This window comes from Danaus plexippus, chromosome 4 (assembly GCF_018135715.1).
Source record: "Danaus plexippus chromosome 4, MEX_DaPlex, whole genome shotgun sequence".
Lineage (NCBI taxonomy): Eukaryota > Metazoa > Arthropoda > Insecta > Lepidoptera > Nymphalidae > Danaus > Danaus plexippus.
Window position 1 is genome coordinate 6,454,723 of NC_083538.1, and position 72,089 is coordinate 6,526,811.

The 72,089-nt window shown below is 31.0% G+C and overlaps 5 protein-coding genes across 6 annotated transcripts; 2 read left to right on the plus strand and 3 right to left on the minus strand.

Moving 5' to 3' along the window:
• Positions 1–22,876: 22,876 nt before the first annotated feature.
• On the minus strand, positions 22,877–39,726 carry LOC116768298 (mitogen-activated protein kinase kinase kinase 15). 2 transcript variants are annotated; one of them, XM_061524151.1, is made up of 25 exons: positions 39,520–39,726; positions 39,248–39,453; positions 38,847–39,041; positions 36,703–36,872; positions 35,907–36,185; positions 35,584–35,754; positions 35,145–35,257; positions 34,342–34,543; positions 33,987–34,098; positions 33,508–33,677; positions 33,168–33,348; positions 32,061–32,261; positions 31,186–31,336; positions 30,784–30,998; positions 30,509–30,604; positions 30,098–30,237; positions 29,701–29,850; positions 29,046–29,141; positions 28,468–28,561; positions 28,035–28,217; positions 27,126–27,390; positions 26,641–26,776; positions 25,566–25,682; positions 24,955–25,131; positions 22,877–24,764 (listed from the first exon to the last, which is right to left on the minus strand). In XM_061524151.1, the coding sequence occupies exons 1-25, from the start codon at positions 39,566–39,568 to the stop codon at positions 24,518–24,520; spliced, it is 4,116 nt and encodes a 1,371-aa protein (XP_061380135.1). In that variant the 5' UTR covers positions 39,569–39,726; the 3' UTR covers positions 22,877–24,517. The 2 variants fall into 2 exon arrangements, with proteins under 2 accessions (XP_061380135.1, XP_061380138.1); XM_061524154.1 differs by lacking the exon at positions 29,046–29,141.
• A 1,101-nt stretch (positions 39,727–40,827) lies between these two features.
• On the minus strand, positions 40,828–52,579 carry LOC116768644 (muscle-specific protein 20-like). Its single transcript, XM_032659417.2, has 4 exons — positions 52,419–52,579; positions 41,975–42,186; positions 41,602–41,722; positions 40,828–41,364 (listed from the first exon to the last, which is right to left on the minus strand). Exons 1-4 carry the CDS (start codon positions 52,440–52,442, stop codon positions 41,173–41,175), a joined length of 549 nt encoding a protein of 182 aa, XP_032515308.1. The 5' UTR covers positions 52,443–52,579; the 3' UTR covers positions 40,828–41,172.
• LOC116768645 (myophilin) lies at positions 43,719–45,299 on the plus strand. The gene is made up of 4 exons (XM_032659418.2): positions 43,719–43,876; positions 44,285–44,484; positions 44,567–44,687; positions 44,812–45,299. The coding sequence occupies exons 1-4, from the start codon at positions 43,871–43,873 to the stop codon at positions 44,992–44,994; spliced, it is 510 nt and encodes a 169-aa protein (XP_032515309.1). The 5' UTR covers positions 43,719–43,870; the 3' UTR covers positions 44,995–45,299.
• Positions 49,220–52,120, plus strand: LOC116768643 (circadian clock-controlled protein daywake-like). The gene is made up of 6 exons (XM_032659416.2): positions 49,220–49,574; positions 49,788–49,880; positions 50,587–50,734; positions 50,807–50,940; positions 51,111–51,260; positions 51,706–52,120. The coding sequence occupies exons 1-6, from the start codon at positions 49,505–49,507 to the stop codon at positions 51,903–51,905; spliced, it is 795 nt and encodes a 264-aa protein (XP_032515307.2). The 5' UTR covers positions 49,220–49,504; the 3' UTR covers positions 51,906–52,120.
• Positions 52,580–58,677: 6,098 nt separating the features above from the next.
• LOC116768528 (uncharacterized) lies at positions 58,678–59,839 on the minus strand. The gene has a single exon (XM_032659267.2). The coding sequence runs from the start codon at positions 59,837–59,839 to the stop codon at positions 58,724–58,726; it is 1,116 nt and encodes a 371-aa protein (XP_032515158.1). The 3' UTR covers positions 58,678–58,723.
• Positions 59,840–72,089: the final 12,250 nt, after the last annotated feature.

Sequence of the window (72,089 nt, forward strand, 5' to 3'; positions counted from 1 at the left end):
CTTGTAGAGGTGAGCCATTTTGTGTTAAGACGAATTTTTCTTTATTAGCGGTTCTTGTGATGGGAATACTAATTTCCTGGGTTTATGTGTTTTTTTGCCGGTGTTCCTAATTTTGCTCCGAATGAGTATTTTGAAATATGATATTAAAGTATATATATCGCTTTAAAGAATGTTTCGATCAATGCACATTTATATATAAAAAAAAATTACTCAACCATCACTAACTTCGAAATAACACAAAATTATATAAAATATATATTATTTTATTCTCTTTAAACCTCAAGTTTCATTGGTAAATGTATCTTTAAATTTAATGAAATAAAATACTATTAGCTTTCATACGTAATAGTAGTGTAAGTAATTAAAATGTAAAATTAATAATAGCCATTTAGAATGTTCTCCATCCGATGTCGCAATAAGTTGAGGGAAAGAAATATAACATGACTAGCAGCGAAATAATATTTCTCATTTCTTATATTATTTTCCTCACATCGACAATTGTATGAACAAGCTACTCCTTTGTGAAACATATTTTTTTGTAAATGAAACTAATGTTTTATCCTTTGTATTCGTTAAACCTTGTAGTATATGTTACTTAATGTCTGGAAGTACTTTTAAAAGTTATTTTATGTATTGTGACATTAATAACATATAATAAACTAATATACAAATACTGAAGTATGTTTGTTTTCGTTTATGACTTAAAAGCTTTATCACTCGTACTAAATCTTTCACACATATACGTAATTTAAGAGCAGGGACTAAATTATATATTATATTCTTTAGGGAAAGAAGTAAAAAGAAAGAGCAAAACGAACACGAAAAGTTTTTTCTAATCAAATATAATCGTATCACTCAAACAGCTTAATCAAACACAGTTTGAAAGAATAAAGAAAATAGCAAATAGAAAAACATTTTCAAGATTTTATTTATCGCAGAATCTTGCTCAAGATGAATAGGTAGAGACCGCAGACGTGTTGTGGAATCGAACGTTTGGTATGTCAAGCAGTTAGACAAGATTTCAGACGCATTGTTTAAGTTATTCCGACTATTCTCTCGATTACTTCGACGTGAAAATACCAGGGTTGGTACATACAGTACATCTCATACAATAGTCTTATATAAATCGACTTGAACTTCATATATGATAAAAAACATTATTAGGGGCAACCTTGAAAATGTTCAATGCGAACCACTCATTATAATTTATTAAAAAAACTGTTAGACGCACAAGCTATCGTGATGGATTCGTGGAGGTAATAGCCGACTAAGATTACACAAATTATACGTTTCTATTTTCATTCGGTGAGTCGATTCGATAGTGACCTCGACCGCGTGAATCATCGTGAATCACAAAGAAAGTAATATTTAATGCTTCGTACATAATACGCGGCGAATAATCGGTCTGTTCACACAGTTTGCATTTCGTAATTGCCATTTTACATATTTTATTATCTCTACAAACAATTTTTCATGGTTTAAAAAAAACACTTATATAAAAATCGATTCCACTTTTTTCTGTCAATATAAACGATATAAATATAAGATGAATAATGATATATGAATAGAAACATCGTTAGAATCGTCAGAAATATAAAACACAGTAAAAACTTTTTAAATAAAGTACCCATTCAATTCATTGGTGACAAATTGACAATTAAAAGGACATAAGAATACGTTTCAATTAAGGACGATAAAGTGCGAAGATACATAATATAAGCAAATCACTTATCTAATTGAGATACAAATAAACTCGTTATTACTGGCGTCTAACAGTTGATAGTTTGAATTCGCAAGCCCTAGAGTATCTTTAATCGTCATGCGAACATTGTAACGGTCAGCTTCGTTGCTCTGTTTTAAACAATCAAAACTAAAGCAATCGACGGAATCCCCCGCGAGTCTTGATTGCAACAAACAAAACTCATTCTTACTGCGCTTTAAACGCTTTATGTTATATGCATTTTGATCAAATGTTCAATTTAATTTCACTATAAATACTCTAAAGTCGTCCAAACAACTTGATTGGGAGCTCTCTGTGAATTTAAATAAAATTAATATGAATCGTATAAAATTTTAAGTTTTACCGAAATAATAGTTTTGGTGAAGTAGTTGCGGTTTTCTTACACGAGTTGAGTAATCGTAAACATATAAGAATGGAAACGAAACGCTCAAGTAACACAAGTGGGAGGGCATATAAGGTAAATGTTTTTTACATCTAATAAATTAAATACGATTTATTTTTTTGTTTGAAAAATATCACATAGCATACATAGCTAAAAAAATAGACTGCTATCATGAAGTTGGTTGAAAACTATTTGGATAATATTTATTTAGTTAAAGAGGATCTGTGGCTATACCTAAACTTTTATTTTAATTGAAGATGTCATTTCTACAATTACCAATCTATTTGCTGTTTGTCAACCGATTGAGATTCTTAGAATTTGAAACATTTAGATTCAATGGTGGTGTTTGTTAATATTTTTTATTCACTACAATTAAGAAAAAAAGTTTACCAAAACCAGTAAACAGAAGAATAAAATGTCATGGTTTAAAAGAAAAGTAAATGTCGTGGTTCGGTTATAGTCGCAACATCGAAATTAAAAATATTGTAGGTTTTTATATTGAATATTGATAACAAACACAAAAAGTTACCAACGTATTGATTTCCCTTAAGTCAAACATTTCATGGAAAAACCGGTTCGAGAATTGGAAAGGCCGCTTTTATGTAGCTACGGTGGTTAGATATATTTTTAAATAGTTTAATAAAATAAAATCTATATTCACCAGAAACCAATCAGTAATAACTTACAATATTATAACATTTATTATTTTTCTGGACAAATAATAACAACAGCTGTCCAAGACGGCTTTAGGATTTAGTGTATTTGGCTGGCTATCTACGACGAAAATATCCCAGGAGTGTTGTATTGTCCGCATAAAATGTTGCACCTATACGATTTTCGACTCGAATATATCTATGGACCAATTTCCATTCAAATTTATTCAGCTCTCATGGACTACTGGTCCATATATATACCATAGAAACTATGATAGTAAGATACTATAGGTAGTTCGAAAAGATACATGTACATTATATCGTCAATTTATGCACTTATATTTAGAAGGTTATATTGGAAGATAGAATATAGCAAAAGGTAAGCTATAACCATTAAACAATGGTAAAATATGTTGAACTTTATTTTATATATTTGAATTCAAAATGTAATAAGGGTATTTAATTTTCAGGCAGCTTCATACATTTATGAATTTAAATGAAATTACTGTTTTACTTACCCTTTAGAAAAAAGTTCTTTTAATAAAATTTCAATATAATAGTTCATTATATTTTAAAGATCAACTTCATACGACAAAATATTCTAAAAGTTATATATTAATTTAATTTGAATAGCATTGTTGTACAATAATGTGCCTTGCGACGTTGGACATAGAATTTATATTTTCTCGACATAAATTTTTTGATAAAGGTGGCCACAATCTCATGATGGAGGAGCCATTGTCAGTAATATCAACGGAGTAATGTAGCCGGACCGCAATCATGTAGCTGTATTAACGTTATAAATTAGGACGTTAGTGTCTGAGCCCACTCAAATAATCGTAAAGCGGGGCTAGTGGTCGTTCTGTACACTTGCTCGCTACGTATGATCCCTTTGTCAGTTTCATTTCGCTTTGTACAGAACTCGAGGGAAGAAATTCACGCTATTCACAGACTGGCAGACTGGTCAGAGCTTATTGAATATATTTCAGAACGAATTTATTACTACCAGAAGTTATGTTTTCTTACTAACAGTATTTAATACTGAGCTAGAACTGCCCGTGCTGGGCTGACAGTTTTTGTATATCATATAAATCCAACCCTAAAATATATACCAATATTTTTCTGGAACAATATCTCAGAAAATGATAAATGAGAAACCTGTAAGCTTTCTTTTGTCAACTGAATTATGCAAAGTTTTCAAATTGGTAAATATTTTTAGTCTGTATGTAATTATTTACAACGCTGGAGTAAGTCAAATATACGTAACAAAAATATACAACTCAGGTTGTATTGTATTTAAAATACATTCAAAAACTATATGAACGCAATGTATTCAGTAATGGTATTGAGTCAAGCCAGACATCTCTAGAAAGCATCAGCCACCGTCTCTTTTACGTGATGCATACTTATTGCTTGATTTTCCGCAGGGTAATTTCAATTGTACCATCCCATTAGAAGCATACGATTGCCTTTGGTTTCGATAAAACCTAATAGGAATCGGTAAATACTCCTTTTCGTATACTAAAGGTGGAGAACAAATATACAACGAGTCAAAAATTTCTATAGTAAATTTTTAAAACGCCTTGGATTATATATTCTATAAAGTATAATTCATTAATATTTTCTAATAAATCCAATGCTTTGTGTTTATGATTTTCTCGTCTCTCTGTCTATTTGTTTCCTTCCTCTTCTTTCTGATGTAACGCAAAAATTTGATGGAACTTTTACATGACATGTACAATCTTATAATTTTGTAAAACTAATTCGCCTCACTAACGCCATCTAGCGTCATGTACACTGATACTTAAATTAAGGCATGATTTTCTATATAAATATTAATAGTCACTCTATCATTTTATAATAACTACTTTTACTTTAAGCCAAAGTTTGTTCATGAAAGAGATGAAATTAATCATCTTTTATATACGAAAAAAACCTTCATTGCTTAAATGTAAACAATGTTTCTAATTACAGCATAACCGTTCTATCATTTAAAATGAAATATACATTGAAGATTCATTAATAATCTAATTTACTGGAAGCACCAAATTCTTTACACATAATATAATACCCACTTTCGAAATAAGAATCTGAATGTCGCTCGAGATTGTTTAAGAGTCTATATAAAATTGTAACACAAACGTCAAACGAAAGGGGTTTTATTACTAATTGACGGGTGAAGCAAGTGTCGTTTCCAAAGGAATTAGATACGCAAATATTTATTTCAATTAGAGATCCCCTTAAAGCGTCTGCAATTGACTCCAAAAGAATTCTGTGACATCTGAGAGAAAAAGGGTTGTTTCTTAGGAATGTTGATTGAGCTCTACTTATTTCTTGCTTTCGCCAGTCTAATTAACCAGATAAGACTGTTTCACGAGTCTAGTTCTCCCTTTTCAGATATATACGTATATTTATATCAATTTCTTTTATATAATTATATACGGAATACATCCAAACATTTACCGTGGTACAGAAAATAATAAAAAAACATATTTATATTAATATAATCTTAGTATCAGTAAAATGATAAGCCCGTGTTATCTGCAGACTGATGTTTTAAAATAGGGAGAAATGCAATAAAAGATAGGTAATACATTTTCTTTGTAGATTTTATGCTCGACCGCACATGGAATATTTAAAAGTGGCTGGCTTCGGTCCTTTCGATCGAATTGAATAGCCATCCATGTGAATAAGGTTTCGGTATATTTACATACATCAGGTACCGACGTATAAATATATAAAATGCTTTTAGAACTATTTATTATTTAACAATGAGCATTCGGAATCGTTTAACATGCCTGTCTCAATCAAACATTTCCCACGACCTCAATGGAGCCGGTTTCATTATTATTAATTGTATTATTTTTATTTTATTATATAATTTGTAAACAATAATTTTTTTGTATTGCTTTGCTTACGACCGCTTCTTGGTTAACAAATGAAAAACCACTTAAAGTTCTTTGCCTCGTCGCAGGCTTTGTAACATGCTTCAGTTAGTAAAGTCTAGAAACATATTATTTTTTAAATTATCATGTGTAAATGTAAATATTCTCAAACAATGAATATAAATAGAGCTGTTTATTTTGTATACAAACTGTAGAATTCAAAAACATTGTATTTTTTGTTCGGAATTGACATTAAAGTAAGTCTATTGCTTCCCATACCTTCACACAGACTCTCAACAACAATGAAGAAAATGTAAATATTTTTCTATTGCCCCGAGACCTGTGAAATTGTTAAAATGTTATTGTTTGCTGCTTCTGGAGTCTATGCTTTTACATATTATTATAAAAATGTACATCATGCATACAAATATTAAGTTAGAAACAAAAAACAGCTTCTTTTTACGTATTTTTTTTTATGCACATTGTATTTATGAAGGTTCGAGTCTGTACGCTTTGAGCTAGGTTTCCTTAATAACTTAGCAAATTGATTAATACGCAATATTTAAACAAATCATGATCGTCATCAAATTAAATTATATATAGAAAACTGTTTAAGCTTTCGTAAGGGTCGGTTTAAATTTTCTTATAAAAACAAAGTAATACTATAATATGAAAATTTATTAACTTTAGTTGTTATCCTTACATCGCATGATGACTTAATTTTGATGAAGTATTTATCACTGCGAAGTGCGATAAAAACCGAATTTTACCAACAAAATAATTTCATTGTCTGATTATCAATTGATAAAGGCCGTATGTACATTATTCACACATTTTATAACGGTCTTTGTCAAGGGGCATTATTTTTGATTTCCTTGTCCTTTAAATTTAAATATCGAATATTTCATTTGTATCATAACTTAGCAGTTAAGGTTTGTTAAACTTTAAGGTCGTTAAAGGCCAATATAACTTTTAAGTCATTAATGGCTACTCAATTTAATTACTATCATTGAGTGTTCTTTGCCATACCACAGCAGATGTGATGTGTTATCCCACGAAATTATCACTGCTTAAACTTAAATATTGGATAATTTTATTCGTAATCTACGTGGATTAAAAGCAAGTGTTGGGAAGATACTGTCATTGATCAATGAAAAATTCTTTGGTGAAATTAAATTAAAGATCTCTGAATTAATAGCGCTTGAAAAATCTGATTAACGTATTCTTAATTGAATCGCCTACTAATTAATGAGGCCTGGTCAAACTATAAAACAATTATGTAGACGAGACCCGAAACGGGTGGTTAGATTTGGAGAAATTGTTATAGATGTGTAATTATAACATAATAACACGTACATATTAGGGTATTGTAGCAATGTTACACTTTAATTTACCCAAATTTTATACTGTTTCAAAAGATACAATTTTATTTACCTATACATAATAATATTTATGAATGAAATTAAAAAAAAAAAAGAATAAATTGATCATTTACTTAGAATTAAATATAGAATGAAATAAAACATTAAGAGAGTTATACAAAGAAGCCAAGAATATCGAGAGGATAACACAAAATTCAAACATTCTCTCCTAATTAGACACAGCATCTTGACGACCTTACAAAAAGCGGTGACATCGTGAAAGGGTGCACCGATTACGGATTCAAGAGTGGTCCCGGCTTTTACTGACTAAAGGTAGCTTTAAATTGGGTGCACCAAGCGTCATGACATTCATAAGGATATTTCTTGTAACGTTTTTTTCTTATTTTCACAATATAATACAGCAATAGAATCTGCTTTTCTAATTAAAGTATATGAGTAAAACATGATATTCTGTATTATTCTTTGTTTACAGCATTTAATGGTATTAGATTTATCACTTTAATTTTTTTTTAAGTGCCAGAAACAACCAAAATGTACAAAATCATGGTCACCTTTTTCTTCGTCTAATTAACATGGAGTCACTCCACTCATTTTCAGCCTGTTTGCGTACACTCAAGACAAAATTACGCTAAGAACTACCTCCACCCCAAATAAAGCTTTGATTGCGGATTAGGAAAAATCATGCACCACTCCCTGTTCCCATAAAAGAAATCCCTACAATAATTGGTTATTCTCATTACTATAATATTCTCAATGAGTTTTATGCATATCTAAGTATGCTAAAATTGACAATTTGATTTGCAAGTTATACCATATTGTGAAATACATATGCATACATTATATTACATATTTAGAACTTATCATATATTAACTAATATAAATGTTTCATATTGCATGGCTAATAGTGTAATATTTAAGACTAGTTTAGCTTTCTAAGGAATATTAAAGAGACGATTACCAGTTGGCGCAGTGCCATGTTCGTTCGTGGCCTGACTCAAATCACAATTTGTATAGACCATAAACGCTGGAATATATTACCTACGATTATATCATAGCATTATTATATGTGAAAGGTTGGTATAATTTGACATTTAATCACATTAGAGTCGCTTTAGGGATTGGGTAAATTCGTAACTGCTAATTTAATGTTGACAAAAAGTAAAAAAGGCATTAAAAAACGTAGTTTCTTCACCAGATCATTAAAACACATCTTTATAGATTTATTAAACAATAGTTGTTCTAGAGAGGCTGCTTGTTTTCTGTGTAATTAAATAAAATAAAACATTGATTACGTAAGATAAGTTATTATTGTTATTATCATTATTGTCAGAGAATAAGTAAAAGAACTCGTCTTTCTTACATATCTCGTTATAAATATCTTTCAAACTATATTTTAACTGAAATATGTACTCTAAACCAAGCAGTAGACATTTAATAAAATTCATCGAGTGCTATAACCGTATCATCAAAGGGTTTTGGATTCAATATCGGAGCAAATCCGTTTCGATATAGAAGTGTTTTTATTCGCTCTTTACTGCCGGGGATCGGATGAAGTCGTGCTGTTGTCAACGATTATGGTTCCATTTCAATGCGAGTAACGGCTTTCACTATTACATATTAACTATGTATTACTGTTAATAACTCTGTATTTTTAATATATAAGGTAGTTATGATAATATTACCTAAAACGATTTAACAATCATTATCAATGTTCGATGTTATTAAGCGTAACAAGAAGGGAGTAGGAATTAACGAGAAGGGCAAGCTTAAACAAATGACCCTCGTTTCAACGGTCAAGGATCCGAACCTAAAGTCACTTATTCCGTCCATCCTCAAGAATAATTGGAACGTCTTATACCGTCTGCGGTCAGCAAGCAAGCAGATATTAATTGGTTTGCTCTGAATTATTCAATTCGGCTGTGGTCATGCCCGCTCAGTCGGGAGACGCATCACTGCAATTTATATACAGGAATAAATAGTACTTGTTTTATCAAAGCACACTATAAATATATATAGTATATTTTCAGTGTATTTAATTTAAAAGACGGTCCTAAAAATCTCTTGAGATAAGTCAGTCACCAAGGAACATTTCTCACAAACAACCTGGTCGTACAAAGATGCTTATCTCATTTAAATGTCAACATATTCAGAAACCTATTTTTTGTTGAACAATTCTCGAATATTTTAGTATTTCTTCATATTGGCATCGGTATTTATTGTAGTTGTCCACTGCTTTATTCTATAATGAGTTTCAGTATTTAAATACAACATAATTAATATTTTGATTTCCGAACTTGATGTACGAAAAAAACATCAATTCAAATAAAAAGATATCTTAAGATGTTATAAGGTATATTTAATTAATATTATGTATTAATAACAACTATTTTTATATGTAGATTTAATATATCTTAGTTAATGTTTACATTGTACAAATATATTTTGATATTGAAGATATTTTTGCATGTATTTCATCTTAATACGATCTTAATCAAATCATTTCATTAGCATATTTGCATAAACGCTCGGGGCTGATTAAATTTAGTACTATGATTGTAAAATCGCTTGCTATTTAAAAACAACAAATTTCTTGAAAATACATTAAAACGAGCAACAACATCTAATAATTGGTAATATTATCTCAATAAATAATAAATGTTCTAACTGATTTTGTAACTTCTTATAATACTACTGATATAACTTGGTACTTAAATATTTTATATATAAATAAAACTGAATTTTCTAGTTCTCTAGAAAGAAAATATATTAGTCAGAAACTTTATTGATATGAATTTTAAAACATTCAGCAGTTAATACAACAAAAAAGTAATCAATAACGACCAAAAAAATGGATATAGTCAAATAAAAAAAAAGGTAGTAAACATTATAAAATATCATCACAAATCCGCCAACTGTTTTCTCGCAAAAGGTGAACGGTTTTATAAACTAGAAACTAAATTTACATCATAAAGAAGATTTAAAACAATTTTTCTTTTGAATAAATTAATTTACACAGAAAATTCTAACGAGTTAACAAAAGTTGTAACTCTTGAATAAAATTTTATTACAGTTTATGTCTATCATAACTCTGAGTTATTGCTGTATGAACTTAGTGCAGTTATGTGTGAGTCTATTTAATTAACAAATATCTTGTAGTCTTATCGGGGTGACGGTTGGTGACTTAGTGGACAATAAGGTGGACGAGGATTAAGCTGAATGCGTTTTAAACTACATATAATTTTCCAGTATTATAGTCTGAATAACAAATTGTACTTGTAAATAATCCTTTTTATTCCGAACAAACAAAAGTTAGAAGGAACATTTAATGAACAATAACTAAGCTTACTATCAAACTTATGTGAAACGGTGTACAAAGTTAGAAATGATATCAAATCGCTCTAAACTTGTAACATGTGAGGTGTCAGAAGCAACACTTCTTAAGGGATCCGGGGTCGGTCACTTGCGGTCAGTCACGGCACTTGCGGCGTCACTTTGACTGACAAGCGCGTTATTTGCAGGACCCTCGGGATAATTTGAGGGAGGCTGCTCACTTAATAACTAAACATGCAATTTGCCGTTTTGATTTTACATTCCACTGTTATAAGGCATGTTCTCCAGTAGTGAAAGAGTATTTAATATTTATAGTCGTAATTTAAATGTAATCAAATATAGTTTTTAATATCAACGAAATAATTAACATTAAAATGATTATCGAATATAAATCAATCAATATATAAAATAATTACAACCTTTTTTCATAATATTATTTTTATCACTTTCTGTCACGCTTGATTATTTTGTCAAAGAAAACTTTGGGTCTGTTATATGTATATTTAATATTTATGTTATATGTTTAGCTAACATCTTGAGAATTACATAAACATATATTGTTAGTTATTGAAGATCGTGATCAGTAAAATAACCAGCGAAGTAAATACAGTAACTATGGACCAAAAACGTAGGCAGGAATCACTCAGTAGAAGCAAACAAAAACTTATGGTAAATAATTTTAGAAAAATTAAGAAATTACTCCCAAAAGTTCGTTTCGAACTAACGAAATATTCGCAAATAGCTGATTACAATATGAAAAAAATGGATCCGGAATCGTGCGTTGTTCCTGGACTTAAAACTATATGTGACGTCGATGATACATTCTATAAGATTATAGAAGGACGGCCGTTAAGGCAGCATGTTGACGTTAAAGTTTACATGAGGAACTTAAGGGATATAACACTGTATAGAGCAAATGCTGCTTATATTAAAGATCAGATTATACAAATCGATACAAATATTGTAGACGAATCGAAACTTTATGATGAAATAATAGAATTGTATAATGAAACCAGAACAAATTTCTTTACTTTTGTTAGAGAAAATTACAATAATGCAAAAAAGGTGCAAGATTGTGCCGAAACTAAGTCAGCTGAGCTTAATGATATGATGAAGCAATTGGATGGACTAAGTTTTGTACACGTTAATCTAAATAATAGGATATTGTCTTTGGCCTCATCATTTGGAACATTATTCAGGTATAGTAAATTCATACATGAAGTATCTCCTGTTTGGTGGCAGCATAGAAATGACTTTAGCAATTCAGTTGATTTTTTTAAAGTGATCGAAGAAGCGCAGTCGAATACAATAGAATCTATTAAGATATATCAAAATTTTTTTGTAAAAAATAAAAAACCCAAAATATGTTTTAAAAAACCACAAACACTTATACGAATATTCGATAACATTAGCAGGCAATGTTTGAATTATATGCAAATCGAAAACTACTCTGCGAGAATTCTAAAGCCTGTGCTTAAAGCTCGTGACAAATTAGAATCTGTGATATTATCAGAAGCGAATGAAGTGACCGGACTAATTGAATACTATGAAACACAAGTAAAATGGATGGAGGAGAAAGAAGCTGAATATACTGCTAAGTTTAATAATCTGCTATTTACTAAATTTCATGAGTTATATGCTTCTTATGACGCCACGAAATTGTTTACGTGCATACAATACATCCATTGCCAGCTCTTCGATGTTTCTGTGGACCCCAAGGATAATATTACTACAATGATGCTTAATATAGAAAAACTTTTTATAAAACTTACTTCTGATCTTGATTACATGAACCAAAATGTAATTAAGAAAGTGGAAAATGAAATATTTTCATCAGACATCAGAATGATGAAAAGAGCAGTTAAGGCGCAAAGAAGTCTCAAAGAATTTGATATTCTAAAGAAATCTTTGATAGCAAGCTTCCAAACTCCTAGAAATAAACGTAAGAATAATTAATTAATTATTACTAACTTAAGGATTTAAAATATTTTATAAAGTTCGTAAGAGAAATGTTTTGATTTAACTGTGAAGAATAAATTGCTTTTAAAGATGATGATTTCGAGTCTATATCTTAAAGCTAGTATTTCTTCTTCATAATGATCACATGTCACATACTTTTGTGATTCCACATTTGTGGCAGCAGTTCTGCATTTACGTTCCTCGCGCCCTGTGGGACTAAACGCTAAGCTTGCTTTCATGAATACCTTAACATAATAGACGCGAACCTACGCCATAAAAGCAACAATGTAAATTTAATCTCGATTCGCATTCAAAATAATACGAATTTTCTGTTCGCCTTTTACTGAAACAAATGCTTTTTTTTTTTATTTGAAAGTAAAAGTAAACAGATCAAGCGTTAGTGCTTGAAACCTTCGAAATTGCGAAAAAAACAGATCCGCCCAGACAGATATTTCGATGCAAATTGAATAATTTTGTTTTTGATTAAGTTTCGTAGCGGGGACAAAAAGTTCATATTGTGACAATTTAACTTCTAATCACTTTTTAAATACGTTAGTAGCGAGACGAGCGCGTGATCAACGAATAAATTTGAATTCATTAACAAACTGATTTTCCTCCGCCCATTTTGCTGACAGTTCGAGGGGAAACTGATTGATTCTCTTTATATTTTATTTATTTCCTTATAAGATTTAATTTGATGTTAACAAGAATGTTAGGTCAGCTGGTAGTCATGTTTTAGACATATCTTCACGTCTCATAAAGATACTATGTTAAGTTTTTCATCCCTGTTATGTAAATAAACACTTTACAACTTGTTGTTTTAATAAAAATTTGACACTTAACAGCAATCCCGATAAATTTTGAAGTAGTTTATGGATAAAATATTGAATAGATTAATTTAAAATATCACAATAATAGATTATAAATTTATATAAGTAAAACAAATAATGGACCGGCACAACAAAGAACCGTCATTTGGATACTGGTCGAGCAACCGCGCTCTAAAGTTATTCTTTGAAGACGTAAACAAATCTGATTTATTATTTAAACAAAAGTGCCGTGAAATGCCAGAGGTTTAATGCACGCATACCTCTGTTATTAAAGTCCGGAACAAAGGAACCAGCGGAGCGTCGATTGATAATTAATATTGTTGTATTATAAGTCCCGTATCTCAACGCGACGCGACCCGCTCTCTGCTAAATTCTAACGCACTCATGCGTTATAATACAATAATGGTATTACGCTTAGCCTAATTTTAATCACGATTTCTCAGTAATATTAATTTATTGCCGATTCTTCCGGATGCTTGAGATAAGGAAAAAACATTATTGAGTCCAAAACTTATTGGTTTATATAAATTAATCTTATCTCAAATTGGATAATTATAGCTTTAGATCGATTATAATGGTCTTGTGCTATTATTAAATTGTTACATAAATCACTTGAAGCAATAAATGTTTTGGAGTTAAAGATCAGTAAGCAACTAGCAAATGTTTAGTAAATATCAAAAATACGTTTACTACAATCCATCTACTTACATAATTCCTTCACAAGTAAAAGCAAAGTGATAGTTTTAATTTCCAACTATTACCGCACTTTCATTTATGGCAAGTCATCCATATCTCTTTTTTATAAGAAATGGAAGCTTACTCACTGAGCTTTTGGTCTCTGACTGAACTCTCAATAAAATACATCTCTTGTGAACTCAAACAGACCATAAATGTATTTTATATACATGTATTTATTAAGTATATACGTTTTTCTTTGAGCTCTACATCATAAAAGACATAAATGAGAAATTAAATTTCATAGTAATATACCTTCGTCTCTCAACAAATATTCATGCTCAAATTATCTGATTCCAAATGGCTTGACAATGTGCACTTATTACATATATTCAAGAGCGTGGAATGTAAAATATCTCCTAATGTGCAAAATAAGTTCGACGACCGGCGTAATGGAATAGTAAAATGTATAGCGATGTATGGCTGAGTCCTAACAACCCCTGGCTGACAGGCGAACTTGCGATTAAACCTGTCAAATGAATAAATAGAAAGTTTATATCATATTTGCCTTGCGTATACATTCAGACAATGGGATTAGTACAATGCTAGAAGTATGTGTGGATGAGTGCTCCTAATTCTATAACAATTCTAGAATATTAGAGCCCGAAAACCGTTGAACTTTATTGAATTATCACTTATGTATATAAACGCTATCTTTACATAACGTCTAGAATTTATTTTTCTCCACTTTAGTTATAATGTGTAGATCAAGTAATTACAATTAATAAATTCACATAAAACATGACTTTTCATGACGTGAAATAATGAAGTTGTACTCAACGATAGTGTCCGATAATGGTTACAAATTTAATGACTCCGGATATTGATTAATAAAGTTGCAATGTGCATGTGCTTTAATTAATAAACAGCACTTGATAAATAGGTACGCTATAATAATTAATAAATAAACTTCGGTTAACTTCAATATTTCCGCTGTTATAAACACTAAGTCAATAACATTCCCGAAGCCATTTACATTTTGTTAAACGTTCTCGTAATTGACTAGCAGCGAGTCGCGATCCAAAACACATTTGGTTCACGCATGACTGATGGCTGTGACACTAACGAGGCAATGATGTAGCTCACCCTTTGAAGTAATTTTTTAAGCAAGGATACAGAGGACTGTCCATTAATCTCGGGGGTTGAAACAGCAACACGATTATGCGAAAAAAATTAATATTAAAAGCTGCCATTAGAGCGAAAGGGCAAGACAAATTACTTAATATGTCCCTTATATTATATCCGTAATATATTACACAATTCATTAGTCTATGTACTTCCATTTTGCAACATTTATAATTCTTATATTAGAAATGATGGTATGACATTTTATATAATTAATTCCTTTATTTATATTTCCATTAATTATAAATAGAACAACATATATCGTGTCTAAGGTGCTTAAATTTGCCTACGAAGATTGTGATTTTCTTTAATTTATCCTTAATGGGTTTGAAACGAGCGAGTGTTCGTAGTGATTGCCAGACTCCCCCGAGGGCGTATATCTCCGCAGTACACAATACTTTAATACCTATGTATATAGTGTGAACTGAACAGTCTTAAGTGTTAAGAAAACGTCTATGAAAAGGAATAATATTAAATTCTTATAAAGTCATAATTAATATTCTACATATCTATATCCCATTAATTTTACCTTCAGTTTTTTTGGTTTTATGAAAAGAGTAAAAAACTAACACAGAAATATTGTGCATGACATTGGTATATTTTCTTCGACAGATCTAGCAATCCAGTTCACAAAATTATAAAACGAAATATGTTTATCGTATCCAAAAAAATAAATATCCAATTAATTACTACCTGCAGTTATTATTTTTAAACAATTACAATATGAAATAAAATAGGAAGACTGTTTTACACTTTACAGAAAACTGCATGTTTTAATGGTTTGAAAAGGTAATGTGATCGCTGTAAATTAGCTTTTATATAAACAAAGGACTCTTCATACGATAGTCTGCAGGGAGTTTGGAAGACTAAGTAAAATGCAAATTTCTCATGTATTTCCAATTAGTGTCTCCTCGCTACAAACATTTGAGATTTGTAACGCCACGTTTTAAACCGAGTACTTGTCAATATTTTGATAAAAAAGAAAGAATATACATATATAACATTATTTAAATCATTACGAAATAGTAAAATATTTAAATAATAATAAATTTAAACTCGAACAATTTATTATATGACAAAAAGAAATAACATCAAATTATATTAAGGCAACGTCAATAACTTTAAATAGTTCTGTGAAGATAGTTTAAATTTTTTTTTTGCGATGTATTCAGAATGTTCTTATCCTTATAAAATGTATCTAAGCACGAACAATACCTAATTCTCCTTCCAGCGAATAGACATCTAAGGTTTATAAATAATACATTCTGATCCTCTCGAGGACTTTCAAGACGTTGAATCTTGACACCTGGATGGTTTTGAAAATTTTAATATAAGTTGAAAAGCTTTACGAATGCTCCATTCCTCGCTTAACATGGAGTTGCAAAATATTGTACATTTTATTTTGAGACGTGAAGATGTATTTTATAACGGCGCTATCAAATTTAATATTATCTTGAGATTAAAACTGAGATTTCAAACAAGTAATATCAATTAATAAACAGACTGTCTGACGCAGAGTGAGAATAAAAACTGAAATATCTATAATTATATTTTATACTGACAGCATCACAAACTGTAGTCATCTATCTTATCGTAGTACTTTTAATTATTATTGCAAAATTGTGTATGAAAATATATTAATATTTAAATCTAATAATGGATCTATAAGACGTGAATCAGTGGAAATATTTCTGCATATTATAACAGCCATTGAATATACTAAGGAGGTACTTGCCAATTTAATTTCTCGTTATTACACAGACGTCGGGGAGGTGCTTAGTGAAAAAAATTGCCGCTTCATAAATAAGAGCCTTAAGACTACAGACAGACGTCCTTTGGCTAATTAAATAGCGTAATGTTGCTTGACAGTTTCCGATATTCGTATAATACCTAATAATTGATACTATTTAACACGTAAAAAAAATTGATATTTTTTGGCACCATATTTTTTTTTATTTCAATTACATCGAATTAGAATTGCCTCAATTCCGACAGTCCCCGTGTGTCCGTTACAAAATTTACTTCTAATGGAAAGCAAGGTAGTCGTGGCAAGCGGCCAAAGTTCGTTGTGCGCCCAAACTGTTTGGAGCTGGAAAACTAAGCTAATAATCTGCTCTATCACGGATTGTTGGCTTTAACTTTCCCAAATAATTTATGATAATTATAAACGTACAAACTCGACTTTGATACTTCGAAAGACTCAACCTTTTGAATGCTGTATATATACTTCTGATTCGAAAGGTTCTCAACATTCGGTTTTTTATAAGGCTACCAAGTCAGTAACAATAAAATAACTTAAAAGGTGTCTTAATATTAAGAAAAATCATAACCTACAATTGGTTTAAGATCGGTAGGCTGTGCGAGGGATCAGCTACTGTTTTAAAGGGATCCGATATCTATTAAGTGGAAATCTTGCAAGACGTCCCTACCTGTTGCAACCCCTGAGTTGACTCATAAGCCCAAGCTACAATATTTGAGAAGCCGCAAATCCAACGTAATAAATGCTACAGACTTTGATTATACTTACTAGAAGTATTTTATATAAAAATATGGTTTAAACTTTTATTTAATAATAGTGAAATAAAAATGTGCAAATTCAGAAATTAACTACACTATTTATTACATATTTTTATTGAAAATTTAGCAAAGAAAGTACGTAATTAAAATAAGAGAAACAAAAGCGTAGCGAATAACACAAATATCATAAATTCGGTTGCGGAATGCAAGACAACGAATACCATAATGTTCGTCCCTAGTCCTAAAGTAAACCCACCTTTGAGGACGGGATATCATCCCAGCTATTTCTCCATTTATTTCAAGATATAAATCTTTCATGTATATAAATATATATTATTTGGAAAACGCGACGGACAAAACACTTAACCTGATTGACCCCTGCTTGGTATTTTTATTACTTCAGCGATGTTAAATCTTCGGAGCATTCGGAACCTTCTTTTGTTGGTCTTAGAATGTACACCAAATTATGTAAAAGAATTATAACTATTTGAAGCTATATTTTGTTGATTAAAACATAATAAAGTAAATATATTTAATATAGAAAATATTAAGTAAATAGTATCTTTAAAATATATTTAAAAGGATAGCAAAATTCGATACCAATTACAGAATAAAATATCATACCATTTCAGTTGATACTTTTAATATCCAATACTCGTTTAACTTTGAAACAAATACAATCTTGTGCGTTCGAATAGAGTTTAGTCTACAGTCGGCGTCGACAGTAGGCACAGATTGAGACAATAAATTGCAGAGTAATAGCATCATGTGGGCGGCGCACCCCACACTGCACCCGACACATTACGCCGAAATTAAGACAGCTTGCTACCAATATGCAAATCCCGTGTTTCCAAGTTTGAGCCTAAACAAATATTGTTTGTAATAACAGAGACACTTTGTCTTTAATAACTGACATTCGCAGCAAATATAGATGGAGTTATGCAAATATGGATTGTTGTTTGCACGTTTAAGCTAAAGGTAGTTTAATAAAAATGTAAATTGCTAAACGGATTACACTTTCATTACTTTTACGTAGATATTTAGAACAAATATGTTCATGAACAACACTATGTTTCAGAATGGATTAAACTAAAAAGGGTTTATTTTTTCGTTTCTTTACAAAATAATAGACAGTATTGAGGAATACCGAGTTCCTATTTAGGACGCATTCATACCATTTATCGTAGTTGCTCAGATGAAAGCAACTACTACTGCGTATACCCTTTGTTAGATTAAAAGCAGTATTCTTTTGAATTGTTTCCTTAGGTAAAATAAAAGCGGTTTGCATTTCCGCAACGCATTTGTTGCTCGTTTGTTCAAACAAACAGAAGAATCCCTAAGTTCCTTTCACTCCGTGATAAAATATCACAGGGCAGTTGGAGCACATTCTTCCGATTCCCGTTCTGAAACCAGCGGTACGGAAGAGATGTTTTCGAGTTTAACGATACTGAATGTTATACGACCTACTAAATCTTAAATAGCAGAATATTAGAATTGTTAGAACAGTCGTAGGAATATTATATAAATTTGAAATAAAAATATTTGTAATACTATAATCATATTAAATATAAAGATTTCAATTTTATTGAACTTTAAAAATAAAATCTTCATCTGTATAAGTTTTAACTAAAACATATATTCTGGTTTCTCGAACTTTGAGAGCGTAGCAATTTTCCAATACAGCCATCAGGAGTCTGCAACATCCGAGAGGTAGTCATCTTACAAGCTGAATTGATACTTCAGACACGCCGTGAAGCGCTATTCTCTTGAAAGCTTTTATATTATATTATCTAAGACCTCCCAACACGTAGCAAAACCGTCTGTCGTTCAATCGATTTGATTTTCATCTCTTGGGACGGTTAGTATCTGTAAACTAAAATAATGATATTACTTGCTGCCATAATAAACAAACTGGTTGTATTTTTTCTATAAAAAAAAGGAGGAAATTGAGTCCTACCTAAGCCTAAAGTTTACACAACAATATTTGTTTAATGTACTTTAGATTAAAAATATAACTTTTCACAATATTCCTTATTTCCCCGGAAGTTATTTATCAGACGAAGAGTATAAATAAATGCTAACTATGAGCTAAAATAAACTGAGAAAACGTCTTATGGCACTACAAAGCTTATAACAAGATAATCTAAGGCCCTGAACGTTTGAGGTGGGATCGTTTGTGCATCACTTGTTCAAACTGCTTAGGGCAGGACCAGACGGCAGGGTTCCGCTTTACCGATCTCGAGCTTCATATAACTCCACATTATGCAAGTAACAACGTTTTGGTTCACTGCCAGAAGTCTACCGCGTGCATATGTGAAGCGGGCGTCACTAAAACAAAACGCTAAGAGAACAATTCCGTTTATTGGACAATAGTCTTGAATAAATTGAATATTTACAAATTGTCGGAACGAGCCCGCATCAATTTATAACATTATACAATATGATTCTTAATTTAAAGGTTCTTTATACTCAAACTTTTTAAATATAATATATACGAAACTTTATTCAGAATAACGAATTCAAAATATATTCTTGAGTTAAAATTTGTAAGTATGCAAACTCGCAATCGCTGTATTTCCAGACAATTTACGACTATTAAGGCTGTTACAGATACTTTAAGCACACTGGCGTATTAAATTTCAAAGAGGTTTTCTATTTGAAATATTTTATAATTTATTCAAACAGTAAACGAAGAAATAACTAATGTTAAGACGTTCTTAGAGTATCGGAGTTATAGCTAAATGGTAGCAACTTAATAAGATCGCATATAAAATTAACTTTAATAAGATCAGAACTCGATTTACATCAAAACGCCTTCGGGCGCATCTAATAAAATTAACAATTCTTTCGTCTGTCTGACACGGGTTTGGGCTTCTCGATTGAAATTCAAATCCGAAGTCCTGAGCATATCTAATATAATTAAGACGCTCCAGTAATTGAGTAGACATCCACCCTACTGTTTTAGCAAACTTTTACTCTCACAAAGCATCTAATAAAAGGTTTATTCTTAAACCGTTTACTAATTACCTCATTAGCATTTCTTATTACAAAACTTTTTTCTCGATAAGTATCTACGCATGCTTTTAAACTTAAAAATTAGCGATAAAATTTATGTTCTATAAAATATTTTCGAAGACTGATGAAAAACTGTCTTGTTTACTGACAGATACGTCAACTTAGTGTCTTTGAATAGGATTATAATATACACGAAGTATATACCTACCTACACAGTTCACACAAAATATATTAAACTACCTAACTATATGTTATCCTGAGTCAGTGTAAACACTTTGAGTTATACAAACACGACTGTGGTTTTGATAGTCATAATTGAGGATTAAATTACGTTACAACTAATAGCAAAATCACTTTACTAAATGGCTTTCTCAATAAACATTCTCAACCTATTTCACCTCCAGCCCAGTATGATGTGTCGGTAAAATGTGAGCGTAATAAATTTATATCGTGACAATATTCTTTGATAAATATATCAAACTGGCTTATTAAGCTCAGGGTGCATTTTTTTTTATTATTAACGTCCTAATTGTAAGTACGTTTCATAAAAACAAACAAATATTAAGTCTATATTTCTCCTTTGATTTCATTATATTTACAGAATTTTGAACAAAATTATATACAAAGGAGGGGTACACAATTCAATTCTGTATTCTTGTGTTCCTTAAATAAATGCATCTGAGAACCGATTTCCGCTAATCGATTTGAATTCAATTTAATTTATTCTAAATTAATTCGTTATAAAATATATTGGTTTTAAGAATATTGTTACTTTTTACGTAGTTACGTATTATTTCTTTCAAGGCTTAACAGATTCAGTTATTTTTTAGGTATGTATAATGGTACTTTTGCTATGAAAAACCACTGTATATAAATATATAAACATTGATTTCTCTAAATTTAATTTGAAAAAATATTGAATTTTTTCGACATTTACTTCTTAATTTGCATAGGGACTGTTACACACCCTTTAAAGGTACACCTGGGTCGCAAGTCCCAGGCACTGTTACATCCTCCCAGCAACGCGGTGGACCCTACACCCGCACGGCGAACCCATGGAATGCCAAGAAGTTGTCTCTAAATATAAAACCAAATTTAGTATTCAATGTCATTGCTTGTAAATAGAGTATACCCTTTACAATTTCTGACATTTATATATTTCAGTAATACCTATAATATGGCGTCCTGATTTGAAAGTCATCTAAGTTACACAACAACGTTAATTCGTTTCGCGATATGTGAATTAGAATATACACGAGTCCACGAACATAGGGCGAATTAATGTATTACGTCTTGATAAGCCCGGGGGAGATCTTAAATTGTAACAATATCGACTCGCTTGTTTTGCTAGCTTATTCAAATTACTTTCGTATTAGTGTGCTTCCGTCTTATTATGTAATCGTACATTTTGGTAATTTAATAATAACGCTATATTTCGCTCGTAATTTTTTTTTTCTTACCTAGATCAAATATATATATTTTTTTATTTTCACTTAGACTAAATATATTTTTTTAATGCAATTAGTCGGAAGTGTGAACAATATTATATTTTAATTAAAATAACTGTTAGATGATTTCAACGAAGTCATCGTATGTACTTGAAAAAAAGTCCCTGAAGACGCAATGCTTGTAAAAATGTTTATTTAATACCTGAAAATGCTTATTAAGAAATCAATAAAAACACGCGTAGTATCCGAAAACCTTAGTTTCATATAAATGAGCAGACGCGAAAGGTTAGATGTCATTATTAATTAACTGTTAATCGATTAATCGAATTAAGATTAATCGATACTTTTTCTGAGAATTAAAAATAATAGTTAATATTTCAGTTACATCTATACAATATGCATTTATAAAGTGGCTATAAGAGTGACACAGGGTGTCTAGGACCCTTAATGTATGCATAACATAACCTGAGAGTTTAAAACATTATAAAGGAAAGATTATAGCCGTATATTATGCAACTATCAGCTGTATTTTTATAAGAGTCGACTTGATATTTTAATTTTTATTATTTAAATACTACATATATCGACGGTCCCTACGTATATAAAGACATGTAGAAAATGGACTTTTTTTTTAAATTTCATCATTGGCTTTAGATTATCTATGCTCACATACTGACATACGATTTTTTATTTTATCTTAATTAGTAACCTCGTTTTACAAATCATAGAATAATTTCTAGGGCTTGTTGAATACAAACTACGCTCTACTGTAAACCACGGGTTTTGACTTGACCTTATATAGGTAGGAACCGTCTATATATAAATTCGCTCGCCTTGACGATTAATTCTCACGAGGGGCAAATAAAAGTGGCTGTATCAATAACATAATGTATTTGTACTTCACAACAGAATTAATGAGTATTGTTAGGGGTAGTGCTGGGCTACGCGTATCAAAAACAATACATTGTTATTCAACAACATTAAAACTACAGTATAAATATTATTTTTTTATACCATATTATCTGCTTCCTTATATTATACAGTTACTTCATATATGTGATTGTCTTACTTGATGTGAAAATTAGTTATAAGTATTTGCCTTATAACATTTAATATATATATTATATTAAGCTGCGCTTTTAATTTATACAAAATTCATACAAATATTATGACTGATTGGCAAATTACTGGAATGGAAATTTCATATTATGGAATGTGAAATGGTCTAAATTTGTCAAAAAAATTATAATCATATTGTGTTGTGATAAGTATTTTTTTTATTTTATATAATTCTTGTTTGTCTAACCTTTTTAAATAGTTCAAATTAAAACTCCAATACTGATAATTTCCATTCCAATTATAAATCAAATTTCCCTTTGTATTTCTTGCATGTAGTTTTTTTACTACAAAAATTTTGAGTCAATACACAAAAAATGTATTAAAACGAAAGAAAAAAATTTACATGAAAACAAAGGCTGCCCTAAACCTAATTAATTTATAAAATCGACGAAAATCTAATTTTTATTCATATGCGCTTATATCGAAAAATACAATCTTACTTTGCGTTAGTTTAATATATGATATAAATATTTTTATTTGATCGTCATATATTTTTTGACAAAATTTTTGTCCAAAACACTTTAATGTTAAATAAGGCATTTTAGTGACTTCTTATAAATACATATATATGTTTAAATAATTCAGAAGCAATGTTTACATATACAAATAACACTTTATAAATCATTACTGTAAATATATTATAATATCAATAAAAATATAGCAACACACTCACAATATAACCTTACAGCTATTATTAAGACATACGTAAATAAACCTATGTTACGTGTATGGCACGGATAATTAAATATTACTGTTTCTATTACCGAGGGTGATTTAATTTAATTTAAATTAAATTTATATGATTTAAACATAATTAATTTTGCACATTGACAGTTATGTATTTTGTTATCAACGACTTAAATGATGAAATTATATAGCAACAACATGTAATATTCTTTGTGAGAAGCGTATTATTCAAAAGGCACTTAATTACAGTTAGCACCATTACGTATCGGAGCTTTGACTGAACGACAAATATTCTCAAACACCGAACAATGTGTCCAACGCACTCGTGCGTTTGTAAAATATTTATTATGCCCCCATAATTATTTACAAGACTAGTTAGTTATAATATTGTGTAAATGTTCTATGTACATGTCACGGGTGATACACTCAAGCTTTAAGCGGCAAGCCGATTAACAATTTTTTTTTTAACAATAACAACAATATAATTTTAAATAGTTCGAGATTTAATGTAAATATAATAAGTACATACATATTATGGTCGTACCACGGATATTGACAAGCCCTGACGTGGGCTATACATATAATTATAGTCATTCCATATCGAAATGACCACTGATTTATTAATTTTTTTTTCGATTCAATTATTAATGTGTCACTCGTTAATGTCCCAGCTTAAGTTTCACTGCAGGGTGCACCACCCACGCGATAGTCAGAGGTTGACAACCCCGTTCTCGGCGTAATATTCGGCTACATCGTCTCCGTTCTTCTGATCCCTTATAACTATCGTCGGATTGTTTGAGCACGTGGTCGCGGACCGGGACGTTTTGCACTTCTGACACTCGACAACTACTATAGTGTTGTCTATATCCGTTTCCGTGCTGCTCGTTCTTCGCAGGTGATTGTCCTGAGAGCGATGCTCGACGATCGCACGCCATAGACGCAGTTCCACACCACCTCTGAAACAATACGAAAATATATATATAGTTTCATTATATAAATTAGACATATAAAAAACTAATTTTTTTTTCAATTTCTTAAAATTAATTAATAAATATAATTTTATTCACTGCTTCCTAAATGGAACTTATAATAGAGACTTCATCTAATTTCTGAGATCTATCTACATAGAAATATAAGGGTACATACTTAAGTCTAAGCCTCGCTAGATCCTCTCTCTCAGCGTGGTGCAGGAGGTCGTCGAGGTTGTACTTTTGAGCGGCCAGGGCTCGAACCACCTCATCAGGGACTCCACAAGACGACACCCACGACCTGAGCTCAGCCAACTGTACCGGATCTACCTCATCATCCGACTGATCAGCTGATCTGAAAAATTAATAATAATAATTAAGACAATTACCGGAAATTTCAATTAGACTATTTCAGGATTACTAAATAAATATATGTATATGTATATTTGTATATAAATTGCTTCTATAAGACGGTTGATAATAAGCATGCGGCCTACTCGATGGGCAGCGACCGTCGCCCACGGACATCCGCAGCATAAGGGATGTTTCGGATGTGTTGCCAACTTTGACTGTGGAAGAGGGAGAGGAAAGGGTGGGAACAGGGAAAGGGCAACCGTCTCTCTCACTCATCGGACGAAACGCAGCCATAAAAGACTACTTCACGCCGATCTTCCGTGAGAGGATCGTACTGCCCCCATCGAGCCAGCCCATGTTCGAGATGCAGTGACCACAACTCGGCTCTGCCACCTTATCGTATTTATATTTAAATACTCATAATTAAATACTAACGTATTTTTGTTTTCTATGATTTCTTTTAATATCAACGTCTGCGACTTCTGTTCGTCCAGCATTGCCCGCAGCAGAGCTTGGTACTGCTGATAACTCTCAATTAGTTCTTGTTGTAATCTGAAAATTTTATATAAGAAAATATTAATACCAAATTTTTTTTATGTCGTATATACATTGCCCCAATATTTCTATATGAAAGACAGATTTGATACAAGAAAAATACTGACATTTTAATATTGAGTACTACTGTTTATTCGCGACTGATTTATAAATTACTATGAAGTATTATCATTCTACACTAGTGTTGCCCAAAATCGGCCTTGGTCTTGGTCATGGTCTTGCATTTTTGCAAGTCCAAGAACAAGACTGCTTAATTTTTCAAAGACTAAGACCAAGGCTAACTTGCGACTCTTGCTGCTATACCAATACTGGGAGTGCAATACCAAGACCAAGTGTAGTGATGCAAGACCAAGACTGGCCAAGTCTCGTCTTGTTCTTGCATTTGGGCAACACTATTCAACACTATAGATTTCTACACAAAAACTTCTAAAATTATTTTGATGAAACTTCACAGTGACATCAAATAAGACATGGGCTATAATGTATCGTGCTTAACTGTTACGTACGCGCAACATATTAAAAAATAAATGGACACTGCCGGGGACAGGTCCTGGTATTGATAAAATATCATATAACAAGTGACGCCGCTGACTCCGCGGCACGAACACCAAGCCGTGAGAACCAGAAGATTCCTGATGCCACACAAGCTATGGAATGGCATTGCTATCCTAACATCGGGGCAATCATGAAGTCTTAGGTATAGGTTATAAGTTTTAATATGTAATTCTTATTATAATGCACATATAAGTAAGTTTCCTAGTTTTCCTGGAACCTCTGGTCGCCACCTTATTTAATTTAACAGTTGTATTTTGTCTGATGTCATTGTCAGTTGATTACCATACAAATAGTTTTAGCACATTTCGAAAGTCTACGCAGACAAAATTGCAGGCTAAGACGAGTATACTGTATTTTATCTACTAGATTACTATTTTCTATTCTGATATATACTGCGTACTTGTGATTGTCCTGTCTGAGATGATGTAGTGTTAGCGGATCTCTGGTGGAGGTTTCAGTGGACAGAGCTGATGGAGAGGCGTCCGCTGGCCCACTGCGACGCTCGGCCTCCTGCCCAGCCAGATTAGCACCCAGCTCTACAAAAATACACCTTATGCATAATAAAATACGGACTACATTTATATTGTAATAGCATAAAATCTTTTTAATGATCGTAACATGTGATAACTTGTTACTTCTGTTCATTAAGTTGAAGTAATGTTATTTATACTTCGTCCAAAATCACTCACATGATAGCAACTGCACTTACAATATTCAAAACTAATACAAACTTATATAGTTTTGTATGTAACCTAATTGATATACAGCAAACAGGTCGCTCGTCAGCGATAGGGCCGCCGAGACTGTACTTTTTTATCTAATTCTGATCGTTGTTAACGAAGGATATCAATAAAGATATGATTACTATTAATAAAACCCCCTCACCCGGCGACAGGACGGTGATGGCCGCCTGCACGGCGTTCCGCACCAGGTTGTCCAACGCGAACATCCAGTGCGGCTTAATGCTGTGCATCCTCAGCACGACGTTGACCGCCTCCTGGAACATGTATATCGCCGAGTGCAGCTCGTTTATAGCGTTCGAGTCGAAATCTAAATCCTCCTTGAGGGTTATTATGGCGCGTTCTATCACGCCTCTGTTTTGATCCATGATGTACTCCTTTAGGGCGCATCGCAGTGTCTCCAGGTGATTCTGAAAATTATATATGGCTACATTAAAATTTACGATCGATTTTAACGTTAAGGTTCACTGCGAAAACAAATGCATCGAATCAAACAACGGTAGGAAACTTGTCTTTTAATTTCAATAAAATCGACACTCAAACTAAACTAAAAAATGGATTTTTTTTATTTTTCCGTTATAAGGTAAATAAGCATATATATGTAATAAAAGTAATATTTTTCGGATTTACTAATGTGATTACGGTTGTTACAAAGTAACCAAAACGTCGCGATCATGAAGTTAAAATACTTAATAACGCGTAGTAAATCCGAAAAATATTAGTTTTATATCAATGAATACTCGCGAAAGTCTTAAATCTCATTTATCATATATATATCGGGTTAGTTATACTCTTCACAAGTCAAGAACGGCTGTACGGAGTTGGATAAAAATTTATGCGAAGCTAGTATAGACCCAGGAGGACATAGGGTACCTACTTCTCATACCGTCCGATCAAAAAAGAAAAACGAATTAAAGTAGTAAAATTCAAAATGTGCTTATTTACTGCCTCTATTGCATTCTAAATTCTAATTCTGAAACTGACGCGGACGAACCGACTTGCGAAAACTAGTTTTCAATATAAAACTAAGTTGTGAATATATTTTGAATCTCACCATAGTGAGTACGGTGTTGCCGAAATCCTGTTGTATGCTCAGCATCCATTTAGAGCAGATCTTCTCGCTGTCCTGCTCCAACACTCGTGATAGAGTGAGACGGCGCTGCGAGTCCTTCTTCAACAGATAGAAACCGTCGTGCTCTATGTCGATCGAGGATCGAGGTACATTTGTCATGTCCACCTGAGAAATAATATTATAATTTATATGTATCGTATAATATTGGTAGAGATGTGCTACTTATATATCGATATATCTAAATTTTAGGAATAAATAAGGTATATTAAACAACATTTTTTTATATGTTTGGGCTTTTCTGTCTGGTGTAATCGCGAGTCACTGAACCGTTTCTGATAAGACTTTTATTTAATGATCACCATAACATTAACTGTATAATGTATACGGCTCTTTATAATGAATATTGAATATACACCTCGGGCGACAACAGCCCCCCGGAAGAGCTCCTTCTATTGAGGATGGTGTCGTTGGTGTCCATTTCATCAGTGGACGGTGTGTTCGGCATTGTGCTGGAACAAGATTGATTATACGGGGATATAATATTATTTAATTATAGCAGACTTTGACAAGCAATATGTTGAATAAAATGTTAGACAAAAAGCATTTGGCGTGATACAATTATAGCTTGTGAATTTTGCGTGTTGTTAGTACGTAATGAAAGTATAGGAAAAAAAAATGTCCTCGAACACAATATTTACATAAGACACAACATTTTTGATATCACGAGGAAATATAGTTTTAATAATTAAAACCCAATATAATTTTCTATTAAATAGGTTGTTCTTCCACAAGCAAATGTCAATACATTTAGAACGTAAAGACGTATTATTCTCAATAAAATAAACAAGTTTATATAGCTACCGTCTTAAGGTTGCTAGTGGAAATGCACCCTTATTTTTTATTTTTTTTAATCGCAAATGTAAATGCACCCTTAATATTTTCTTTATATATATTTACACTGTTCATATAGAAACATAGTATCCAAGGTGTTACCTGCTGTTTGATAGATCCGGTGGGTAAATCAGTATCGGCGACAGCATTGACGACGCCGTCCTAGTGATTGTCGGGTTAGACCGGATCGTTTTAACCCTTTTTCAAACAAATATACGCTTAGCACACTATCGGGCGGGTTTAGTTTAGTTAGTTTCAACCCGTTAAGAATTATTTCGTGTCATCGAATTATAGTTTAAGTGTATATTCCACCATAGTATAATGTTAATTTCGTTTTCATCGCTGTTATTTCATCGCTTCAATACAAACCATAGTATCTCAAGCCACACTATAAATTTCAAATAGTTGCAGTGTTTTAATAAAAGATATATTAAGTGATAGTAGTAAGAATAACAAGAATAACTATGATGACTACCAAACTACAATAATCCTCCTTTGTAATGATATTAACATTATCTGACACTACAGGGTTAGGGCGACATTTAAAAACGTATTTGGCTAACTGCTGATGAATATTTAGTCATCACCCGCTCGTGTCACATGAAATGATAATGTATTTCCACATTAGTACGATATTCGTTCCTTTACCCATATGATAAACGTTTAATCGAAGAGGAATGTCTTACCATGCAGGTGGACTAAAAACGTGACTAAATCCATGCTGTACTTATTCTAACGGACTCTGTAAGTAACTCACTCGATTTCCGGCGAGCTGGGGAGCGTCGCTTGCAGGCTCGGTTCGGATATCTTCTTCTGTGCAACGGATGACCGTATCTTGTCGGCCGGCACTGATATACTGCGGCTGTAATCAACACTGTTACCGACGCGATTTGTTGATTTCTTCTTCCTGAAATCATATCAATTAAAATTAACCATTTGATCTCTATACGAGTTCTTATTTTTGATATATTTTGAAGTGTAACTTCTTATGCGACTTTTAACAAGGTTGCGTTAAACGTTTAACGCTTCTGGGGGAGGGGGGGAAGGATAAAAGAGACAGATAATTTTTGACATGCACTTTTTTTTTTATATATAAAGTGACGTTATTAAATATATTAAATTAGAATTAATGACTTAATATGAGAAATACTTACTCGCACAGGAACGGGTCCTCCAGCAGCTCCGCCGCGGTCGCTCGTTTCTCGGGATCGGTGATGAAGCAGCGTAGTATAAAGTTCTTCGCCTTCAGCGACAGCTCGCTTGGTATTTCAGGATGCATCTTGTAATAACCCACCTGTAGATAAGTTACATGTTAATATCGATTTTTTTGTAGAAATTTCTTATTTCAATCGAAAAGTAATATTTTCACATATTATGCGTGAGCTTTAAGACTTTTGAAATAGAAACGAGTGAAAAATATACGCATTGTTATACAAATATTTAGTTAAAATATTGATTTTATAAAATTATGCTACTTTTTTTATATACGAAATTAGAAATTATTTGAGCTTACCACAATGAGAATAGTTATCTGATAAACAATAAGTATACTGACGTATCCATACCTTAAACAGTGCTGCCTGAGGTGATCCCAACTCCATAAAGGGTGGATTGCCAGTCGCCATTTCAACTACCGTGCAACCTAGCGACCAAATATCGGCCTAGAACAAGTCACAGTGAGTAAATATATAGTATATATTGTCATTAGTTGAACATGTAAATAACACATTAAAAGAAAATAAAACAGAATATATTTAACAAGAAGCCATAGTAACTTCTTAAAATAACCACATTACATGCAGTACTGCAATAAATCTTGTAAAATACATTTCAAACTTACCGGAGCGCCATAACCTCTCTGTCCCTTATCGATGACCTCCGGTGCCATGTACTGCAGTGTGCCTGCGAAGGTCTCCGTGGATGGACACAAGCCAGCCAATCGTTTGGAAGTCCCGAAGTCAGATATCTTGACGACCCCGCTGTATGTGTTCACTAGAACATTGTCTCCTTTGATATCACGGTGGACTATCTTCTGGTCATGGAGGTACTTTAAACCTGTTGAATGTATTACAAATTAAATAACTATGTATTAATTATAAAAAAAAAATTCATTACATCCTTTGAAAGAAATCTATTTGAAATATTTTTAAGTATTTTATAAAAAAAACATATATCTTTTAGTCTATACAAACATGATTATATAATAAATTAATTTTAAGTGATAACTGTCAAGTTGTAATACCTTCTAGAATTTGTTTTGTGTAATATGCTATAGTGGCTTCGTTTTCCTTGAGCGGTCCCCACTTGGACCTTAATAGCGCTGAAAGGGAACCTCCTGGCACTTGTTCCATGAAGATCTTGAAGTAGTTGTCCTCGGATATCGAACCCAGATACTGCAATCATATTATGATAAATTTATTTGGCAAGAAAGTAAGAAAAAACAATAGAAAGTAATAATTTCTGTAAGATAATCAAAATTCTTGAATGAAACCACAGACATCCTTATATCCATCCATTCATTTATATAACTAAACTTAGCTCCTAATGTTTGTATGAATCCTATTCTAGTATTAAATCTATGTTAGCGTTTTCCATGTCTTTGTATTAATATATAAGGCAAATTTTATACCAATTTGGTTTCTATCTAATGAATGAAGATTATAGTTTTATATATATGCTTGTCACAAACACATGTCTACATTACTTAAAAGCTAACGTAAAATTACGAATTGAAATGATTCAGAAATAATTATCAATAGTAACAAAACAGGCAAAACAATACAAAGGCTATCAAAACAGCTTATAAAAGTATTAAATATATATATATATATATATATATATATATATATATATATATATATATATATATATATATATATATATATATATATATATATTAGGATTACATATAGGATTGGTGAGTGTGTTTGTAAATGAAATTTAAGTTTTTTATGGTGTTTTAGTTTAAGAGAATAATTATTTTTAACTCTTCAACACGAGTTTGTTCTAGTTAAGTTTCGATTTGTTATTTAAAAGTACTGGCTTTATAAGAAAACTATATTTTCAATGATTTTGTTAGAATCCTATATATATATATATATATATATATGTGTGTACCTGCACTATATTCCTATGCCGGAGCTGTGAGTGTAGTAATATTTCCTCGTGTAGAGGCTGGACATCACCCAGATTCCTCTCGGGGATTTCCTTGACAGCGATCCTGACTTGTGTGTTGAGGTCCCTGGCTGCGTACACTACGCCGTACGTGCCCTTGCCCAGCACCACACGCTTGTTGCTGTCATCTAACTCGTATTCAAACTGGAATCAAATCAAAATATATATTAACAGACTTGAGGAAAAAACGTCTTACGCTGAGGGAGACAGAGAGATACACACATATAGAAAGTAGGAGAGAGAAAGAATGAGTCGGTAGATTCTAAGCAAATGAGCATGGTATTCTTGCTATACAGCAAAGCAAACAGTGTGAATAATGTACTTGTTGTTCTATATTAAAATTAATATATATTGAAAATATTACTTATTTCTTTAGTTTGATTTGAGACACACATAATTTAATAGGGTGGTATTTTATTTTCAAATTTACTGCACAAGAATTGTTTACAATTACGAAGATTCACTTCTTCCGCGCGGAAGGACTCTATGCACTATTTTTCTTTTAATATGTATGCTACTGCGTTAGTGCAAAATTATATATTTTGACTTCGATTTTAATAATCTCTTTTAATGGAAAGACTATGAATTATTGGTGCTTTGGAAAAAAATGTTTAACATCCCATGCTGGCTTACAGTGTGAATGAAGAAAAGTCCTCAAACAACCGCCTCAATGTATGCAATCGTAACTATTAATCACAAATGAATTTAGTCATTATTTTTGTATCTGTTACATGTGTGTATACTCAAGAAAAAATTCCATCTTAATTACTTTAGTATATTTTTAAGTCTATTAATTTTTTTTATATTACACTTTACTGGATGTCCGTACAGGAAAATTATAAACATATCAAGAACAATTTATTTTTTTATCAACATACAAAACGTAGCACTAGCTAAATAATTTACAATTTTAGCAATAAATGATTTGTTGTACTGTTAGAAGTCTTTGAACAGTATTCCAATCTTAATTATCTTTGCAATATTTGCAGCACCATTCCATCTATCTGTCTAGCTATCTATACCATATACATTATATATTATCTGTTTCACCTTTAGCTGGTCCTGCATCATGCTCGTGTCTAGATCTGTCATTTTCTCTTGATCAGCCGTCATTTCGTTCAACAGATCGTAGAGGTGCTGTCTGAAGGCGTGAGACGGAAGAAATATTTGGAAATCATCAGAGTTCTCGCTGACATACAGGAAGAGGCAGCGTTCGTCTCGTTTGTACAAGCTGTAAATTTAACCATAGATTTATTTTTAAATAATAGTTAATAGTATATGCTTGTCGCTTATTTCTCACAACCACCTCTACTAGAAAAATTATTTTATACTAATATTATATAAAATTAAACATATACATGTGTTCTTTAAATACTCATGTATAAATTACCTATATGTTCGTATCATATCAGACGTGAAGAGCCATCGGTGGACCTGTCTACAATCGCCACGCATCGAATCAAGGCACAGATTAAAAATCTCTACAGATTTCTGTTCGGCTCCCATATTGACGTTCACATACGAAGGCATATAAACCTTCGTCGTTTCCAATATTACGACCTAACGATAAAGAGAATTTATTAATATTTACACACAAATTCGTCTCACGTATAAAAAGACTCATAAAAAAATAGTCAGTTTTTTTATAGAGCAACATTACTTTCGTGCCACATTTCTTCTGTCAAAAATAAACTGACTACACTTGGGTTCATTCAGTTTTATGAAAACAAACAGATTTATTGTTTAATTACATTTTTAACATAGAAGCAATACTGAGGTAACACTTGAATTGAAATTCAAACAGATAATATATAATGAAGAATTAATTGTTTTAGATATAAACGTATGTTAATTGTCGTTGCTACATACGGGAAACCGTATAATATTCTCGCACGTAGATTTAGTTGCCTCCACGAAAAACTCCATCCAGAACGAGAACACCTGCTGCTCCGGCGACGAATCATCGCTTTTTTTTCTAAACCTACAAAATTTTATATTTTAAAACGTACTTCTACAGCTACATAGAATAGCAACAATGCATGCACATGCAAGTTTGCATGCTTAATCGAATTCGATAAAATTTTGCACGTAAGTATTTTACCGTGATTACATGAAATATAAATTTGTCTGATCTCGTTTCGCTGTCTTTGCTTTAAGGAAGAGAAAAGACAGCGAAACAAGCCAGTATGAGTTTAAAATATGTAAAAATATACACATCACGAACCTATCAATTAACTCAATATTTCCTATCGTAGATTTCAGGTACCAGTTAGGTGGCTTCAATTTAAACATACACTCCGCTGCCTGTATAGCCTTCACATAGTCTTGGGCGAGTACTGATATCTCAAAGAACGTGGCCACGTCCCAATACTCCTTTAATGATGACAAGCTGCCTTTTTTACCAATTAAATGGTTAAGGACTATACCTGAAAGTAAAAACAGGTTTATCAAGAGATTACCATACTGTTACAAGGGCAAAACAATTGTATCTGGTATGTAGCAACAACCTTAAATATGTATTTCGTCCTTGTTTTTGGTATTTATTACTATAGCGGCATAAAAACATATCATTTGTGAAATTTCGAACTGCCATTGTTCATGAGTTACAGCCTGGTGACTAACAGACAGATGGACGGACAGCAGTCTCAGTGAAAGGGTATCGTTTTAGCCTTTTGATATAAAATTCAAAAAAGCACCGTATTTGTATGTATATTTTACACAACAAACCTCAAATTCTTACATCAATCAATAGAAAGATTTTTTTGTACCTGTATTGGTATAATAAAAAGGCCCGAGATAATATAACTCAAACAATTCCACACGCGGGATTTGTAAACACATCATGAATAGTACATGAGGTCTATTTATATCAAGGTTGTGTACATGTGAATGAAGTTCAGCAAATTAAATACAATCAACAATTATTCATACAATTATATTTTATTAGTGTTAATTTAAACTTGAATAATGTCAATATCAGCATTGGACGTGTAACAGTCATATAAGGAAAATAATTAAATTAAATACCTATGTGCTGTAGCTCCGTTGAGTTTTTAAAGTCGTTACCAGCTATGACTAATAGTGTGGCTAAGTTGATGCCCGCGTATTCGTTGGGCTGGACTTCGAATCCTTGCCTGTACCTGAAACATAAAAAAATGTGTTCATTAAACTGATTTTAGGAAAGCAAATAAATACTTCTTAATTACATTTTTATTTAATACTAGTTGTCACCCATGCCGTCCCTATTTTACAGGCTTTGTGAGCGAAAAAGCCACAAAGGTTCATTTATGTGACCATTATTACTCCCAAGATACTGGTTTTTAAGAATAATAAACTTATATTGTATATATATATATATATATATTGAGCAACGGTTTAGTGTATATGTAAGTAATTCATACTATTTTTATGACTTTCTACAACAAAGCAGATAAAACGGTATTAACATTTTCACATTAACACTCACCAATGAATAGCATTTGTAAGACTTTCCAAGTCCGAGTGTTGAGATTCTACAAACTTATCCTTATATATCCTGCCACACAGACATAACATATCTGGAAATCTATTCTCCTTCTTCTCCAAAGCCTTCACACAAACCTTTAAAGCATTTTCCCTATCGCCTTCTTTGTTTCTTCTGTAAATCGACATTATTAAAATATCATTAAAGTAGATTCAATGAATCCAATCAAAAAATTACAACTGAATAGTGTTGGATTTGTTAGCAAAACTGAATTAATATAAAGTAATAATAAAAACTGATTTATCAAATTTCTCAAGGTCACTCACCGATTCATAGCAAACGCATACATAAACCTTATAATTGGCATATTGACATAGTTCTTTCTATTCATAATTGTCTTCAAATCATCTACTATATGGACTATGGCGTCATAATCCTGTATTTCTCTGTAGGATATCAGAAGATTCAGTATGGTATCACCGGAGAGTACTGCCGGATCGTCCAAGCGACGGCGCATAGCATGAAGAACATTCGCCAACTCAGCCCCGGTATAAGTCTCTCTTGCTTTACGAAGATCCGATAGAAATTTCTCTTGAAGATGGGCTCTGGAATCATGGGTGAAAAAGATTATTTAATAAATTAGCTTTTAACTGATGATAGTGAATTAATCTCACTATCTATGCTATTTGTCAGATTATAATATGAATACTCGCGAAAATCTTAGATCTCATTAGATTATAATATGATTTAGTAACAAAATAGTTTTAAGAGGATTTTTTTGTATTACATTCTCTCATGCTTTCACTAGGACAGACTTAGAGAAAGATCAAAGTGAGTACATAGATAGTTATTATCAATTCTTAGTCTGTATATTATTTACACCTAAATACTGCTCTTAATATCGTTTATTTAGACTGTGTAGGCGTAAAACGGCGAGTTTGTCTCATTACTTCATTAATATATGTGTAAAATATATCAATATATTATTTATAAATCGTGTGGGCGACTTCATTGCACACATTCGATAAACATTTTATATGAAATAAAGATTTAGTCACTTTTATATACAAAACAACACTAAATAAACAATACAATAAATATATATGTATTTTTTATACTAACTTGGTTTGTACTTCAACATCTTGGAGTATGTTCTTGAGTCTTAAAGTGAGATGTTGTTTTGGATCGGGTGCTTCGTCACCCTTGAACTTAGCGGCCGCTGGGTTTGTTGTCACACATGTACCGACATCAGTCAATTTGTATGACACGAATAGAAAATTTGGAAGCGATATCTGAAAGCAATTCAAGGATATATATTTTACTAGTTTCTGCCTGTGACTTCGTTTAGGTATCCTGGAATAAGGTTCTGAGAGAAATGTATAGTGTGTTTGTAAATATTGTATTGTAAATAATGTATGTAAATATTATACCCTGATCTTGTGGCAATTACTCATTATTTCAGAAGCAGTGATAGTCCATGTCTTATTCTCATGTCTAAACTACATTACTATAAAATTTTAACAAAATGTGCAAAGTAATTTTCATGTGAAAGAACTAGAAACCTCCACTTATACAATCTCACAACATTTTGCATCTATAATATTAGTAATATAATAGACAGTAAAATATTAAAAGTACAAACAACCCTATTTTTTCATTCTACTATTCATTTACTATTATAATATAAAATCTAAATAAAAGTACAAAACAAATATACAGCAAGCAAAGTAACCCGTGAGAGCTGATTTGATAAACTTCCCTTCATTTTGTCTATTTAACCTCAATAGTAGTTATTAAAATATAATATGTATGGCATTCTAAGATCTTTACAGATTATATTAGTGTATTATCAGTTTTAATACACCTTTAGTTTAAATTAAAATAAAACAATGAACTAAGACCTTCACTTATTCAGTATTTCCCATCAGAATGTAAAAATGTTCATGTTATTAAATGTTTAAATCACAATTCACAGAATTTTTAAATTATTAAGTATAATCTAAATAATCACTTCATATATATTAAAACAGTGAAAATTTTCAAGAAATCTATTACAATGAATACTCATGTGATTTGGAATTCTCTAGAAAGAAACATTTTTTTTTTTAATTCTCCATACAGTTTAAATCTCTCAGTTAAGGGTAAAGATACATTTTAAATTTTAGACCATTGATTAAATTTCTTCAAAACCTATACATATTAAATGTCATTTACTTAAAACAAACAATCTGTGTTTTTTTGAAGACAATTTATTTTAAACTTATAAAATATTATATATTTATAATTTGGTACAACTACTTAATTATTTTACTGCAAAAAAATGTTTATTTCAATAGTTTTATTTGATGTTAAAAGTTTAAACCACTATCCTATAGTACTAACTCCTTCCGGGCTATCCTTTGACAAATAGCCAGTGGTTACAACCGAAGTTCTAATTACAATAATATCTGTGCTCAAAACAACTATTAAAATATAAAATCACAACACTGTAATGCAACTGTAATTACACATTCAACCTCACAATAAAATTCACTAAAGTGTCTTCAATTATCTTCATGAGTAGAGTAATTAACACAAAATGCATAACAAGTCGAGTGTAATAGGTATCTATTCAGGTACACCATATTATCACATTATTATTTAACATGTTTGGAAAATAGCCCATTTAAATAATGTACCTATTTATCTTACAACTTAAATAATGAATCAATGGAACGGTTCTTAGAATTATCCTTTGATGGAAACGCAGTTACAACAGTTACCAATTAAAAACATCAGTTTTATGTAGCCAATATAAAAGAATTAGATAATCATATTTACTTTGTAAACAAAGTGAAGAGATAATCAAACAAAATAATAATAAAAACCTAATAAAAAACATACTTCAGAGATACAAAAACTATGTTATATCAGAAAATTATGTTGTACAATCTCATGCGACATAGATATTTTGTATTGAGTTCATCTTTTGTGTCCTCTGTCAATGTGAAACATGAACTATTCATGTAACATAGTCCGTGCTGAGCAATTGAGAAATTGAGAGTAATAGCTATTGAGATATTATCATTCAAGGTTTTTTGCACTATGCATATTGTGCAGTGGCATTCATAGTGCATTTGTGCATACGTTCAGTACATTTTCTATTAATGTTTTCTTTAATAAAACAGATATTTCTAAAATAAAATGCCAGCATATTTTATTTTCAAGACTAAGTGAAGTCAGATATCACCATTGAAATCCTTTACATCTTAATTATATGAACTTACCTTAAGTCGTAATGTAGAATCAGGATCGACATCATTATAAAGCAGAACATTTTCCTTCATATCAAAACTCTCGCGCACACCCAAGTGGTATAGTAAAGAGCTTTGCTGTACTTGCAAACTAAGATCCACAAGAGCAACATCTGCATTGTAGAATGTATCCAACACACTTGTCTCTCCAAAGTCAAGTTTTTCAAACTGTAGCAATTTATAAAATATAAGTGAGTGTACTTAAATAATAATTAAAAAACATGTTTTGTCATATTAATTTACCATTTTAAAGAACTTATTTTTAAATTTTATTAATAATCCTTGTGGTACCCAACTTTTGTATTTTTTTAAATCAGAAACACCATGATTACGGATGTTAAATGAAAATATAAAAGGAATTTGTGTTAACTTACATGAATATGGTGTAAATTCGCATTAACAAGTTCTGCAGCCAGTCGCACTTCTTCTAATGCTCTTTTTCTGTGCGCAAGGTTTAATGTTTGGGTAACGTCCAAAACACAAGCTATGTCCATCCGGGGCCTCTGATTTGAAGCACTCGGCTGCACCGTTGCATTCGATCCATCGCTGCAGATGCTCTCACAAATACTTCTCACGTCGCCTATACACAAAATTTATGAGATATTTCGAAAATAGTTTAACTTCGTCGTAATGAAAACTTTCGTACCAGACTCCTCTTGCGCCGTAGATGTGTTTGCAGCGCCGAATGTTATCATTTTCTCGTTTGTTTGAAATTGAATTGCATATTTTTTGTAAATTGAAACTTCTAAATAAACTCTACAAATAAATATTCAACACTCAAATATCACAACAGTATGTACTGGCCAGCTTATTATTTAATATTAGTGACGTCCTTGTCAAAAGAGTTTTCGTCTATTACTATTGAGTTGTCGCTACTCGCTATTGTGAGAATCGATACCTTAACATCGATATGAAGTTTCTGTAGAAATATTTTCCATCATGTTGTGTTTGAGATATATTACAATAAACATTCTGCTTAACATGTAAATTAATATCAATTCTATGATTACATTTATTAATATACCGATTAAAAGACGCCTATGTTTATCATAAGTCAAAATTATTATTTACTTCCTTACACATGATCGATATTAATTGACAAAAAAAACAAAATGTTATCTTTGACAAGCACAAGTCATCGGCCAAATTTATGACGAGATTTTTAATAAAGATTCATTCTGGTTTTATTTTTAATTGTCTTAAAAATTATCATAGTTTATTGTGGTAAATTTATTCGGGAAAAAAACAACATTTCTGAAACTTAATTTTCATAAAATTTTATCAAACACCAATTATTTCTTGGTATAAATCATTAAAGTCGGAATATTGAAAAAAATGGTCTCGATATTTAAAAATATCGACTTTTTGACATTATGATCCATGTGCAATCTCTAATGAAGCAATATGTGACCTTGAATTTCCTTTTTGTGTAGTGCCACCTGGTTGGAAATATGTTCATTGGACAAATTGTATCATAGATGTCACTGTTTTGAAAATTATATTTTCTTAATTTCGAAATAATTATCTTGAAATTGCTTTCTGTTACGTACTTGATATTTTATATAATTTACTCGTAGACTGAGGACATACTCACAAGATATTTTAAATATAGAACGAAACGAAATCACTTATATATTTTTTTGTTCTTTCATTGTTTTATAACGGACAAAATTCAATAAACATGAAAAGATTATCTACTGCATTGAAAGACTTAGACTGTTTAAGATGTTTTTAATTTTCAGTGACCTGAGTTTTTTAAAATCTAGTTTTTTTTATTAATGATGTTCTGTGATTGTGGAAACGAAGATAAAACAATTAAATATCGATTTAATTACGTTTTGCTAATTAATGTTATACATTTCTGACCAAATCTATAAAGAAAGTGTCTTATCAGATAAAATTATTATATTTCGAAAAAATCTTTATAAGGTGATCTTGCAATAAATTAAAGACATTGTTTGTTTAATAAATAACTAATTTATTGACTAGGCTTTTATAACAGCACTTAAAGTATCATAATAAAATTTGCCACAGACAGAGAAATGTTTCTAAAACAGCATATAAATTTAAATATTCACATTAAGCATAAATTATACAACATAAAATTTTCAGAGTATAAATTGAAAATAAGACAAAAATTAAATTACATAGAGATAAAAAAATAATTCTGATTTGAACTATTTTATTATGCGAATTACATGAAAAATTAACAGATTAAAAATGAGAAAATTGACACTTCGTTTAAATAACATAAATCTAAGCTCGCGTTTGCTCTTTAGGTTTCTGTCAGCCTGGTACTTCACTTGCCGAGTATGATCTTTCTCGAAGCACCGAAGTTTTGTCCGGACTGTGATGCCAATTTGTTTGTACCAGCCTGTAGACCGATCACGGATTCTCCCGCTCGGAGAACATCTTCGCTGAATTCCCGTCGGTTTTCTTCAGCGGGTTTAGGGCCTAACCACGGGCCACGCCATTCAGGATGCTTGTGTGTCTGAGGAGAAACAAAAAGAAAAGAGTTTAATTTTGTTAACCTGTATGTAGAAAAAACTCTTCAAGTTGAAGAATTTAGATTAGTTTTAATTACCAGCATTTTAATTGAAAGTTGACATTTGGGTTTACTTCATTAATCTTTGTCTTGACAGCAAAGTATCTTTTCTCTTTCTATTTCTTTTTATACTACATTATATGAGAAAAAAGTTCACAAAATAATACCGTAAGGAATAAATACCGTTCTGCCAATAGCGAAAATTGTTTGTGTGACTAGGGAAATATTTTTCTGGTCCCAAAGATCAGTAGATTGGAAAAGGTCTACGTCTGGTACACCGTACTTTACGCAGGCTTTTTGGAATCTGAAAATAATAAGACAGGACTTTAAGTTTATAGAAAAAAACTAAGTGACTTTATAATTTATTAAAAAAAAAAAAATTGTAATCATCTGCACAAAATTTCGATACTTCCGTTTCAACTTGTTTTTTTAAAGAATTTATGGTGGCTGTATATTTAAGAGTTGAAAAAGAGAAATAAAAAGCATCGGCAAAAGAATCTTTTAGTATAAACAACGTTAATCAAATTGAGATATATGTAAAATAAAAATGACTTACTGGCTAATATTGTCCATGAATTTATAGTCACCGCCAGAGACATTGATTTTGGAGATTATGCCCGGCTGCAGCCTGTTCATCAGTTTACACAGGATGATTCCATCTCGCAATGCCAATTCGTAAGGCAAACCAGGCGGGAATTGTTCTCCAATCACAGCCTCTACCCATCTTTGAGCTTCTGCTTCTTTTTCTGGCTCACGTTTGCCAGCGCACTAGAACAAAAAAAATGTTTTTTGTGACCATTGTTCATCTCAAAATTTAGTTTTAAAAATGACATTTATAAAAGATTCTTGAATTATCAATTACAAAATTATAGGTATTTTTTTAAAAACTCTATTTTTATCTATACTGTTAACATGTATATTTTCGTAGAAATGAAAATATTAAAACAATCAACGAATTCTTTTTGAATTACTGTCAACTTTGTATAATGTTTTGATACATTCTGCCAATCTTCTTCGTGCATCCTATCGATGAAATAATATTATGTGATACCTTGACACTTTTATTAAGTGTAAAATTTTTAAGGGGTTCCCCGCCACGTGCCAAGTGAATAAAGTACTTTGGGTTCAAACTGGACATTTGCCAGTGTGATATATTATAATAGATTACAGCTAGTTCATAATATTAACAACAGTGTTTAGGTAAAGTAATGACATTGTTCTATTTTAGAGGTTTTTAGAGCATTCTAAAATTCATATCGTCTGTAAAAGAAGATTTATAACGAGTACTAAATAATAAATGTCATGTTTATTATTATGTTAGCTAGACTAACAATATTAAATATAATCGTTTTTAATTTCATATTTTTCTAAAGTACTAATAATTCTTTTTTTAAGGATTTTATACTCTTATAATAATTATATCACATTTAAAATGACATTTGTTTTGTAACGTTTTAGAAATATTTTTATTCGTGTAAACATGTTTTTCAAGAAACACGCTCAACTAAAATATTTTCAACACACTGACATCAGCGGCTGCACTCGGAAATCTAATAATATCTTATATACGGATTAATGACAAACGTACAAACATAAAACAAACGTCTGTTTTAACGTGACGCGAATGAAAATTTTACGTAACGAGCCAAATTACAGCTAAGAGCAATAAAATGTAATACTTTAATCTAACTTTTCATACATATTTAAATGAGAGCAGTTCCTAAGCAATAAAAATATTTTTATCAATATATAAAGTTACGTTATTGTAGTTTTGTTAATGACATCAACGTTTGTTTTAATATTGAATTATTTTTAATTATATTTAAAGTATTTTAAAAAAATTTAGTAAGAATAAATGCTTTACAAGAATCAATGGTAAAACTTCTTTTTAATATTCATTTCAAAAATAAAATCAATAGTTCAAAATCGTCTTATAATAAATTGAATACATCAAGATACCCAATATTTTTTAAGACTGGTCTGTATAAAGGACAGTGTTCCGATTTTACGACCATATTTCTTCCTTTGATCATGAATAATTATTGCAGCATCACAAATATCTTTAGTGCTGGTATTTAAATATACATTTATAGGCAACATTAAACCGTGTTAACTAATAAACAAATAGTTTGTCTATGGACTATCAAAATATTTAGCTTGCATTTTCCACGCTTGGTTAGTCTAACAATATTCTAAAATTTTATTTGATTAAATTTCTATTTCATTAGATTATTTCTGGAAGATTCAATGCTAACTGGAACAGTCTATCATTCCGCCAGTGAATGGCAGTGTTGTAATACCTATAATTAAGAATGGTACTTGTGTTGGAAGCTGTACCGACGCCAGCCGCCCCCGCGGACGCTGACCGCCTTTAGGCGGGCGGCTTTAGTGTCAGTCAACTATTTGATACGGATCTGGAAACTTGTTCCAATAGTGATCTTTTAAAATCAAAATGCCTGTAAGATTTTTTTTTATTTTTCAATTATTAATTCATTAAGTCTTCTTTTTTTGTGTATTTTAATTTAAATGCATTTAGGATTTTAAACATTTTAGAAAGTGAATTATATTTTTTTTGTTTTCTTATTAATTTTATTTTATTGTTTGTTATATCTTTTTGTTCTTTTTTTAATATACCTATATTAATTTATTTTTTATCGCATGGCTCGAAAATGCAGCGCAACGCAGCTATGCATTTAGTTATGCAGCGATCTCAAAAGCTTTCCAGACGCTTTAGATAACGCCCGTTAGCGTTATTTTTGGAGATGATTCTGGAATCTGTTCCTAAATCTACTCCTACAGTTAACGACTTGGCACTGGAGTTCATATTTTATGGCCGTTGTTCAAAAACATATAAAATTATTTACAGGCCAGAAACAAGGAACAGGAGGAAGAAGTTCTAAACTGGATCAGTGCTGTTCTTGGGGAACCGCTTCCTAAAGGCGCGTATGAAGACATCTTGAAAGATGGAGTCATTCTGTGCAAGCTTATCAATAAATTGGCACCCGGATCAGTTAAAAAGATCCAGGAAAGGGGAACCAACTTTCAACTTATGGAAAACATTCAAAGGTTCGATTATTTCCATGGTAGAATATGTGGAAAAAATTTATAAAGTTATAACTCTTTGAAAGTAACGATACAAATATTATAGGTTTCAAGCAGCTATTAAAAAGTACGGAGTTCCAGAGGAGGAAATATTCCAGACAGCCGATCTTTTCGAGAGACGTAACATTCCTCAAGTCACCTTGTGCTTATACTCTCTCGGTAGAATAGTAAGTATTTATAGAATCGATTATATGGAGCGATGCAATACAGCGATTTAATGTTTATTTTTAAACTCCTTTGATGAACAACGCAGCTGAGAAAACAGCGATAAAAATTCTGTTACTTTCTCAGACACAGAAGCATCCCGAATATAACGGTCCTCAATTAGGACCTAAGATGGCGGAGAAGAATGAAAGATCTTTCACAGAAGAACAACTTCGGGCTCACAACGCTGAATTAAACCTACAAATGGGTTACAACAAGGGGGCGTCCCAATCGGGCCATGGTGGTTTTGGCAACACTCGTCATATGTAATTTTCCTACTAATATATTTATAATCTATATGATAAAAGGCAAAAGTGCCAATTTGTCATCACAAGAAACAGTATTTTAAATTATTTTTTATTTTTTTAAGTCTGTCTTTCAAGATGGCTGTTATAATCTATCTGGATTTCAATGTTGTATTTTCTTTTGTTATGAATGAGTGATTTTTTTTTAAAGATGATTTTCAAACAGTTTTATATTGGGTTTATATTAATTTCAACGTAAAAAATCCTATTTCATAAATCGATCATTGTTTTGTACATATTTTAATAGCAATAAAAAGTTTATTTATAATAGTTATATATTTTTATTTTTGAATTCTTCGAATAAGTTTTTTGCTAAACGAATAAAAAATGCACAGCATAAATTATATTCTGATTTTCTGAACAGAACATCTAGCGAAAGAGAATCAAACACATCTGGTATTTTTATAAGTTATTAATTATGATGCCATTAAAACATGATTGCCAATAAAATTAAATCATAATTTGTTGCAATAAATCTGTCAGTGATTAATTATCAAGACACGAATGAAGAACAGCGCTCACCATACACAATAAGCCAGCAAAACATTTTGCAAGAGTGCCAAATGCGACCGATTCGATATTAGAATTATACTAATAATATAAAATAAAGTAAAATATATACACTGATATTATAAATATGAAAGTGACGATATAAAAGCTCGGTAAGTTTTTACATCCGAAACAGCAAATTTTATTTTAGTATGTTAGTACCTAACGAAGTATGTACTTCCCAAAGAAATAAACATACTACTAACTGTCATACGTATTATATTTCAAAGATTTTTCGATGCCCATATGGGAATTAATAAATAAAGAATAAAAAACAGAAAGAGAGGGCTATATAAAATGTGTCATTTTCTTTTCTCATAAAAAAATACCGATAATACAGTTTTAGTAGAAAGGTTTAATAAAACAGCAGTATTTAATTCAGTTAGTTTTTCAAACAAGAACCAATAGCAATTCCAAACTTTTATCATATATTGTTACTATAATATGCTTACTATATATAATTGTAACACATAAAATGGAAAAACAGCATGTAAAATAAATCCATGGCAACAAAAATGGAAACTATATTGTAATGAGTTTCGTAATCAAATAATATTACAAAATAAAAATATTCCGCGTGAATCTGGGTGACCGTAGTTACGTTTGAGTAATTCTATATACAACTAGCTGTTACCCGCGACTCCGTCTGCGTAAGAAAAATAATAAGAAACTATGACAAAACTTTAAAGCCCCGTAGGCGATCTGCCTCCCTAAGTTACTTTTTATTATATCAGCTACATGCTAATAAGTCCCGTTAAACGTGGTTCAGCCATTTTAGATATTAGCCGAAACAAACATGCACTCGTATTGTGTTTACATATATATAAAAAAATAGGGGTTGGTAATAAAAAAGCAATTTTTTGATGCTTCATTATAAAAAAATTAAAATTAAAAATTTCGTTTAAAAATTAAAAAAAAAAAGTTTAAGGGTGAACAACCCTTATCATTAAGGGGTATGAAAAATAGATGTTGGCCGATTCTCAGACCCACTCAATTTCATGAGAATCGGTCAAGCCGTTTCGGAGGAGTACGGGAACGAACATTGTGACAGGAGAATTTTATATATAAGATAACGTTTTATTTTAAATAGTTTACTTAGAAGAGTCGTAATAAGATGCTGCGATAAAATTAATTTCTCATTTCATCTCAGTGTATTGTATTTCATTTGGATGAGAAAATATATGAAAAATTGAAATGTTCAAGATTTATCGCTTGTAATAGAAAGACGAATTAGTGGCATTAAAATTTTTACCAAATTTTTTAATAAAGTATTAGAGAAATAATGGAAATACTGCGTTTTGGTATCGCATGCCTACGACTAGTTCGCATTGTGACACTATAAGAAGCGTTGCTAGTCTCTCTAGAAGAGATCGACGGTAATATATGTATGTATAGTAAGCGAAAATATGTTAATGAAAAACTGTTACGATTCGTATGTTCTGTGTCGAAGCAACCCGTAGTAAGCATACTGAGAGCAAACTTACCTTTGAAGAAAACACAAAAGTATCGTCATATATCGACATCGATTGCGATAAGCTAATAAATTGAAAAAAAAAATTGTAACATCTGTTTAACAGGAGTTTTAATTTTTCACATAATAAATTCTTTTAGTGGTATAATATTTTATTACTTTTTGACTAATTTAATGATTTGTTTGTGTTTTGATTCCCTATTGCATACCATTCACTTCTATACTAGTTCCAAATACTTTTAAAAAAATTACTATTTGAATACAAAAATTATGTTTCATTATCGCCACCAACGATGTGTCGTCTTTGAGAGCGAAAGTATAAAATAGCGATTGACAAACGCCATTGACATATCAACACTTCGCTGTTTCTTAATATTTTATTTAACATTTAATGTTGGCGGGCTGTCTCAAGAGCAACCGTAATATTTTAACTGTCTCCGGTTCCGCTCACATTATTTTTTAAATAATAATATTACATTTACTTTATTTCAAAATATGTTTGATGAAGGAAATCATAAATTATTCTTTTGATTTAATTGGAAATTTGACGTTCCAAAAACAAAACAAAAAATAAACATGCGATTAATACACGAATTTTTAGGAAAATAACGATATTTTTATAAAGAAGTAGGGTTATACAACTATTATGTGCCAGAAATAAGTAATGAGTGTTTTAAAAGTAAACATAAGAGACCTTCTGAATGTAAGTTAGTAGTTACTAATTTATCGAGTTACCTCATACCAATAGCGAAATATTTTGAACAAATAATGATATCGTAATTTGAATGAAAAGAATTTTGCACATCACGATTTGTACCATAAACATTTTACGATTATAGGTACATCACTATATCACTGTTGTCATTAAAATCAAAAAATATTCAAATTATACATTTCTATTTAATTTAATATTTCTCTTATCTTAGTGATATGGATATTGCTAAATATTTTTTTATTTTATTTACACTATTTATCACAACACAACACAATGTAAATATATAAATGTAAATAACTGTGAACTTTACTCGTACGAATCTATTTTTACCCACTCTTTGAGTAGCCACAACCTACTTTTGGGTAATAAAAATTTGAAACAGCCGCAGATTGTGATTTTGTGGCTTATGAAAGAAGTTGTATGTCGTAAATATTAATGTCAAATTTTATTCGGAAAATTCATGTAACGTATAAAAACGTGAAGAAAAAAGTAGTTTAATTAATTAAACTAAATAAATTGTTTTGGTATAAGTTCTACCAGGCTTGCATACATCGTTAGGAATAGAAAACTTTCATTTGTGATATTCCAGATGACATGATGCGAACGCGTGGGATTTAACATGTTTCAACAAAATAAATTTTGTTTATGTTGACCAGACGCCAACAAAAGAGGATGTATTGTCGAATTTTAATGGCTATTATGTTAGCGATTCTACGTAGTTCTTTAGACAATGACTTCTAATTTCGTATGGGAGAGCTTATGATATTGGAATATACACAGATAATGAATATTAGCGTTTGAGTACTTTTATTGTTTCCACCAGTACGGCATTACTCGTCAGACATTGACCTAATTATTACTGAACATGTTAGAAATTATTTAACATTTGATCCCTTACCCTATTGCACGAAATATTATGAAAGCGATAGAGCATTCACTGCCCAAGGCTAATTTAAATACTAAGATCCCTTCACCCTAAGTAAGTAGTTAACAAATTCCCTTTTCTATTATACCAAACAAGTATACAGGCTATAATAATTTATATGTCGTGTGCGGTAATAATTAAATTTAATGCTGTAGTATCCAATATTAAAGTTAAAAAAATAAAACACTTGAGAAGTATGTCAGAAGATTACTAAATAAAATCGCAGTCAAGGAATTGATGATTTGGAACGAATGTAACAGATATCCATGCTTATTGGGTTCATGTTACGAATGTCCGAGTAAACTCGATTTACAGGAACTTATATTGGCATAGTTTTAGCAGTACTATCATTGTTTAGAATAACGTTCATATAGATTGCATTGCTTGCTTTACGCAATGCTGAAAAATGTATTTGGAATTCCCATGCATTATAAATACTATACTATACTTATACGAACTGTTGTAATATCTTACGGTAATGACGATTGAAATAGCAAAAAATACGTTGAAGTTATATAAACCAGCGAATAGATGCCATTGGTTATGCAGTCTTAGTACTCATAGCTAACAGTACTAGGCGCAATAGTGATACATGAATTTTATCCAGGGTTTGTTTAGATCGTACTTAGTAGTGACTCGATAAGGGCAAAGTTTAAGTGTTATTTACATTGCTCATTGCGTATCCCTCCCCACCAAGCTGAGCCGGCGGGACCAGCGTCGTTGAGACTTAGTCTTAACCCAATACCCTGACTGGCCTGCCCGAGGCCCAAGAACCTAGGGTTTCAAATATTCATACAATTAAATAAAATAATAATATGAAGATCCAATTGTTTTTGGTGACAGTTGTGATACATTGTTCGTTGGCTGAATATTATAAATCAAAGCGTAAGTAATTTTAAAATCAATATTTATAACTGTTTTTTTTTTTTTTTTTATAAAGAATCTTTGTATAAATTATATTAGAATGTTTGTTGATTATTATTTCAATCGTAACCTTTTCAGCCACTTCCCTTATTTTAATCGGTATTTACTAGCTATTTATTTCTAATCCTAACCCTCTTTTACCGCCGATAATTTTTTTATATTTACATTTTTTAGCAAGCTTCATAAACACTTGTATGAAAAGTGATCCAGATTTTGACGACTGTTCAAGGGACGCGGTACAACAGCTTTTCAACGCGTTAGGACCAGGTAAATTAATAAAAAAAAATATATTATATCATACATATATGCTGATTGCAATACCCATCACTGCTAATGGCAGTCTTAAACAAGAATGTAGACAGCGTAAGTCGCAATAGTAAATGTTACTCCATTGCACAACTTTAGTGCAGAATGCATAACTGCTCGCTGTACTGATCTCCTGGTACATTTAAAGACCGTACATTAATTTTTTTTGTCTTTTTTATTAAATTTAAATTTCAAATTAACCAAGTTTTTAAATTTCCATACGAATTCTGGTTCAGCGGATTTAAGAGAGGCTTTAAGTATTCATAAATGGTTTTTAAACATGACATTGTTTATCCTGTCTAATGGTTTATTTTTTAAGACTTGTTCATTAACGCAATATTTAGGTGTCATAATATAAAACATAAAATAACTGTCTTTTGATTTGATTTAAATTTTCCTATCCAAACACTTTTGGTCCCTTAAGAGGTAATTCAAAATGAATGCAATATGTAGTTTAAATGAACAAAGAATGTAAATATGTTAAATGATAATTTAATTCATAAACCACTAAGCTAGTCACACAAGTTTCAATTTCGAAATGATTATAGTGGGACATGCCTTACGGAAAGCGAAAGTGCTATTTCTTCATCATATTCACACGAGACGATGACAATATCAGTTTTTATGAGAGTTCGTAATGCTATATGTATTCTGTGATTTGTTTCAGGGCTGCCAGAAATAGACTTGCCGCCAATAGATCCTTTAAATATTCCAAAACTGAGGATATTGCAAGGCGAAGGGCCGGTTAACATAAATGCGGCGCTCGACAATGTTGTAGTAACAGGTTTTGGTAAAACAGAAGTGCTACATAGCCAGTGAGTCATTGTTGCAATCATTAAATTTTAAAGTGTTCAATTTGTGAAGGTACTGAAATCTATTTATTTCAGAGTCGACGGTAAATCTTACGATTTTTATACTAAAGTTCGGGTTCCAAAGATAAGAATTGAAGGCACCTACGATCTTAAAGGAAAAATATTATTAATACCATTAGTTGGTCGTGGTTTGTGTTGGTTTGAGCCAAGTGAGTCTGATACATAACATATATTATTTATAGAGTTCTTAAGTAATCCTAACTACAACGAATCTTCAGTAAAATATTTTATTTGAATATTTCCTTTAAAATGAACACGGACTCAATATAAAAAAAGATATGTATGACGTTTTTGTACTAATTGCTACTTTTAATTATAGGTAACATGACAATAGATATTGTAAGCGATGTTAAGATGTACGAAAAAGGTGGTTTTCCATTCTTCAATGTAACGCAAGTGCATGTAAAATATAATATTGGAGGTCTAAAGTTACATATGGGTAACTTGTTCGACGGAATATCGTCACTTGGTGAGTTTCATAACAGCGTCATCTATTGTATACTGTTGCATGTTTCTCGTCAAATTAGTTTCACTACTCAATAACAGATGGCGTAAGAAGAGTCACGAGTTCTAGTTACTCTTTGAGTTCATATTCTCCTGGTATATTCGTATCGTAAATTGCAACGTTGAAACGCGTTGAGAGTTTAATTTGACTGACCTTGAAAATATTGTTGCCAATTCGCACGAGTGAAGAGGTTATGTTATTTAAAATTTACCCCAAAAACTTAACTCGACATTTGTATATTTCAAATTGGTCATTTTTGAGAACAAATTAACAAAATAAACGAGTGTTTAAACTAAAATATTAATAAAAATCACGTTATGTTATTTATTTTATTCTTCGTCATTCCTTTGTTCATTCTGATAGTATTCATTACAGCTGTACTTGGAAATTATTTTTTATTTTTTTTCAGAGGATAGCACAAACGCGTATTTAAACGCTAATTGGAAGCCAGTATCTGAATCGTTGAGACCGATATTATCGAAAACCATTGAAGATATCCTTCTTGGATTTATGCAACGAATATTTCACAATTTACCAGCTAACTTCATGATTGGAGATTTAAAAACTAATTTATTGAAAAGGAACACAGACAAAGAAGTGAACGACTAGATCGAAATGATTTAATTAACTTCAATAATAAATTTCAAATAGACTGTGTGATTAGTAATTAAAAAAAAAACTCGAGCTTCACATTTTTTAACACACTTTTTTATAAAAAGAAAATACATGATACTTTTGAAGTTTTAAGTATAAGTTGAGTTTTGTTTAATTTTTAAATTAAAATAAATTGTATATAAAATTATTTTATATGACTGACGAATTTTCGACTGTTTTTTTTATCCCAGACAAAACCTCACATTTCTGGTGTTTCAAACTGTTTTCATACCAAAGATATTTTTGGAACCGTACCTGTTATTTCCAACCAGGCAGGTAAATAAAATATCAGAAGCTATGAAATTAGTCATGCTACTTCAACATTACTGTTTTGCGATTCAATAGATATTAATAAACTCACAAAAGCCGTGGCTTAGCTAGCCTATTTTGTGAAAAATATACAAGATTTTAATTACTATTTAGTCGTTGAATAAAAAATGACAATATATTAGATTACATTTTATTTACCTGCCAAATAGGACGTCCAGGCATTGTGAGTATAAATCACTGAAAACACTATCACTCGAGCTTAACACGTTCGACACTAGATGGCTCTCTCGCAAAAGTTGGGAACAAAATAAGCTTTACTGAGTCACCTTACGTGTTTTATACGGCGCAAGGCGATATAGTTGTAAATACTAGTGAGAACGGACACTACGCAGAAACCAGAAAACGATGGACGAAAATATCCCCATACCTTGCGTGAAACGAGCGATACTTAAATGTTTATATAAATATATCCTAAACCGTACTCAGGTTTATGTTACATAATACACAGATAATAAATATCGACTTAAAACATGTCATTGATAATTAAAAAAAATTGAGTTCGTTTGTATGGTCCTAGGTTTTTTGTTGTTACTTTCAACATCGCTAACTATTTCTTTTTCATTATAAAGAAATGGAAAAATGCAGCTTTGAAGGTTTTGTTATATGGAGTCAGTTCTTTTTATATCTTCATATTATATTGTGAGAAATTGGAACAAGGTGATCAGTTTTCGTTTCGTTTTGCATACAAACATTTCACATCAGTCGGATAAATTAAATGCAAAATACACTCATAATAATAATAAATCATAATCATTGTAATTGGACATTATAAAATCATTACTCTTGACCCAAAAATTTGAGAGATGTCAGTATCGTATCTGATCTGGCCGAACTGTGATTCTGCCCACATGGTGATAACGGCTTAGATGAAATTATCGTCAGAGGACAAACAATATACAGGAAAAATGCTTATAATCCATTTTATAATCTGTGTAATATTCATGCCAAAGAATAATATAATCTTTTTAACCTTGTAGCTGGTCCCTGGTACTTTTGTTTACACAAAAGGAATTTTATATTCCCCATTTAGATTTCTTTATTTTCCAGAAATATATGATCAGTTATTGAGACACCATATGTTTTAGTCATATTGACTATAAATTAAATCCTATACGAATTTTTCTATATGAGTAACTTCGTAAATGTGACGAGTAATGTATTGCAGTTTGTTGCAATTAATTGCAATGAAGTTCTGTCATTTTCTGAACTCCTTGTCCTTTGAGTTCCTGGTAGGACATTGTTTACAAAGAAGTGTTATTTAGGTTTAATTTTAATTAAATTAATTACCTTAATTTAAATGACCTTGACGGAATAAAGACAAAAGATGCGGCAGTTGATTTCGACCACTAAAACTTATTAAAAATATTGAAAAACAAAACAAAAAATGAATATGGAGTCAAGATTATTGTTTAGAATGAAATAGATTATAATAAAACTAAATAGTCAAAAAGAACAGATTTGGATATAAAAGAATATGGATGACCCAGAGAAGGGTGCTCTCAAAGGGGATAGGGCCCCTTTGGTGTCGCTCACAAAAGGAACGGTCACCAGGGCAGCATAAACGCACAGAGTTAAAATGCATACATGCACTTTGCACCGAATGCGTGTGACGTTAACCAGTTCGCGTTGTGTTCGCTGCTACAGTTTTACTTTATAATGTACAAGTCATTTATTTTATATGCCCAGTGCTCGCTTATGGACAGTTTTTGCATTATTTCTGATAATTTGAATATTGTTTCGATTTATCAATCGTTATATACATGAATATCAGTAGTCTTTTTGTTATGATTTCAACAATCGATTTACAATAAATTAATAATCGATACAATGTTTTATTCAAAAAAATTGCAGTAACATAATATTGTCATACTAAATCTGCTGTAAATTTCTTATCATCCAGTTGTAGATACTGAAATATTTTGTATTCTTTGTTAATTTGGAAATTGTGCATGCATATATTTTGCTATTAATTTTAAATAAATAAAAAAGTAAAAAAAGAATAATATTAACATTTGCCTGTTCATTTTATCTTTGTTAAATTTTAATTGAATGTTTAATGTTTAAAATATCTGAAGTTTCTTTAATATTTGCAGGTGTTAGAACAACGCCGTTACAACACGGACTGATTCTAAAATAAACGTGTTCTAAAAAAGCTATTAATAGTTTTCGTTAAACGGCGTTACCAGCCCACGTTATTTCTTAAATAAATCTGGGAGCGAAACCTTGCAGTCGCTTGCAAAAATATGTTGAGTCACTGGAGTTTTTATACTTTAAGCATAATCATTCCAGAACATTCTTAGTCATAAAACTTAAATAGGTCGTGTTTGGCGTTTCAATGGAGTGAACAGAATTAGCTATTGAGTCTTATGTCAGAAATAGAAATATTTTGTTTTACCGTATTTCACTCTCGTCAATCGTCACCACCTACGACGAAAATATTGAATAAAAGTTGTTATTTTTTTACATATGTATTTATATAATTATTATGTTCTTCTTTCATTGTTTTTTAAATTTTTTTAAAAGTTTCATTATTGTACTAATTAATTGAATTTATAAACGGAACAATGTTTTCTAAATCCGTTTAAAAAGAAAAACTTTTCTTTGTTTCAAATCGCTCTGACATTAATCGAATAAGAGCGACATAGTTCATAGAGTAAGATAAAGATAGACGAAGGAACTCTATGAATGTCTGCGGAACGTTTGGAACGTGGGCGTCCGCTGGTGGAGAATCTGGAGCAGGCAGTCACAATCGCCAGGTAACAGGAGAACAGATTTGTGTAGGAGGTGTGGTATGCGACTCAGTAGCGCCATCTCTTGAGGATATAATATATAGTTGACTTATGTTACATAATAATTTAAAAGCTTTGACTACTTCTCGATAGATGGCTGAACCATACTAAAAGCAAGCTAATATATTTTATATTTTTGAAATTATAATTTTATCCTAAACATTAAATGCCGTAAAAGTTAAAGCAAATTTAAAAAAGGGAGCGTGTATGATCATTTTATCGTTATTATTTCCCTTTATTTCATGCGATTATTTAGTACAAACAAGTTCATATCGCTGCCTGAACGTTATTAGGATAAGCAATTATCTAATATATTCTTTAAATCAGGTAAATATTTTTATAATACACATTTATAAAAGATGTATAGCAATGGTCTGTAGTCTATAATAAAAGGTAATAATAATAAAAGGTAATTAAATATTATATTTGAAAGGTAATTATCGATTAACTAGTAATTAGTAATTAGATATTACTGGTGGGTACCAGAATTTAGTCTTAAGCTTATGTACGACTGTGGAAACCTTCAAAGTATTTAAAAATAACAAACAGTATTTTCTTTTCATTGAAAGCTAAACGATTTCCTAATTTTAGATAAAAAGCTATAATTGCCTTATTTTATAAATTAAAATAAAATCATAAATTTGTTTCTTCATAAATTTAATGAATTATTAAAAAACAATTTATGTAAATAATATGTATTAAATATTAGAAATTATATAAATTACCAAATGAAAAATATATGTATTACTAGATTGTCTTAAATATATTAAACTTTACAAGAAAACGTGTATGTATTTTGTTCAGGTTCTTAGGCAATGAATTGAAAATTTTCGGAATATCGATTTAGGGTATGAAAACCGTATCTATAATCTTATTTGATTAAAGGAATTAATAAAGAGACATATTTCGTAGCATCTGCACTTATAAAGTTATATATGTAGGTTAAACGAACAGGTGATGTGAGCTATAGTGCCGTTGTATTGTCCTGGACTGTTCTGCGAAGCGACTTTTATTTCATCCCCATCGGTAACGCGACATGCAATAGATGGACGAACAAAAATTATAAATTTGGAAAATACATATATATATATATTAGGTTTTATTGTTATGTGTGTATTTTTTTGCTATTTGTAAAATAACTGCAATTGTTTCGTTATAGAGTCTATTTAAAAATGTTGATAAAGCCTCCTATAAATCGAATTATTATTCTTAATTAATAAATTAATATAGTGAAAATGTCATAAAAATCATCAGGATCTAATAAAGAAAACGCCAAATTAGTTATTATTATATCAAAAGTACGTTATCTTGTATTTTTTATACTGTTCACATTTATTTAACGTGTGATAGATGTAGTTAATTCTTAAAAAAACTAGGAATTGTATTATACAAGCTGAAATCGTGTATCTATAATTATATTCATCACTGTAAAACAAAACATTCTTTTGATATAATCAGGTTTATTTTGTTGTTGTTTTTGCTTGATATTCATAATAAATTTGTTTGACCATCATGATTTCTTACTTGTTTGGAATAAAGTCATCGTTCAGTTTATTATCTAGATAAACTGAAGGATTTTTACACAGAATGGTTCAATGACCGTAGAAAGTATGTAGCTACAATTAAGACTGTTTTGACAGAGCCGGTTTAGATTTAAAAGAAATGTTGCATCTTACATATCTAATATATACCTTATGGGGTCTAAAATGTTGACTGATTTGGTTCAGCCACTTACATATGCACAATTTCTATGGATTCTCTGTTTAGGTCTCTGAAATTACAGGCTTTTGTCAGTTTGACATCATGCTTCTTATAGTAAGTCGTTTCTTGATAGTTTTCGGTCTGTTTTGGTTCAGCCACTTACATATGCACAATTTCTATGGATTCTCTGTTTAGGTCTCTGAAATTACAGGCTTTTGTCAGTTTGACATCATGCTTCTTATAGTAAGTCGTTTCTTGATAGTTTTCGGTCTGTTTTGGTTCAGCCACTTACATATGCACAATTTCTATGGATTCTCTGTTTAGGTCTCTGAAATTACAGGCCTTTGTCGGTTTAACATCATGCTTCTTATAATAAGTCGTTTCTTGATAGTTTCTGTCTGTATCAAGGTTGAAATTGAGTTGAAAACAAAATTATTCATCCGTAATCAGTCTTTTTCGCACACTTCTACACTGAACAATGTAGCAGGATTTTTTTTAACTTTTAAACTTCGTTATTATACTTTCTTGGTTAATAATTCAGAAGAGTCTTTCAAATGGCTATTGTTTTTACCTTATACTGATAGCAGATGTTATAATGTATACTAATTAATAATTTGTATCCAAACTATTCGCGATGGCAAAACTTCTATGTACTCCGTAAATTCTGAAGAAAAAGGGCAGATAAGTACAAAGTAAAAAGCGCCATTTGAAATTATGTTAATAAATCTGGCAATTTTCTTTTTTCCAAAATATCACATCGTTTAATTTAATCGTAAGTAAATTCAGTTTTTATTTGTAAGGAAAAACTCGGTCGACTTTATGATGGTGCCTTCAAAAGAGTACGGTCCAATATTTTTATTAGTATGACCTTGACAAAACTAATAAATATATGAGAAATAATCTTCAAATCTGATTGTGGGAGCGTTTGTTATAGATTCGATAAAAATCCGAAACGATTTAAATAATGTTTAAATCCTGTCCAGAACTAACATCAGCTCATTCTTGGATCGTGCGTCGCAGGCAGTCCTGTCCTAGTAGGTTCGTTTCAAATTTGGTTAAGTAAAGAGAGGAACTTGGAGGCTGGAGGTGAGCTTTTAACTTGAATTAGATAGGGGCCCCTTAAACCTACACCTGGGTCGCAAGTCCCAGGTACTGTTGAAGCTCCACTCCCTGCAACGTGATGGACCCGGCACTGCACGGTGGATCAGTGGAAGGCTGAGAGGTTAAGTCTCTAGGTTTCTGTCAGTCATTAAAATTGTGAAAGAAAATTTAAGCAAATTTCAAGAAGTAACATAAAGCTGGGATTTATTTTTGACGCTTTAATTGATTAAAAGTTTTTTTTTATTCCATGCCTTTATTCTATGGCGAACACTAGCTCGGGTTTATTTAGTATTTACAGAAGTGCTTATTCTATAGCGTATTATAGAGAATTTCAGTGTCTTAAAACAGCTAGGTTGTTTACAATAAAATGAGTACTAGAAAACGTAATATTGCACATAAAATGTATGACTAGACTTACTCTATTTACATAAATGCATTATATATAATTTAAATGCATTACGAAGTTCCAAATCTTTTTGTCTGTAGAATAGCAAAGAGTTTTTAAGTTTTATTCGTCTTTAAAGAATAAACTACTTTAAAATATTACATTTAAACATTGATAAGTGTTTATTACTTATAATATAAAGAAGTTATTAGGTTACTTGATTTCACAATTTCAACTACATATAATGCTGAAAATGATTACTAAGTTGTCTTAACTATAATAATACTGCTGTTTAATGTTTATTGCTTGTAACACGTTATTATATATACATTAATTTATATACATTTTCCAAAATAATTCAAAAAGAATTAAATAATAAAAATTATTAAAAATTAAATGTTTTTCTACGTTATCTATATTTACAATGTATTTTTAATACTCCTTAAAACAAAATTGCGATTTTCTAATTAAACTAGATCGTCGTAACTTTCGGTAAAATTTTGATCAATAGCGTCGTTGTCGAAGGGTGTTGTTTCTTTCTGTGCAGCTGAATCCTTTTGTGCTAGGAGTCGATCACAATCGTTGAGTCTTCCGTGAAGAGCTTCATACACTCGGGTCATGGACGCCACCTTCTCCTTGCTCGATGGGTCCGTTTCGATAGCGAAGAGCCGTGAATCCAGTAATTTGATAGCAGCCACGATGTAATTGCGCAACGTCTTCGTTTTATGTTCAGTGCTTATGCGTTCTAAGAATGCGCACACTTGTCTCTCGCCGCATAGTAGGACATCGACATCATAAGCAAGCGGTGAATGCTGTCTATGAAGATACGCAATTAATCGTTTGGCATAACGCCGGTAGGTACGATACGCCTTGCGCTTCCGCGTGCCTAGAGTTCTACCCATAGTCATAGTCTTCTTCATGTCATCAATTACAGCTTTATAGCCCGCATCGATTTTGGAATCGAATATGTTATCTCGGAGTCGTGTTTCGACTGGTTGCAATTCGTATGGAGCTGGTGATGGTGGCAGTGATGGTGAAGATGGTGGCGGTGATGGGGGTAGTGAATTACGAGCATTTTCCTCCTCGCTACATTCACTCGATACTTGGCTTTCCACGGGACTGGCCTGTGGGACCGTATACGGTCGAGGACGAGCCCTGGTTCTCTGTACTCGAGCTGGTCGAGGAGCAGTTCTGGCGTTATATGCCGTGAGAACATTAGCATCTTGCTCAGTTAGTGGACGAGCACGTTGAGTGGCAGCCAGCGGAATTATTCTTATTTTGACGAGGGAGTAGCTTTGATGAATTTTCGCACGAATTCTTGGATCTTCGTAATCGGAGCCCCACAGGTCCCGTATAGCTGATTCCTTTAAGAATCTGACTTGACAAAGTTCCCCGTTGAAGAATCTCTTTCTTTGTTGTTCATTTAGCGCATCTCTTTCAGCTCCAGTGATTCCATGGATTTTGGTGAGATGGTCAGGTAGTTTTCCGTACGTAAACCGGGCACAGTCCTCGATAGGACAAGGAATGTTTGCATGGTTTTGTTTTTTTGTGCGTGCGCCGGTTGCTGGCGGACGCGAGCTCATGGCTTTATATATCTGAAATAATAAAATTAACCTTAGAAATTTAGTAAAGAGTATCTGGGGTAATCATAGAAGGTCCTTGTAGAATTATGAAACAATTTTAAAGGTAAACTAATATTGTTTAAAACATCTCTGAATAAAAACATGATAAAATTCATGTAATGCGGTAAAATTCATCTCTTCATAAATACAAGTCCACTTAATTTATTTAGAACCTGTTTATCAACAAGGGTCGCTGTCCGAGTATAATAATTGTGTTGACGGAGTCCTGCGGCTGTTTGCGGAGTGTTTGTCCGTTTAATTTATTGAAAACAATGACTCCTTTAAGGGAGATGTCTTTGATAGTAAATATCTCTATTAATATATTTTAACTTCAGTAATATTAATTACATGAAATTATAATTCGTGTGGTGAAATATAAAAAGGTTAAAAATAAAAAGTTTTACTCGTAAAGTTAAACTTAGAGTGTGGATTTAAATTAGCTTGAAACTAACAAGGCTAGCGGTCAAATCAGAAGTTCCGAAATACTTATGATTATAAAGGAGCATAACATTAAGTTATGTTAACATCACTGGAGCCTCACGTTGACTAATATTAGAGACCGTTCCGAGTCTGATTGAACTAATATTTATTTTGGAAATTAGCTCGTAGACGTCTTGGCCCGGGCCCACTCGCTACAAAATTATAAATAATCTAAATTGAACGTCTCTCTGGGGAGCCAAAGATATCTTGTATTGTTTAATATTCTTCAATTAATAATTTTGATTAGCTTTCCGGATGGCAAGAAAATTTTGTTATTTTAATAATATATTTTGCATTGTTTCTTATACGCTTCTAAGCAAGAAATTTTTAGACGGATAAGAGAAGGGAGAGAAAATATTTCTCAATTCTTTTGAATAATTTTTGCATGCAATTTTGAATTGATTCGCTTTAGAACTTATAAGGTTTTACTAATTAAATTTAATATTATTTAAACAAATACAAGGTATAATTATTTTTGGGAGCTCATTTGATATTTACGATATTAAAAAAATAATAATAAATATATTTACTTATAAATATCTATTTACTTGAACGCTCTAAAAGCTCTTAACTAAAAACGAGAATGTGTTTTGTCCCTTTTTATTTCATATTTTTTAAACATGTCACATGTGATAAAAAAAATTGATTATTAAGTTTTTCTAATTTTTTATTCATTGGCCTAGATAAAAAAATATTTTATTTAATGGATCTCCTTTCATGAATCAATCAAATTTGAGGTATACTTTTCCTCGTTACGAGTGTTCCAAACCCTGAAAACACATTTACGTTTCATTTGTTTTGGTTAAATGAATTTTGGAACTAATTTTTAGTGCTGGTTACATTAAAAAAATATTTTGAACGGGCAATTAAGCAATCGATGAAAAGTCATATATATATATCTTCTTCTTCTTGGCAATATCAAATTTAATTTACAACTGCTTACATATCATTATATTTTTGTTGGACTGAATCTTTTACTCTTTTACTTTGTGATTTATACGAAAACTAATTACTGCATTAGTAAAAAGAGTATACAACTAAATTTATTTACCTAATATATTTAAACAACTAAATTTCGTCAGCGTGAAGTTTTAATAACAACAAAAAAGGTTTGATAAAATTCGTATGTCAATATTCAAATTGGCAGTATGACATTCAACCAATTCGTGACAATTAAGTAGAAACAAAGGCTGTCACGGCTTGAAGTTGACATAACTTGATACATTTATGAGAGGTAGGAGGCAAATTAGTAAGTTTTCATAAAGATCCCCTTTGAGAAAGTGGCACGACTTGAATAAATAACTAATTTGCATATTTAATACAGGTATCGCGAGCAGATTCAATTGTTCAGTCTGTGAATTATTAATCCGAGCGCGGTTAGCTTATTACCCTCCGGCTGGCCAATTAAATATTCAGATCAGCTTTTCTTTAATTAGCTCACAGCCATTATGAATATTTTATATGATTTTTTTAAATTTGTTAATTTATTTAATTTTTTATTATTTATCATTTAGGTTTTCATACAAAAATATGTATGATTTAAATGACATTTACTATGTAATAAAACTAAATAAATTATGTGGTTGTTAAAGATTTACTGATACGGTCAGAATATCAGATAAATTATCAATTTTATTAAGTTTTAAAACTATAAAAAAAAAAATGTGTTTAACGCTTGAAGAAATATTTATCTTACTATTTTTATTAAAGTAATTTTTTTTCTATTATCTCAGTGCGCACCATAGATACAAATAACTGCTTGCACTGCTTACACTGCACTGCTTACCTTACCCATACAACAATTAAACCTACATTGTTAAATCCTTACATACTTTAAATCGAACGCTACGGATTACGAATGTTTACCAACATTTAATATGTCATTTGATTCACGATTCGGTAAAGTTCTTAAAAGTGCCATCTATCAACGTAAAAACTAACATTTTGGACTGGCCGCTGCTAGCGGCTAACGCCGCTTTCCAGATTGAGCGGGGGTAAGCACAACTAATCTAAGCATATATTTCATACAAATAATCCCAAGGACGATCTACAAATCTGGTTTTGTCTACAGGATATATTTGCACGTATGTGTGCAAAAACTATACATGTGTTAGCCTTTGAGAGGCACTGATTCCTTAACCCTACTCGTTTAAAAAGTCATAAAAACTGTCAAATGAAAAGGGACTATTTAATGTGTCGATATTTTCTTCAAATATTTTTTTCACCATTTCGTTATTCTTGTCTTCCTAAGCGCAAGTGAATAAATTTAATTAGCTAGTTTGTGAATTAATTTACGAATTATGGAAAATTGTGGCTGTGAGCTCTGTACTCATGATGTGTGTTTAACGGAATTAATTACGAGTACTTACATTTTCAATGTTGTAGTTTGAAGATAAAATTAAAATAATCACAAAGGGAAGGTGTGTGACCAGTTTAGATTCAACTAAAAAAAGGTAATGTTATGAGTTTTAGTAAAAAGTACTATGATAGTTATAATTAGCTAGCAGGTTGTGTACACACAAATAAGTTGTTTCGGTTTTCTTGTTTGTTGTTTTCAAATAATAATAATAAGAATGTTTGAATCTCCACTGGATGTTCCGTTTTAAATAACTTTCATAAAGCGGTGATGGACAGATCGTAATCGTACTTTCGTGGCTCAGAGGTAGTTTATAGATTTATAAAATATATAGATGTTAGTACTGTTCGGACTTTTGTAACTTTATGCGCGCATATTATCAATAGTTTAGAGGAGGAAATTAGGATGAAAATTGTGTTTTTTTTTTCAAATATATCCTGCTTACCCTACCCCAAATTTCTGTGCACGCACCTGTATTATCTATATGTTTTTTAAACATATTATGTTTAATTAAGAACGCATTATTTCTTAATCTTATTCAAGGAACATTTGGGGACTTAATGAGTATATAAAATATTACAATTATGGACAGAAAAAATTAAAGGCAGTTTACGGTAGAAAAAAATAAATAAATCTGAGAATAAACAAAAGTAGTTTCTTTAATTAAAATTTAAACTCATAAGTTTTCTCTGTTTGTTGTGAGGGTCGCTAATATAAACAAGGGGTTTATGAGGGGTGCATTGTGACGTTTGGAGATTGTTGTGCGTATATTTTGTTTTTATATTTTAGTTGAATTTAGTTTTTTTTTTTTTAATTTTAATATTTGCGTCTATATCTTCAGTTGGTTATGAAAATTAGAAATATTATTAAATAACAATTTAGATTCAGCCGTCAGTCAAGATTTGCGTTATCAAATACAATTTGAAGTAATCAAAAATTATTATAATTTTTCGATATAACTTCATTTATTTCATTTAATTTGCAAGCATCGTGTTATAGAGCATTTATAATTATAGTGGGTAACGGAAAACATTTCGAACTTCCATTTCAGTTTAGTTAGTAGAAATCGAAATAATTTATAACATCAATAATTAAATGATAATAATAATATATTTAAATGAAACTAATATATTTCGGATATACTACGCGAATTTAATTATTTTAAAACTACATAATCCCGACGTTTTGGTTACTTTTCAGCAATCGTGATCACCGAACCGTCGAAAAGTAACCGAAACGTCGGGATTATGTAGTTTTGAAATAATAAAATTCGCGTAGTATATCCGAAATATATTAGTTTCATTTAAATGAATAAAACTCGCGAAAGTGTTAGATCTCAATAATAATACAATTAAGTTAATAGTTAAGTTAATTACACATTACTTTTAAGCGTATTTTTTAAATCCTTTGGTTGATGTGTGACATGAATTATATATTAAATATTTAAATGACAATAGCAACTTTTGTATGTACATATCAGAAGTATTGAATAAAAAACTTTTATATTTGTTCAAAGATATTTATATATACACGCAATAAACATCGGAATAGATGTATTTAAAATATTTATTTTTGTTTACTTTATCCTATTTTAATAATCGTTGTAAAATATAAATTAAAAAAAAATATTAACAAAATTAATATGAATTAAATATTAATAAAACATAATACACTAAGTAATTTAAAAGAAAAACAAACCAATATAATTGCAACACTAAGTAATCTCGCAACACTCCACCTATAAGTACTTACCGGTTTTCCGAAGTGTGTAAGAACTTTTCAAATTTGTTGTTTACGTATATAAACACGTTGTTTATTGTTTGTTCTAGAAACCTATCGAACGTGCGTCCTGCGTCACCGTTGATGTTCAACTGGCGTTACGTAACGGGTCCTGGACGATTCCTTTCATCCCTCGTTTTCCGTGCATTTTCTCACACAGCGCACCAGTATAACGAGAGCTTCCTTGCCCCGACAAGCTTATAGAATTGAAGGCTTCAAAGGGGGAAAATATTACGGGCTGGGGTCCATTTCCGAGTAGTTTTCCTTTTGCTTGTTTTCTGCTTCGTATGCTTTCGGAATACTTCGTACATTTTCGTTGAAAAGCTTAGCTCCGCCTCCGTTTTCAGACTTCAAATATGCTTTATAGATTTCATTTTACTTTTTGTGCTGCTTTTCGAATTAAATTAAGGGAAATTTATTTGAATTTTCCTTTATTCTACAAAGATTAATTAATTATATCGTATAAAAATATTCATGCTATAACATTGTTGAGACAAATGCAAAAGCCAGTAGGAACAAAATATATTTGAAAAAAAAAATATTTGAATAAATTTTTAAATATTCGTCTTTTTTCTAAAACATAATTCACAAAAAATATTATTATACTGACGTCATAATTAAACTAAAATTAAATTGTTAAAAGCATCTCCAAATGAGACTATAAGTGTTTTACGACTGTCATATATTATAAAAGGTTTAACGTCTACTATATTATATTCATATTTATACTGCGTACACGCCCAATAGAGGCGTGGTGTGATTTAAACACGCCTTCAACGCCTTCGAAGCCTTACTCTTGGAAGCCTCTGATAACACAGCATGTTTCAGACGAACCCCCTGTAGAAGGAGATTTTCATGAAAAACGCAATCACCTAACTCTGCCGTCTTGCTCCGGATGTGGCGATTCTAATATCGATCGTGACAACTTTCTAGACGATTGATTAATATCAACTTGGTATAGATTCGTAATGAAGTATATGAGAGATGAAAAGATGAAAAAAAATCCGTCTCACAAACGCTTGGTCGGACTACGTTATAACAGCAAGCCTATTTGAAGGGTATTTATTGAAAAACAATGAGTTTCTGATGGCATTTTGAATTTAGAATTGTTTTTATTTAAATTGCGACATATTAAAATTTATAATGTATAAGTCAATGATAGTAATTGTAGACTTCTGTACACAGGTTTTATTATTTGTTTAATTTCAAAACGAATATTTTTATGGGTGTGTCCTTTACTTCGCGGGTGAATTTTTACTCATTCATATACCTAAGTTTAATTATTTATTGGAAATATTACTTATTTACTACTGTTATTGAATTTTAATCAAAATTTTTGCGGTTTATTATCACTGAACATTCTCCTACATTACTCAGACCAGCAGTGACTCTGTTGAACAGATAAAGTCTATAAAATAGCAGTAGAGATAAGATAAGATAAAACTATTATGTTATTTCCTATATAATAAGTTACATTTTGTTTTTGATAGGAAAGAATAACATTAAATCTTAAAGAAATGCGATTTTAATAATTCATATGTGCCTTGTTAAAAAACGTTCACACTGAAATAAAGTAACACACGCCCTTAATTAAACTTGTGGTATAAGAAAGAAATTTTTTAAGTAACTAAATTAATTTATATATTTGTGTCTTGATTTTTCAGTTTTCTATAGTACGGTATATCGTATGCGAATAATCCATAGCTATATTACATCTAGTAACAAATAAGAATAAAAAATTAATAAGAATTACGTATTGTTATAGTACAGGTCTATAATATTTATTTACAATAATTCTACGAATTTCTGTAAATTCCATATCAAATTCAAATAAAATTAAATATGTCTGATCAAAAACTTCAAGGGAAAGAAATAAAATACGTGACCTATATTGCTGTTTGTATGTCTTTATATAAAATATTAATTTATTTTATATTTCCAAGAGTAATGTATCAGATTTTATAAGAAAGAAACGACTTTTATGTGGAGATTTTAATCATAAAACCATTAAAAATATTTTTTATTTTAATTTCTGTTTACCTGTTCTATTCACCTTTGCTGATTTTAGAATAGACGAAACATATTTGAGTGTGTTTTGAACTGTAGTCTAAAAATAAAGGTTTTGATTTTAATAGGATTATAAATAACACGTTTTTAGAATCTTAAAGCATTTTAGATACAGTTCTCTTAAATGTATGTCTATAATCGGATACATCTTGTATAGAATATATCTCTTTGTATCTGCTCATTTATATAATACACACTATTATTGGTGAGTGAGCGGCGTCGCTCATGAATTTTAGATATATCTGCTGCATCGCTCTAAAATTCTGAAATAATTGGAAATATATTGAAGTTAAAATTGAATCGTAACAAAATCAGAAATGCTGAAGGTTTAGGACTTACGGCGCTCATTTATGATATGAAACCTAAGTTTAATTGGTACATTATAATTATTTGCAGGAAAGAAGACCAATCAACGTCGCTGAAGTTATTGTCTGCAATCAATCGCCTATAAGATTAGTTTAGTTTAGTTTAGTTTTATATTTCAATTAAAAACAACATATTATCATTAGAATGATGAGTTTCTAATACAACATACCAGTATAAGTTAGCATTTGTTAAAGATTCTGCTAACCATAAGCGCTTACCACCAGTCTATTTAAACCACGTTTTTCGTGACCCTTTTTTTGCCATCATCATCACCATCATATCATCAAGAGTCTTTGCAGACTCGTCGTGGTCATCACTTATCAGTGAACCGTATACATAATAAAATTTTAGGATTTTCGCGAGTTTTATTCATTTAAATGATAAGCCACCCACAGTTGAACGACAACCTGCGATACTACCATATGTGAAGGGAGTTACTGACAGAATAGGCAACATTTTGTAGAAGGTTTCCATCAAAACTATTAACAAACCACATAAGAAAGTGAGCCAATTCTTGAGACCAATCAAAAGTAACATTCCTTTGCAACAATCGGATGTATACAAACTCGATTGTGACTGTGGCTTGTTATACATTGGACAGACGAAGAGGAGCATCGGTACAAGGGTTAAAGAACACATCTCAGATATCAAAAATAGGCGCGCGTCGAAGTCAGCAGTGTGTAAACACACTATGGACAAACCAGGCCACTACATTCGGTTTGATAAACCGCAAATCCTCGGTCGTGAATACAGGTACATACCGAGGTTAATTCGCGAGGCTATTGAAATTAAAAAACATCCCAATTTCAATAGTGAAGATGGCTGGAATCTATCAAACACCTGGGACCCGCTTTTTAAAAATATAAAATCCCATGTCCGTAAACACGCCGTATTACTTCAAGACACCGTAAGCGCATTCTGCCGGCATCCAGAGCGGTACGCCAGACAATTAAGAAATCGATGGCGGTAGATGATAAATAACAAGGACCAACTGACAGATACTCGCATCTCGTCTGCCCGTGATCACGGTTGCTGAAAAGTAACCGAAACGTCGGGATTATGTAGTTTTTTAAAATAATAAAATCCGCGTAGTATATCCGAAATATATAAGTTTCATTTGAACCGTATACATGATGATTTTCATTGGACTATAGTTGCAGTGGTTTCCTCCCTGGCTCTTTAAATCCCACGGCTTGCTGTAGACTGTTCCAGCCACTTGTGTCTAAATACTCTTAGAAAGTACACATGACTCGTAAAAGATCACATTGACTTTTTTTGCTATACACTTCGTACAATCCTCAAATAGGCTGATCAATCAATCAGCTCTAATATAATTAAACTATAACCCTGAAACAGTAATGATGTAATTATCTTAAACAAATATAGGAAACATTAATTAAAGATAAGATTTAGAAATAGAATATTTATGAATGTTATTATTTAAAAATATGTAACATGTTTTTTAAAATCGGCGGAATTTAATAATAATTAAGACTACTTCCTTATCATAATAAAGTATTCACAGTAGTACTTGTAGTTTTAGAATAATAAAGTCTGTCTGTTTTAGTTGTGATAAATAAATATATTATATATACTATTTATTGGATTGTTTCAGTTATATCAATGATATATTTTCTTAAGCAAAATTTTTGGTAGTATTAAGACAGTTGTTTTTTTTAACCTTTTCTGGGCTATAAAAGAACTTACTTATGGAGGAGGTCCAAAAGTCGCCTTAAAAACTTATTACCTTACCATCTCTTATACATTTATATCCCGTCTGTGCAGTTATTGCATTTATTATACATTTTTAATTTTATTTAACCGTCTTAGGAAGCAAAATAATCCAAAACAGTCCATTGAATGCCTCAATTAATTTATTTACAATTCTAAATCCTGTTTTCATACTAAATTAGTAGTGAAAATATTGTAATTATTGAAATGGTTATGACTATTTCATTCGGAATTGTTAATTTTCTAATCATACAATGAATAATGACTTATATTTTTATATTTTTAATTACATACTCTTAGTTTAGGTTACTCGTTACTGATTCTTACGATTGCCGTAAACTAATTATCAAGGTTACTATAAAATAATTCAAATTGCAAAATATTGAACTGAAAATCTAACGACCCTAGTAGGATTTGAATCTGCAACCTAAGAATGCATCAGTTAAATTTATTGAATTATGTATATAACATTTTTAGCTTAAATCTGCTTCATTAAAGACATAATTATAGAAATTTACAGTGACTTCAGAATGTGTTATTTTTAATCACCGCGTTGTGGTGAAAATCACTAACTATTCTAATTTACTAAAATTTTTATTACTCCTAAGATTAAACGAACATTGACACCAAAGAATGACATTTGATTTGTAGTTTTCAGTATACCCAAGGCGGTTGTTTGAGCAATTGAAATGCTAAATAAATTAACTATTCTCAATAATATATTAACATTTTAATGTATACCATATTTTTAACAAATACATAGGTATCGTTGATAAGTATCTGTACCTCTTTGACCGCCGTCGGCGGAGCTCGATACGTGGCTGGGCGTTTCCCTGTATATAATATAGAAAAAATCTTTTTACTGTTCCTATATAAACAAAATAACTGGATGTTATGACAGACTATTGTTTTTCTGTTCTCGGAACTGCTTAATTGAAACATTTCATTTATTTTCAGGAAGTATTTTTTTTATGTTATTTTCAGTTCATAATTCTTTATTTAACAACCTAATATTGTATAGAATGTTAAGATAAAATATTATGAAATAGAACATTTTATGTTCAGGAAAATTATACATTTTACAGTTTCTAATGCTATGAAATTAAATAGTAGGCGCGTTGTCGCTTATAAGCAGAACACGGGTTAGGTGGTTTTATTATATCGGAAAGTGTTGATTATCAAGCGATATACAAAATTGCACGGTGTTTTAATAATACAATTTTAAAATTAATATAAATTATTAACTTTGTAATAAATATAATTATAATATTTATAAGATGCAATTATGCCACGACAGATTCAAATATGTTTTAGAGATAGTGCCTATATCATTTAGAATACTTGTCAAATTGACTATTTCGGAACTTAAGGGATTGAAAACTTTGAAATGTTTTGATTAATTTAACATAAGATAAAAAAATATTAACAGTTTGTGCTAATTTATTCAAATGAAAGAAAACATTATAAGTCGATAACATATAATATACTAAACGTAGTCTATGGTCAACTAGAATCTCGGCCAGTGCAACATAGCTGAAACAGTAAGCAAGGTAAATAATAGCATTGATGGTGCTCATTCCTGTGCTTTAATATACTATATTTTATATGTAATAATGACATAATAACAACGAATATAACTCTACCTTAGTTATTTTGTCGATCTACCCTATTGTCCCACTTACCTATGTATATTTTAGAATAATACAACTTTTTTATCAAGTCTGTTTGTGTTAAATGTCTTTTCAATAACTTTTTAATCGTCTCAGGAAATTTAAATAGATAGATATTATATTTGCATTTTAATTTCAAAGCCCTAAGAAAGAATTTATCCTAGAAGATTTTTTCTAATTAGCCATACCGTCCCTAGGCTTAGAGAGCGTTGAGAAGGTTTTTGTATTTTTCTATTATTAGTACAGAGCGGTCATTTTCATACATTAATGAAAATATATTTTCAAAAAATTTAATTACATATTTTATAAATTTTGTATTGATAACTCTTGCATAAAAATTTGGTGGCGAATATTAAAATGCATTAAGAAATTTACACAGCATCTATGTTTCAACGATACAATAATATGAATTGATATAATTCTTTTCTGTGACAAAATAGTTTACGTATTTCTAAAGATATGCAGAACACAAAAATGTTACTATTAAAAAGTAATAACTTTAAATAGTAATATTAGGTACATATGAATAACAATTTTCTATTTAAAAAGAACAGTTTTCGTATTCCCGGAAAAAGAGTTCGTATTTAATATAGAAATTAATTTGAATGTTGTTTTTATCAGGAGTGCGTGGTGACTGCAATCATTAATCAGCCAATAAGATGCAGCGCCCTTAAAAACACCGCCGGATAAAAACACATGCGTAGAGCATAACATTGATAAGTAATAAGATCTTGGAAGTGGTGTACTCTAACGGCTTTTAAGTTTGCTTGCGGCAAATGCAAAAACTGTAATGAAAAAACTTGTTGTGAGTTAACAATTGTATTTTTTGAAATAATCTATCATTTTTTTGGGTATCATAAGTGAGCTATGTACAAAAAAAGTTCATATGGATATAATGAGCGAAAAATGTGTATCCGATTTACAACTACAATGAATAAATTATTTTAAAAAGTAATTATAATTTTGTTGAATGTATTTTAACGGTATATTTCTTTCTTATCTATAATATTCTAGCTTTAATTTTTTGACATAATGATGATAAAAATATGATGTTGAGCTCCCCTCAGGATATCCGATGGATATTGTGTTATCCGGAGTAACAATAAGAAGCTCGTGATAAATTTGTACCGGGAAATTCTCCTTGATTGATAGCCTCTCAGTAAAAAACAGTTCTTCCAATGTGACCTCAGTCGTAAATATTGTTTAAAGATTGTTTTTTAAGGTTAAAAACTGTATATATGTATGGCTTAAAGAGTTTAATTTCTCAAAAAAGTAGGTTTTGCTTATATGTTGGCTCGTTTTTAAATTGTAATTTTATATTATATAAGCAACATTAAAAGTTTATAATCCTTTGTAAGTCGTAGATAATTTTTAATAAAGAACACCTGTCCTTACGGTGATGTTAAAAAGAAAACAGTATTTTATGTTTTCTTCTAAATAAATGATATCTAAAGGTGTTGAAGTTGTGGCTCGGGCTCGCGCTGTCGGTTGATTCGCCAACGTTATTCAGGGATCGTAATAATTTTGGGATGAATCTTAAAAGACCATCGGGGCGCTATCTAAACACCTAAGAGTTTCCAAGAGACATATCCTGGGGAAATCCCATGATGACGTCGTTACATCACTCCCAAAAATCAAAAATGCCCTAGAGCTAGAATCAAGACTTCAATTCCATAAACAGTTTATGATAGGAGCATAAAGAAACAGAATAGGGTTAGGATCAAGTAGGAAGGCCAAAGATACGAATATGTTAAAGACTTTT

What these genes read in the sequence shown, in the direction of transcription:
- LOC116768298 (XM_061524151.1), bottom strand. Translation starts at nt 39,568, where the DNA reads ATGATAACATTCGGCGCTGCAAACACATCTACGGCGCAAGAGGAGTCT. An exon ending in GGGGGCTGTTGTCGCCCGAG is followed by an intron (nt 28,218 to 28,467) that starts GTGTATATTCAA and finishes ATTATTTCTCAG; the next exon opens with GTGGACATGACAAATGTACC. An exon ending in CTCAGACAGGACAATCACAA is followed by an intron (nt 25,683 to 26,640) that starts GTACGCAGTATA and finishes TAAAATTTTCAG; the next exon opens with ATTACAACAAGAACTAATTG.
- LOC116768645 (XM_032659418.2), top strand. An exon ending in CTTATGGAAAACATTCAAAG is followed by an intron (nt 44,485 to 44,566) that starts GTTCGATTATTT and finishes CAAATATTATAG; the next exon opens with GTTTCAAGCAGCTATTAAAA. An exon ending in TATACTCTCTCGGTAGAATA is followed by an intron (nt 44,688 to 44,811) that starts GTAAGTATTTAT and finishes TTACTTTCTCAG; the next exon opens with ACACAGAAGCATCCCGAATA.
- LOC116768643 (XM_032659416.2), top strand. Translation starts at nt 49,505, where the DNA reads ATGAAGATCCAATTGTTTTTGGTGACAGTTGTGATACATTGTTCGTTG. An exon ending in TTTCAACGCGTTAGGACCAG is followed by an intron (nt 49,881 to 50,586) that starts GTAAATTAATAA and finishes GATTTGTTTCAG; the next exon opens with GGCTGCCAGAAATAGACTTG. An exon ending in ACAGAAGTGCTACATAGCCA is followed by an intron (nt 50,735 to 50,806) that starts GTGAGTCATTGT and finishes TATTTATTTCAG; the next exon opens with AGTCGACGGTAAATCTTACG.
- LOC116768644 (XM_032659417.2), bottom strand. Translation starts at nt 52,442, where the DNA reads ATGCCTGGACGTCCTATTTGGCAG. An exon ending in TTCATGGACAATATTAGCCA is followed by an intron (nt 41,723 to 41,974) that starts GTAAGTCATTTT and finishes TATTATTTTCAG; the next exon opens with ATTCCAAAAAGCCTGCGTAA. An exon ending in TTTTCGCTATTGGCAGAACG is followed by an intron (nt 41,365 to 41,601) that starts GTATTTATTCCT and finishes GTTTCTCCTCAG; the next exon opens with ACACACAAGCATCCTGAATG.
- LOC116768528 (XM_032659267.2), bottom strand. Translation starts at nt 59,839, where the DNA reads ATGAGCTCGCGTCCGCCAGCAACCGGCGCACGCACAAAAAAACAAAAC.